General features: G+C 53.8%; 2 protein-coding genes and 1 pseudogene across 2 annotated transcripts; 1 reads left to right on the top strand and 2 right to left on the bottom strand.

Moving 5' to 3' along the window:
• The first annotated feature begins 1,383 nt into the window (after positions 1-1,383).
• Positions 1,384-13,786, top strand: IGFBP4 (insulin like growth factor binding protein 4). Its single transcript, XM_065896564.1, has 4 exons — positions 1,384-1,957; positions 9,275-9,432; positions 10,198-10,332; positions 12,556-13,786. Exons 1-4 carry the CDS (start codon positions 1,609-1,611, stop codon positions 12,688-12,690), a joined length of 777 nt encoding a protein of 258 aa, XP_065752636.1. The 5' UTR covers positions 1,384-1,608; the 3' UTR covers positions 12,691-13,786.
• An 11,513-nt stretch (positions 13,787-25,299) lies between these two features.
• Positions 25,300-41,071, bottom strand: TNS4 (tensin 4). Its single transcript, XM_065897530.1, has 12 exons — positions 40,633-41,071; positions 34,416-34,818; positions 32,849-33,270; positions 31,248-31,334; positions 30,796-30,921; positions 29,615-29,707; positions 29,445-29,522; positions 28,034-28,105; positions 26,996-27,164; positions 26,127-26,195; positions 25,891-25,917; positions 25,300-25,423 (listed from the first exon to the last, which is right to left on the bottom strand). Exons 1-12 carry the CDS (start codon positions 41,069-41,071, stop codon positions 25,300-25,302), a joined length of 2,109 nt encoding a protein of 702 aa, XP_065753602.1.
• A 12,747-nt stretch (positions 41,072-53,818) lies between these two features.
• LOC136138919 (methylsterol monooxygenase 1-like) lies at positions 53,819-54,914 on the bottom strand (annotated as a pseudogene).
• Between the last annotated feature and the right edge of the window lie 6,034 nt (positions 54,915-60,948).

Genomic DNA, 60,948 nt, shown 5'->3' with positions numbered 1-60,948 from the left:
CGTCAGTTTGCAACTTTTGGTTCTGCCCCTGCAGGTCCAGCTTCTAGCCCCTCTTCCTCCTCTCACCTGGACAGTCTGTACTTGCAGAAAGTAGGAGAGGGCCCAATCCCTGTGAGACTGAAAAAACCCCTGCCCTGGGAGAGGGAGCAGGAGGAGGGTCTCTGATCTGCACTTCAGCTTGGCCCCCCTGCAGCTTTCTAGGCCAAGCCAAACAAATCCACAGTAGGTCACCAGGTATGCCTGGCCAGGCGCCGGTACCCTGAAATCAGCTCCAGGATAGCAGAAAGTTTTGTGGGGGAGGATGGGTAAACCCTGGGGGGACCTGGGAGACCACCTAGGAGAGGAGTCCCTTCTCCACATGCTACTCTAGAACCCCTCCTAATCCCAGCAAGACTGAGGCAAAGGGTAGGGGATACAGGCACCAACAGGATCTCACAGAGGGCCTAGCCACCCCTGACACTAGCCCAATAGCACTGCCGGGTGCATTAGAAAAAGGCATCCCTTTCTCAAAACGCTTGAGTGCCATCTGCTGGAAAGCAGTCACAACAGCTATACAAGTCTACGATGACTACCGGAGAAATGGTGCCCCCTGGAGTTGTGCAATGCTCAATGTGCACTTGAAAGTGGCAATCTCCTCAGCTGATGTCCCTCTGGGAGTGGGTCTGGGCAGTAGAAGCAAACATCCAGGAAGGAGCAAGCGTCTCGGCACCTCCCTCTCCCGGTGCGAGTTCTGTTGATGCCATCCTGTGTAAGGCAGAGGGGACAGGGGCCCAAATGAACCCTGGGGAGATTGGGGGCAGGGGCAGGTTGGAAGGGGCAAGTGGGGAGAGAGCCTATCAACCTCTTAGGGCCATTAGGCCCTTCTGGGACCCCTTTCCCCTCCTCACCAGACTTGGTCTCCAGCGGCTGGGACTGGAAGCACTGGAGTGGGGTGGGAAGGACTCTGGCCAGGGAGACTGAATCCCCGGAGCTGGGAGTCCGGGCTAGGAGGTCGCCGCGCTCTCAGTGCGGGGGGACTGCGGGGCCATCTCAGTGGAGTCCGGGGAGAATCCTCCCAGGTCGGGGGAGGGGGCCACGGAGCCGCCCCTTCGCTTTCGCTCGCCCTTCGCTGCCCTCCCGGGCTCCGGTTCAGAAGCGCTCTCGGCGCCTGCCGTGGCTTGCAAACTGCGCCGCCTTCTCCTGCGGCAGAAAAGCACTTTCAGATGTAGTAGCGGCGGCGGCGGCAGCAGCGACGTCTTAGGACAGCGCCCCCTCCCCCTAACCGCCGCCTCTCCTCCTCCTCTCTCCCTGGGCCCCCCTCCCCCCCCCCCCCCCCCGGGAAGGCGCTGGGGGTGTGGCCAGGGGCCGGTATAAAGTCCGGGGGAGCCGGTCCCGGGCAGCAGCTCAGCCCCCTGCCCCCCTACAGCCAGCCGCCTGGGCCGGGCCGAGGATGCGGCGCAGCGCCAGGCTCGCTCCCCTCCGGCCCGCTTGCTAACTTCCTCGGCTTCGTCCTTGTCCGCCAGCGGAGCCGCCCCGTGTCCCCGCGCCCTCCGGGTCGGGTCCTCCAGGCGCGCCGGGAGCTGCCTCTGTGTCCCCCGCTGTCCGCCCGTGCCCCGTCCTCGCCCGGTCATGCTGCCCCTGTGCCTCGTGGCCGCGCTGCTGCTGGCCGCCGGGCCCGGGCCGAGCCTGGGCGACGAAGCCATCCACTGCCCGCCCTGCTCCGAGGAGAAGCTGGCGCGCTGCCGCCCCCCCGTGGGCTGCGAGGAGCTGGTGCGAGAGCCGGGCTGCGGCTGTTGCGCCACTTGCGCCCTGGGCAAGGGGATGCCCTGCGGGGTGTACACCCCCCGCTGCGGCTCCGGCCTGCGCTGCTACCCGCCACGGGGCGTGGAGAAGCCCCTGCACACGCTGGTGCACGGGCAAGGCGTGTGTATGGAACTGGCAGAGATCGAGGCTATCCAGGAAAGCCTGCAGCCCTCTGGTAAGGTGCCCCAGCCCTTGCACACCCTCCCTGGGGTCCTCCCCTCCCAGAAGCCCCTTCCCCATTCGGGTTGGCCTGAAAGGCTCTTGAAAATCCCCTGTGAGCTGAGCAGAAGGCAGGTATGTGGCAGGGCCCGACTGGCACGGGACAGGGTCAGCCAAGGAAACTGCTGTCAAGTCCCTAGCAGCCTGTTGCCACCATCAAAGAGGACTCTGTCCCATCTCTCCATCTCAAGGGTGCCTATTTGGGAAGAGAGGTCTCAATGGTAGTCCTGGCTGCTGGGGCAAGAGTGGAAAATTAAGTGACCTGGCCCAGCCCACAGCCTGCAAGTGAGCAGTCTAGGGCCATATACCTGGAGGATGGGGTTGGTGGCAGTGGAGGCTTTCTGTTCCTGATCCAGGGACCTCCCCTCACCCTGGACACAAATGGAGGCCCCAGGGGTCTGCGAAGCCAGGGCTCGAGCTTTTGACATTGAGGTGGGGTGGAGTGGGACATGTAAATTAGAGTGGCTTTGGTGGTGAGGGACATCAGAGTGGCCCTTCCTCAAAGCCCCAGGCCGGCTCACCTAGCTTTTCGAGAGGTATTGGGAAGACAGGGGTCTCTCTGCCAGGCCTGGGCACCTCCTCCTGCCCTGGTACACAGGCACCCTGCTCCTTTCTCCTGGCAGGTGCCATTTGAGGTGGCAGAAGAGAAGCAAGTCTTGGCTCCCAGCCCAGAGCTGCAGAAACCTAACGGGACAGGCAGTAGAGAGCGGAGGGATGGGCGGGGGGCGGCGGGGAGAGAGAAAGGGAGAGAGAGGTTTAGAAGGTCTCTGGCCCTAAACCCATTCTTACACTTTCTCTATTTCTCAGGGAGACTTTCAGTTTCTCCCTTATAGTCTTTCTGTCTCTCTCCTTCTTTCTCTTTATTCTTTTGTTCTTTCCTGCTGCATCTCTCAGCTTCTAGTTTCACAAACAGCATTCTCAGCTTCTCCTTGCCTCAGGATCTCCTGCCCGTTATCAGTTTCTTTCTCTTTATTCTATTGCTTTTCCTGTTTTTGTTGCCCTGCTTTGCTCACTTTCATCTCAGTCTCTTTCCGTTGCTCATTCTCTTGACTCTGTCACCGTTTCTCTTTCTGTCTTTGTTCCTGTCTTTCTCTGTTGCTTTCAGAATCTCTCTGTCTGCCTTTCTCTACCTCTGCCTCTGTTTCTTGTTCCCTCTCCGACTCTGTTTTGCTCTCCCTGTGCCTCTGTCTGTTTCTGTCTCTTTTCCTGGTGCTTGAAGCTTCCATTGTTGCAGTCCGGATGCTGGGACTCCGGCCCCAAGCTTCCTGCCCTGGGTCCCAGACCGCTCCACTTCCTCAATGCTCTGCAGCTTGTTAGCCAGAGGAGAGCAGGATGCAGGGAAAACAGGAAGGAGGTGGACCCCAGGGGTCTGGGCCTCCGGCCTCTCTGCCCTTCCTGCCCCTGGGCAGCGAGAGATAGGTCAGCAGAAAACATTCTAGGAGAAATGCCAGCCTGACACCCAGCACATCTGGGAAGCCGGGGTAGGGGGTTTCTGAGGGTGTAAGTCACTGATCCTGGGGCAGAGATGCCAGTGCTAGTGGGAGAGGAGGGGTACTGGTACAGGACCAGACTGGGAGTGAGGGCTGATCCCTTGGGCTCCCCGGGTATAACGGGTTCCGTTTGCTTCGTATCTCCACCCTCCACCGGCCAGCGGGTATCTGGCACCAGATTGGGATGGCTGGTGAGCTCTTCCTCTCTCACCAACTTGAACGTGGGACAGAAGAGCCCTCAGTGGGTCTTGGGAACCCCTTCTTCCCTGGCTGGGTAGGAACACCCCGTCCCGAAGTGGAAGGAACTGTTCCCCTAGGAGCTGGGGAGGCATGGTGTGAACAGTTTGTGAGTGTCCTGTGAACATCGTGTACACCAGCCTCGAAAGGCAGCTTTAGGCCCCTTTTGGATTACAGGGCCCAAGGTCTCCTTGCCTTGGCCTCCACCCTTGCAGTGCAGGCAGATATGGGGAGAGGGGAAGGGGAGGTCTGGGGGGCCCTGGGGAAACTAGGTACCTACTCAGCAAGCTGTGTCCATGCCCTCTTACCTCCCAGTCATCTCAGAAGTACCCCTGCCACGGCCCGGGCCACACTGCACCGCGTGAAAGGCGCCTCCTAGAGTTGTGCAGTAGCCCTGCAGGGTGTCTGGTGAGACCAGGCGGCCAGGGCTCGGCCCCTCTCCCGGCTGTCCTCCTGAGCCTTCCTCTGTCGATAGGCTACTGTCCCTCCTGCGTCCCAAAGCTTGGGCCTTCTTTTTTTTTTTTTGCTGTACGCGGGCGTCTCACCGCCACAGCCTCTCCTGTTGTGGGGCACAGGCTCTGGACGCGCAGGCTCAGCGGCCGTGGCTCACGGGCCCAGCCGCTCCGCGGCATGTGGGATCCTCCCGGACCGGGGCACGAACCCCTGTCCCCTGCATCGGCAGGCGGACTCTCAACCAATGCGCCACAAGGGAAGCCCAAGGGCCTTCTTGCCTGGGGAATAGTTGGGCAGAGAGGTCAATCACGCTCTTCTTCCTGCCTTTTCCTCTTGGGGCTGAGCTTCAGCAGGAGACTGGGGAGAGCAGTTACTCAGCGTGCCCCCTCCCTTGGCCTGCTATGGTCCAGAGGCCCACTCTTTGCTCCTGGGGCAGGTCTCCCCCATCCCTCTCCTGGCTAACACCCTCCCCTGTGCCCTCTGCCGTGACCCCCTGTCCCAGCTTTCCAAGCCAGAAAAGGTTGTGGATTAACACAGCTCAGGCCGCCAGAGGTGGGGGCGGGGTGGGACTCGTGTGTCAGAAGTCCACAATCCTGATTCAGTGTACTGACCCTCGACTTGTGGAATCTGGGGGAGTGGACAGTGGGAAGATTAGCGTTTGGACTGGGGAGATCCTAAACTGTGCTCTGGGTCCCTCTGGGACAGGGTTAGGGAACATGCAGCCTGGGTTAATTTTTAGTCAACACAGCAAATATTGTCCCCCCTACTTCAGTACTGGGAATCCAGTCATGTCATGGGAATGGGGCCTCCCCAGAAACTCTGTGCCTTGGGGGAGGCGGGGGAAGGGGGAGCATGGCTGCGTAACATTTTTTCTTTAGTTTTGGCAAAGCCCGAATTATTGGTGCCTCGGGTATCAGGAGTCTTTCCATTTAAAGACATAGGAGCGGGCTTCCCTGGTGGCGCAGTGGTTGAGAGTCCGCCTGCCAATGCGGGGGACGCGGGTTCGTGCCCCGGTCCAAAAAAAAAAAACTTTTAAAGACATAGGAGCTGCAGAGATAAGTTCTTCTCCTTTCCTCTAGCCAGACTGCTGCTTTTCCTCATCTCTAAAAAGGGGGGACAGTGGGACCTATCTTGCAGGGCTGGGGCATCTGGCGTGGAGGAAGAGTTCAATACTGGAGCAGTGATGAGGATGGTGATGAAGAGGAAGCCGAATGGATTTAAGTTGAAGCTTAACTTCTCCCCTGATGCTGGGGCTTTGGGGGACAGTAGGGCAAGTGAGCAAAGCTGGGGGGACATGCAGAGGAGTGGAGGGGGTAGGGTGGAAGGGCCAGCTGTCCTTCTCTGACTCTTTAGTCTGAGGCCGGCAGCATGGCACAAGGGTGAGGGGGACACCCCTTGAGCCAGACCTCAAAGAGAAGCCTGGTACCCAGCATGGGTGGTCTTGGCTTCTCCAGCCAGAGTGCAGGGGAAGGAGGAAAAGGCCTTTGTTGTAGGGCAGGTGGGTGACCCTCCAGATCGTGTCTGGTTGGCTGGGCCCATCTACCTCACAGCCTCACCCTGGGCGTCTTGAGGGGAGTGGGGGCTGGAGTTGAAGGGAAATCATGCGGATGAAATCAGGCAGCAAGGAAGAGAAAATATTCTAGCTTTGACCATGAACTTTGCAGCCGTTGGTGGCAAAGCTGTGAAACTTCTTCTTTCTCTGGGTCCCTGCCCTTCCTCTGTGGCTGGAGCAAAGACCAAGGTTTCCCCTGTGGCTGGATGTCGTTGGCCTAGCTCCAGCGGGGCAAGGGGAGGTGACCTGGCCTACCTTGGAAGCCCCGCCTCCCAAACAAGCCTTTCAGATGTCGGGAGGTCCGACCTTTGGTGGGGGGCGGGCAGGTTTGACTCGGCTCCCGCGCAGAGGGGAACCCACCAGGATTGCGATTTTTCCAGAGGGCGCCACCTGGGTGAGCAGCACGGGAAGGATGGACCCCCTGCATGAGCAGGGAAGTAGCAAGAATTTAACCAGTTTTAGAGATGGGGAGGTGAACGTTTTTTTTAGAGACTCAGGGCTATGACCCTCACCCTCCCAAGCCTAGTGCCTAGGGTGGATCCTGGGGTGGGGTCTCAGCCTGCCAGTTAAACAAGACTGGGCAAAAAGAAGTTACAGATTAAGTGGAAAGTCAACAGCCGGGGTACAGTCGCTGTGCTGTGGCCAGGGCAGGGTCAGGGCGCCTGGGTGCATGTGGGTGTGCACGCGTGGACCAGTGTGTGTCTGGACACCTGATTGTTTGTGTATGGTTGTGATCCTTGAGTCCCAGCCTGTCTGTGTCTGAGCTGGCAGATAGGGACATAGTCTGCGTACCCCTGCCCCTGAGAGAGGCAGTACGGAGCCACTCTCCCTGCCTGCCGTGTTCTACTCCAAGCTGAGACACAAGCTGGTGGGGAAACCAAGGTGGGGGAGGCCGGGCAGGCTGCCTGCTGATAATGTCCCACGTGACGGGAGCCCTCCTGATACAAGAACATGAGCTATGTTTCCAAGCTCGCCCTATGCCCTACGCGTCCCCGGGGTTCAGTGAGTGGACCCGGTTGTCTTCCTTCATGGCACTTCCTAAATTAAGGGATGATCATTCCAAATATCCTTTAATAATCCCCCGTGTAGCACAGGGAGATCAGCTCGGTGCTTTGTGTCCACCTAGAGGGGTGGGATAGGGAGGGTGAGAGGGAGAGGCAAGAGGGAGGAGATATGGGGATATATGTTTATGTATAGCTGATTCACTTTGTTATAGAGCAGAAACTAACACACCATTGTAAAGCAATTATACTCCAATAAAGATGTTAAAAAAAAAAAATCCCTCCCCCGAGTGTTTTTGTGAACTTGACTCATAGAAACACAATGTTGGAAAGTAGTCGAATTTCTACGGCATATCTCTCCGGGTCCTTGAGACCTCTGCCACCCTGACGTGCCACACCTCCAGGGCAGAACTCTATCTCCTGAGGCAGCCCCGTGCATTAGAAAACTCTTCCTAGGGAACCTAAGAACATCTGGCCACTTACCAAGAGGGACAAGTGTCACTGTGCACAGCCGTGCTTTCCTTTATGATCATGAAAAGAAAGCAAACTCGAAGGAAGAACAACAAAACCTTTCCGGTTGAAGGGGGCCCTCAAGGTAGTGTCGTGGGTTTTGTCAAATGAGCCCCTGGGATCCTTAGAGCCTTTCCAGGTAGAATGGTGGCCCCTTTGTTCTAAGCTCACTCCGCTTCTGTGGTTCCAAGACAAATCTATCAATTCTTTTAGGTCTTCTATTTCCTTTCTCTCCAATCCCCAGCTCCAGCCTACACACCTGCAGTGCTGTGACCCCATCCACTAGTCTTGTGGCTTTGGGCAAGGCGGACGCGGTGATGGCGGGGGGTGGTCACTGGCCAGCCTGGGCCTTCTTAGCCAGAAGCTTCCTTGGGAAGGTCTTCAGGGAAGAGCTTGGATCTCAGGTCTTCTCTCTGGTTCCTGCCTGGGGGCTTGGGATCTATCTTCCTATGGCCCCCTTTGCACAATCCTGGTCTTCTGAAATTGATCTGCCCCTTCTTTTGCGGCCCACACCAGCCGGGAAATCTTGCTGTAGTGGCTTCTCCTTGGTTGACCTTCGGGAACTTGATCTTTTGGGACAGAAGTCCCCTCCAGACTGTCCTTCTTGGGATGTTAAATAGGCAGAAGGAGGGATTATATCTATCTGCTTCATTTATTCCTTCCCTCTGTTGCTTTTTTCTAAGCCAGCCCTGCATCAGTGACAGAACCTCTTCCCATCCTCGGTGACTGAATTTTATACATAACCTTTGGTGTGGAATCTTGACAAAGACTTTCTGGGGGTCTAGATTCCTCCTTGCCTGGTTTCCCTTTATCCACGTGCTTCCCCCTGGACCCCCAGAACTAGGAGAATAAAAAGAGAACTAACCCCCCAACTAACCTTGGCTCTGCAGAAAAATACCATTTAACCCAGAGGCAGCTCTGGGACTGCTGCCATGCATGGAGGAACCTGCTAACTCCTCAGGAAAAAAAAATCCTGATGCAAACCAGATGTAACCTTCTGTCCTGCTGCCAACATCTGGAATGCTGGCAGGGGCTCTGCACTCAGGCCGGCAGCAAGTTGCCAAACCCAAGCATTTCAGAGGTGGCTCTGATCTGCAGAGGGACCTTGCGATCTCTTTGTCCAGCTCAGCCCTGTGTTCTGGTTTTGGCCGCCCGGCGGGAGGAGCAGCGGTTACAATTCTGGGACTTCTGGATGGGGTCTTTCTGGAGTTCGGATAGAGCCTTTAGGAGAGCCCAGGGAAAGCGTGGCGGTTCAGCCTCACCACCCCCATCTCCGCGTCCCCAGTGCCCTGGCTCTGGGCAACAGATACGCACTTTGGATGGGGTCTGAAATGTAAGGATGGGAGACTTTGGGGTGGGGGTGGGGGCTGAAGGGATGTGTGAGGGTGTTCTCTTGGTCCTGGAGCCACACAGCGTCTCAGACACACGCACACACACACACACACACACACACGTGCAGGCATACACACCGACTCCCACTTCTCCTGTGCAGCCAATGGAGAGAGTTTTTGGGCCAGATTTCTCATCACTCATGGAAACTTTGATTCTGGCCGTTTGGAAGAGGGTCAGCAGAGCCGACAGCCCTGGGGATCCCCTGGCTGGCTCAGCGAGATGCTGAAAAGAGTAGGAAAGGAGAGAGGAAGAAAGAGCAGACCGAGAGGGGGATGGTAGGAAGAGCTGAATGCAAGGGGGATGAGATTCGGTGTGGGGCCCCCTGCCTGCCTGAGACCTCCCTGCAGGGCCCAGGGGACCCTCCTGCTGTCTGGGCAGCTGCAGCTGGTGACTCATCTGAGGGCTGGACTGGGTGGAGTGAGGGACGAATCAAGGACTTCAAGAGGAATATTCTCCTGGGGAGTGTGGAAGAAACCGGGGTGCTGCTTTCATTTCTTCGCAGCCCCCCAGAGCCCCTGCTCTTCCCCAGCGCCAGGCTGGAGAATCCCTAAGAAGGAGAAAGCAGGTGGGAGGCTGGGTTGCTGTGCCGCCTTGTCCTTTCCCATCGCTGACCTTTCCCCATCTTGGCCTGATTGCAGACAAGGACGAGGGTGATCACCCCAATAACAGCTTCAGCCCCTGCAGCGCCCATGACCGCAGGTGCCTGCAGAAGCACTTCGCCAAAATTCGAGACCGGAGCACCAGTGGGGGCAAGATGAAGGTCATCGGGGTCCCTCGGGAGGAAGCCCGGCCTGTGGTGAGGATCTCTGACCAAATGCGCACGTGCGTAGGCACATACACCACCACCATCACCAGATCTGGACCGTGTCCATTCAGCAAACATTCTTTAGATGTCTGCTGTGTGCAAGGTGCACCTAGTATGCATCATCAGGACCCAGAAAGTCCTCACTCCTCTTCTTGAAATTCCTTTCCTGCTCACCAGTTCTAGACACTGGGATAGCTGAAGCTATTGTTAAACACTGAGACACTTCCGTACTGGTTGGTGAACAGCAGTGGCCCCAAGCCTCCTGATGTTTCTCGGCCCTTCCCAGGGATTCCCCACCCCAGAGCTTCTCAGGAGCTAAAGGGTTCATGCTGGCCATAGCAGGGAGCCTTGGGACCCTGCTCCAGGGTCTGGCTAATGTCCTTTCTGATGGGTGTTTCTGACAGATCCATGCCTGGGTCTTACAAGTTGTTAATTATATGATTTCATCCGTCACTCCTGTTTAGAAATCATCCCCTTCCTGTCCTTCACCATAGATTTCCTTTCCCCACAAGTTCCCTTCACATCATAGCCCTCCTTTTTAGAAGCCCTTTGGCTCAAGGTCCTCTCTTCGATGTCCCTCTGTTCCGCCCGCCAGCGTCCCCTGAGCCCGAGCTCCTCCTTTTACCTCGTTGGGCCCTGCTCAGCTTCCAGGCCTTAACCCTCCTTTCAGAGCCCTCAGTCCTGATTTGACCCCCAGCCCCGGTCCTCCTGCCTCTCTCCCTTCTGCTGAGCAGTTTCATCCTCCCCCTCCTCCAGCCCCAGGGCTCCTGCCAGAGTGAGTTGCACCGGGCCCTGGAGCGGCTGGCCGCCTCGCAGAGCCGCACGCACGAGGACCTCTACATCATCCCCATTCCCAACTGCGACCGCAACGGCAACTTCCACCCCAAGCAGGTGGGTCTCCATCTCCGCCGACTTGGCCCGGCCTCAGCTCCAGGATGTCCAGGATGGAGGTCTCAGGAAGGGGGGAGCTCCTCAACCCAAACCTAACCCCTTGGACCCTCCCCAAACCCTCCCCCAGCCTCAGGACCCCAGCTCATTTTGCAGACGAGGAGACTGAGGCCCAGGGAGGGGTAGAGGCCGGCCCAGAGTCACGGAGCGAGTTAAAGGTAGACCAGTTACCCTGCCTCCCCGTCCAGGCTTATTTCTATGACCTCTGTAGTCACCATCTGTGATGCAGACCTGGCACTCCTGCCAACCTCTGCCTCCAACCCTCTCTCACTCTCCTTCCTCCATTCCTGTGAGTTCTCCTTTGTCCCTGGATGTCTGAGGTTTCCACGTGTGGCCTGTGGGATCTTAGTTCCCTGGCCAGGGATCGAGCCCAGGCCCTCGCAGTGAAAACGTGAAGTCCTAACGACCGGACTGCCAGGGAACTCCTGATGGCTGAGGTTTCATCTGGGAATGGAGGGGCTAGGTCTTGAAGAGTTGAGGAGGAAACTCAGCCTGCCCCTTCCCCCAAGCTGAGCCGCCAAACCACCTGGGGTTCAGCCAGGCTGGAGGTGAAGCCAGACCTGACAGCTGGAGACGGGAACTTTGGGTACAGCAGAGGAAGGACGAGGCAGGAGACAAGACAGGAATGCAGAAACCTCTGTACCTCCTTACGCCCTTAGAACATGGGCTCTTCTGACAAGCCCCCAGGACGCTGGGATGGTCAACGAGGTTGGCTTGCTCCAGCCCCATCTCTGGCCTGTCTCAGTCGGGCTCACTCGGAAGGGTGGCATATCTGGGCAGGACACTGGGTGGGGTGCCTCGTGCTGGGTGTGGCCTGGATCTCCTCCAGCCCTTGTGGGTGTAGGCACACACGTCCTCCCACTCGGTGCTCTACAGACGAATCCACAAGGTGGACCACCACTCAGCCAGAAGGGGCCTAGCTAGGAGGAGAAAGGCTGCCCCCAAGTCTGCACACCCCAGGATGGCATGAGGAGGTTATGAAGAGGTGTGCGATGGAGGAGGACCACAAAGGTCTCCCCGCCAAACCAACGCCAAACCTCCCTCCAGCCTTTATCCCAATACCAATTTTATCCTTGTCCCAATTTTTCTTTTTCCTTTTTTTTGACCACGCCATGTGGCTTGTGGGATCTCAGTTCCCCAACCTGGGCCCTCCGGCAGTGAAAGCAGAGTCCTAACCACTGGACCTCCAGGGAATTCCCCCTTGTTCCAATTTTTAAAAACTGTCCCCCCGCCCCCGTTAAAAAAATCAATAGACTTTATTTTTTAGAGCAGTTTTAAGTTTACAGAAAAACCGAGCAGGAAGTACGGAGTTCCCATCTACTTTCCCACCCCCAGCCTCTCCTATTAACATGAGTGTGGTACATTTGTTACAGCTGGGGAACTAAAATTGATCATTAGTTATTAACTAAAGTCCATAGCTTACGTTAGGGTTCACTCTTTGTGTTACACACGTTTATGTGTTTCCTTCCCCCCGGTTTTTATCCCACTGAAAATTCTGACACTTGACCCTTTATCTTCAGGCCAATTCTGACCCTTGAGACAGCCTTCACTCCAACTCTAACCCTGACTCTGAAATACACCTTTACCCCCTACTTTTCCTCTTCCCCCGTCTAACCCCGATCCAGACTTTAGCCCAGCTGCTTTCATTGTTCTGACCTTGACCTCTGTCTCTATCCCAATTCCATTTCTGACCTGGGCTCTAAGCCTCACCCCACTCAAGTCTGAGTCATAATTCCCAGTTCAACTGCAACCCTCACGCTGATCCTACGCTAACTTCAATGTGGTCTTAACCATAATCCTATTCTTAGAGTCCCAACACAATCAGAACCCAAACTAAAACACGATCAGAACACAAATTAAAGACTTCTCCAACCTGAACCCTAGCCTTTCAAATCCAGCTGCGCCTTTCAGCTCCATGGATCCAGTCTCCCCTCCAGGTAGAGGCTACAGAACTTCCTCAGGACCCTGGCTTCGGGACCTTCTGCACCAAAACTGTCTGGACCTTTCCTTCTTGGCCAACTTTACTCCAGTGAGCTCAGAGGACCCATGTTCAAGAAAGCCTGTGCCCTCAAGAGTCCATCTTGGAGCCACTGTCTGACTTGGGGGCTGGGCTGGGACCGGGGCCAGCTGCCTGAGATCTGACCTCTCGCACCCTTGTCTTGGCAGTGCCACCCGGCCCTGGATGGGCAGCGCGGCAAGTGCTGGTGTGTGGACCGGAAGACGGGAGTGAAGCTTCCGGGGGGCCTGGAGCCGAAGGGGGAGCTGGACTGCCATCAGTTGGCTGACAGCTTCCGCGAGTGAGGCCTGTCAGCGGGCGGGGGGCTCACTGCCCCCTGCTGCCCCCTCCCCTGGAGGCTGCAGAGCTGACCTGGAGCCTGGGTCTGAGTCCTGGCCCTGCTTCTGGCCCAGAAGTTTCCCTTGGGGTGTGTTTGTGTGTGTGCGTGTGTGCTTATGAGCATGGGTGTGCCCTTGGGGTGAGCCGAAGCCTAGGGGTGTCCTTTGGGCTTAGATAGCCTGAGAGAGCCCTGGTATGTTTCCAAATTGATCCTGGATTCATTCAGCCCTTCAGCCATCTATAAACACTTCTTGACCACATACTACATGTCAGCTCTAGTGTTCAGCCCTGCGGGCTCTTATTTTGACTCCCTCTGATTTAGACGTGTGAGGCCACCTCCTGTAAGGTGAGCACAGGTCTGTAGGAGAAGGAAAGTCCCAGTCCCATAATGAGGGGAGGAAAATAGACATGTACCTTGACGGTTGTCCCTCCCCTCAAACTAGTCAGAGGGTGGAGGCCATAGGGAAAGTGTGGGGTAGCAGATGACTCAGTGGTTAGGAGACCGACTGAGACCCAATTCCAAAGCTAAAGGCTGCCAGGCTCCCCTTTACTTCCTCCCCAGGTCCCTCCAGGGGGAAGGACCTGCAGGGACAAGCCCACCTTAGCTTTGTTGCCTGGCAACTGAGACCCTGCTTTGGGGGAGGGAAGAGGTCAGCGGAAGGCCTGCAGGACAGAGGGCTGGGGAGGTGGGGCCCATCTCTGAGCAGTGACTGGGGAGGAGGAAAGAATGCACAGCTGGACTGCATGTGCCTGATGGAGAAAGGAAACCACATGCTGGGAGGTGAGGGACTTACCTGGGGTCCTGCTTCCTCCCCCATTTGTGGTCACAGCCAGGAAGTCACCAGGATGACTCCATCCTTCAGTGGCTCACTGTGGCTCTGCCTCCCTCCCCACACCTCCTTCCCTGGACCTTCCTCCCCGATATTTCCCTACCCACCGGGCATTTTCTGGCTTGACTGGATGGAAAGAGACTTAGGAACCTACCAGTTGGCCATGATGTCTTGTCTTTTTTTTTTTTTTTTTTTTTTTTTTTTAACAAAACAGAACAAAACCAAAAAAACCGTAGACAATGGTGTTTGGTTGATTTATTTACAATTAAGAGACAGGGATGCACCAGGGGTGGGGAGAACTGTCTTACATGGTAAAAGGACTGCAAAGGGTCAGCCAATTCATCCTCCTCTTCCTTGCAGCTTCTTCTTGGGGAGCCTCTCTGTCCCCAGAGTCTGTGCTGTCTGTGTTCAGACTCCTGGTGGGCCAGTAATGGCTTCTGAAGGGAGGGAGCAAGCTGGGCCAGAGCCATTTCTGGGATCAGCTGGTGTGTGAAGCGGGGGCATTTCCTAGGGCATCAGGCAGACTGGGTTTGTGTCTGGATTTGATTTATCGATCTAGTGAGGGGAGGTACTGCCCTGAAGCTAGGGAAAGGGGGTAAGCTCTCCAACACATTCCACAGCTCTGACTGCCTAGATTCCTGACTGGGGGTTGGGGCTGAGATTTCATTCTGAGGGGTTGGGAGTGGGGGTATCTTTGATCTTGCTGTCCTGGACTCGCCAGGCTGTGGGCTCTCAGTGCCAGACCCAGAATGTGTGCCCACGTGGTACCACTGGATTCCTGGTCATCTCCCAATGCTCCTTACCTCCCACCTTTGTGCTGTGTGCGCGCGCGTGCGTGTGTGTGTGCGCGTGTGCGTGTGTGCGTGTGTGTGTGTGATCTCTTGAGGCACTCCCAGGCTTCTCGATTGCACTGGCCCCTGACGCACTGGCACCTGTGCCGTCTGAATCTTGAGCCTGGGGCCGCAATCCTCATCTCTCTAACTCTGCCTCTGTGGCGGCATCCCACAGCCATCTAGTCTTCCTGAGGCACCACAGGCTGCTGCCAGCAGCAGGAGATAAAGAACAAAGTGACGCTCCTTCAGCTAGGGGGCCTGCTCTTCATAGAGCCCCCTCGTTCTGGGGCCGAGGCCAAGGCATGCTGGGAGAGGAGGTTGAGTGTAGGCTGAAGATGAAGTTTTAGGTCCCTAAGCCAAATGTAGGGAGAGTATCTCTTTCCCTAAGGCATCTCTTTAAATTCCCCTTTGTCTCCAGCCTCCCTTCCTAATGCTTTATTCTTGTATCCTTGGAATGGGTGGTAAGAGGTCCTTTACTTTTCACGCGCCTCCAAAAAAAACCTGGGTCTGCTTGGGAAGTAGCTGCATGTGTGGCCTGGGATGTGCCTTTGTGATAGGTGTGTATTTATAATGCGTGTGTGCGCGCATGTGTGTACATATAGTGAAGTGACACCTGAAATGTGAGTGAGAGTGTGGGCTTTTACAGGGCGTGTGTACCTCGGCTGGGTGTGTGTAGATGTGACGCACATTTGTGTGGTGTGTCTGGGTGGGCTGTATGAATCTGAGTATGAATGGGTGTGATGTGAAGAGAGAGGGAGTGAAATTCACAGTGTATGTATGTACTTCCCTCCTCCACTCATTAGGTGTCCTCAGTGCAGGGCTTGTAGGGAGCTGTCTAGCACAAGAGAACAGAGGATGTGCACTTTGGGAGTGGGAATCCCACATCCCACAGAACGCCCCCCACCCCTGGTGCTTGCCCGCACCATCTGGGAGCCAGGTCCTAGTTGTCAAAAAAGAAGGAAATAAAAGCAACTCTGGGGACTTCCCTGGTGGTCCAGTGGTTAAGGCTCTGCGCTTCCGTGGCAGGGGTTGCAGGTTCGATCCCTGGTCGGGGAACTAAGATGCCACATTTTTATTTTGGCCATGTGACAGGGCCAAAATAAAAGCAACTCCGTGTCAATGTGGACACCCTCTACCACTGCCAGGCCAGAGGAAGTGAACTGCCCTGGGTAGTGTCACAGTGGGGAGAACCGGGCTCCAGAGAGGAATTGCTGGTCTAGTTTGTACCTAAGCCCTCCCGTGGCTTCCAGATACGCTTGAACGGTCACTCTAGTTACCACAGGGGCATCAGCCTCTTGGCAGAGGTGGAAGGGAGGAGGAGGCAAGGACCAAACTCTTGTGTCCTGGTGGGGCCACCATACCTAGAATAACTTTAATTTATTAGATTTTTACAGTTTTTTTTGATGTGGACCATTTTTTAAAGTCTTTATTGAGTTTGTTACAATATTGCTTCTGTTTTATGCTTTGGTTTTTTGGCCCTGAGGCATGCGGGATTCTAGCTCCCCAAGCAGGGATTAAACCCGCCCCCCCCCCTGCATTGGAAGGCGAAGTCTTAATCACTGGACCACCAGGGAAGTCCCCTAGAATAACTTTAAACCAAAGTCCTTGAGTGGTCTGTCCTGCCTCCCTAAGAAATGTCATTCCTCCCACTGTGGTTTGGAGCAGGGGGATGGGGACCCCCTAGCCCGTTGGTGCTCACTGGCATCAGGCATTCATTCGGTTTCCATCTCCTGGCTCCCCAGTGGAGATCAAGACCTGATGTCTGGCTGAGGGGTGGAGGCTGGGTTTTCCATTGTCAAGAAGGCCAGGTGGGAGTAGAGAGAAAAAAATGGAGACTTGGATTGATTCCAGTACTGGATTCAGGTGAGGGAGTCTCTGGAGAGCTGGCCAAGCCTCCTGGCCCCTTCTCCTATCGGGGACCTGAGGTTGCAGACACAGCCATTCCTTCAACCCCTTCCAGGAAAAGGCTGCTTGTTCTAACCCCTCTGCCCTCTGGGCCAGATTCCACCACTAAGTTACTCCAGGAATGTTATGCGGCATGCAGGACTTGGGGCTCCTGCTCAGGGGTCCCCCTTTCTGGGGGGATCTGGCTGTGTGGTAAATGACCCTGAAATATTCCCAGTCAGAGAAACTCCCCCTGCATTCCAGACCCCTATGGCAATATCACCTCTGACCTCGAAAGAGAAAGTCAAGATGATGTGGTTGGATGGAGCTGGGAGGCACTGGCAGCTGGGATGCTGGGCTGTCCTAGGGAAGAGGGGAGGAAGGGGGCGCTTTGTGAGTCTGGGGAGAGGGTCAATGAGGAGGAAGTATATTCAAGGGGGAGGAGGGAGTTAACGGGAGCAATGAGTGGAGGAGGGGCAATGGAACGGACCTCGGGGCACACACACGCGCATGCGCAGGGGAGCAGACACCGCGCCAGCCAGCGTGGTGCCTAATTAGATCCTAACTGTAGAGTAACCTGTCCCCTCTATGTCTGAGGCCCCAGAGGTTGGGGAGGCTTGGGTTCAGGGAGTAGAAGTGGGGGTGCTGTAGATAATTAGAAACATACCCTAATGAGTGAGCAGGCACCACCAGGACCACCTCTCCCCTCTGTCCCCTTCCCTTCCCCAGGTCCCCAACCCCCTTCTCCGTGACCTGGACAATTCCAGCCAGGCAAGGGGAGGGGCTGGTGGAGCCTGGGAGTGGAAACCCGGTGGGATTGGCTTCCTGGACCCTTACACAGTCTCTAAAGTGCAAACAACATATTTTTGCCATGCAGTGGTATTTAATTACACATAAAAACAGAGCCATTAAACTGAAATTAAACCCTTGTTGGAATCACTTAATTCAGGGCATGACAAATTGCTTTCAGTGGAGGCAGCAGTGAAGTCCCTTCAGGGAGAGATGGAGATTAGCGGCTTCCATAGCTGGCTGGGTCCCCTCTTTGTCTTGGCCCCCTTGCTGGCTCTAAATTCTGAAATTGGGGTCAGAACCTTCTAAAGACCACCCAAGCCAAAGGGAAGCCTCTAGGTTTGTTCAGGATGACAGGAATGGAGGGTTGGAGAATCACAGAATCATTGTTCAACCCAGTTTCAGACAACTCGGTCCATTTTATCCATGGGTAAGTTGAGGCCCAGGGGCCAGTGTCATCCAGAGCCAGGAGAGAACCCTGGTGCCAAGCCATGACCGGGGAGGCTGTTTTATCCTTTCACCCTAGGCCTGGAGACAGAGGTTGGGGCTGGGTGGGTGAGGGAAACCAGAGCAGGCCCTTGTCTAAGTCTGGAGGCAGCAGGGAAAGCAAAATGGGTTCCTGGGGCTTGGGCTGCTGAGGCAAACTTGACTTTGTGGAGGGCAGCCTAGCGCCCAGACTTCGGCTCAGACAGACCTGGTCACTTAACTACTTGGGTGAGGTTGGGCAGGTATGACCTTCCAATCCGGCGAGCCTCAGTTTTCCTATCTGTCAAATGGGGATGGTGATTCCTATCTATAGAGTTCCTGTGAGGGCCAGTGGGCAGAATGCCTGAATAGGGCTTGGGGCCAAGTCCAGTAAGTGGTTCTCCTGGACTTCCTTCTCAGGACCTGTGGTCCCCATCTGTAATAAAATCCAGCTGGGACCTGGTGGTTTCTAGGGCTCCCTTGCTCTGTGTTTGCAGCCCTTTCTCCTCCCTCCAGGCCCCTTCTTTCCTGCAGTTTCCCTTCTCTCCTCTGTGGTCTAGTTGTCTAACTAAGGGCAGAGGTCTGGGGTGTATGGTTAGACCACTGGGTAGGAAAAGGCAGGCCCAGGCCCCCTAAAGTTTCCCTGCCTCACCTAGTCTTCCAGTGGCTGTGTGTGAGGCCCCTCTGGGAGGTGAAAGGGGGCCACACTATGGGGAGGGGTGCTGGGGTGCACAGTGAGGTGGTGAGGTTGTGGTCTCCCTCCCCCGTGTGCCCTCCACAATCTGGGAACCAGCTCTCCTGATTGGAACCAGATGGGTCCGCTGTGGCTGGAGGCCTGTCTCGGCAGTCCACTTACTCAATGCTTCCCTGGGAGGGGAGAGGGGGCGTGGGCTAAGGGGAAGTGGAGGTGAGGAGGGTCCTTTTCATCAGGGCTGGGAGAGAGACTACTTTCCTTCTCTCTCCTCTCCAGGCTAGCAGCCTGGGAACTTTTCTATTACCCACAGAGGATTATGGTGGGACGGTGGCCAGCTGAGGACAAGTCTCTCACTGAGGCTTAGGGGGGCAGTCTTAGAATTTATGACGCCTCCTCTGGGAGCCTGAGCCCCATTCCTGAAGCTCAGCTTAGCTGCAGGTTGCCAAATAGGGGCTAACTATGCCTGTCCCCCGACTCCAGGAGTGCCCCGAGGCCATTCCTCTCACCCTTGGACTCCTTGGCCTTGGTAGACTGCCAAGTTCCTGCGCTGGGGGTTGGGGTGGAAGGGCTGGGGCTGGGCAGAGGCCCAGGGTTCCCGTCATCGCAGGCCTGGCAGCTACCCGGCTGCAGATGGCCCTCCCGCCAGCCTGGCGGCCAGCACAAATGCTTTACAGCTGTACCTCTATCGGCTTCCCCCGAGAGCCTAGAGACAGAGGTAGGGAGCTGGGGGGCACAGAGCTACGGTGGGTGGGGGACAGGCTAAGATGGTGACCCAGCAAACCCAGGTTGCTAAGATAGAGAGGACAAGGAAACTTGAGGATCCAGAAAAAGCTTCCCGAGCAAGGACCGCGGGGAGGATCCTGGGTGCTACGGCCTGGCAGGTCCAGGGATCAGGGTCCCTGCCTCCCTTCTGGGTCCTGGTCTCTGAGTAGAGTCAGAAGCTTCCAAATTGAAGCAGCAGGAAGGGGAGCCCAGGCTCGTCCCCACCCAGGGGAAATTGGACCAGACTGCTCAGGAAACAAATTCAATTTTCCAGCATCATGGAAGGTTAGTCAGACAATAGAGGGCTTTTTTCCCCCAGAAAACATAAGAAAAAAAACATCATAAGAAACAAAAGTCCAGTTGCCTTCGGCTGAGCTGTTTCCCAACTTCATTTCTCAGCTTCAGGTCAAGGCTTCTCATTCAAAGTGACATGTGACTGCTCAGTGACCCTGGCCTGATCGCAGGCCTTGTGAGGGACCATGCTCCCAGGGTCTGTGACCACCCCGACTTCCAAAAGCCCTGGGTGGGCCCAGCCCCATGCACCAAGGGAGGGGCAGTGGTAAAAATAAAAACCTTCCCCCAAAGAGATTTTGGATTTAGGGGCTGGTGAGTCCTAAATCCCAGGCAACAGGCCCAGATGGGTTTATATTAAAATGTAAACGGACCTGAAAAGTTTTGAAAAGTTTTCTTTTTCGGGGGTGGGGTGGACCACAGGAAGTTGCCTTTAAAATGCAAACAGACCTTGTAAACCCCTGCTTGGGGAATTTCTTGGGGCTGGTTTGAGGGGAGCTGGCCTTGCAGGCTAGGGAAGGGCCAGCCTCCAGTTGGGTCCTCTGCAGATGGTGGCCTTGTAGGGGACTCTGGGCCCTGGCAGGGGAGGAGAGGGTCAGCACAATCTAAAGTAGAGGGCAGGCCCAGAGTGGGGGAGAGCAGAGGTTGCCAGGAGACAGATCCCAAAGTTCTAGGGTGGGAGGTGGGCGGTGGGGAAGACCACACAGGAAGCCTCGGGAGAGAGCTGGGCGGCATCTCCTGGGCTGGAGCTGGGGGGGCGGGGCGTGTAGGGCGGCGCGTGGGTTGTGGGGGGGGTTGTCAGGGAGAGGGATGGCTCCAGCCTAATGGCTGAGAAAGGTCCTTCCTAAGAAGACCGGGGCTGGGAGCAGCTTTCAAGTTCTTCTCCAGTTCACCCATTACACAGATGGGATACAAAGGCCTAGATGGGGTCTGTGATTTGCTTGCCTGAAGGCATAAATGAGCTGGTGGCATACAGATTAGAACTCAGAGCAGTGGTCTTTTGGCACCGTCTCCCAGTGGGGGCAGGGGAGACTCTTCAGGCTCCAGAAAGGGGAAGCTAGGAAGGGCTATAATATTTGGGAGGAAGGAAGGAGGTCCTGATGGAAGATTCTGGGTGGAAGATTACAGGGAAATATGCCACCTTTCAGGCAGACAGAGGGACAGGTGACTTTTGTAACAGTCTGGGCAGCCTGGTGTAGCGGCTGGAGTGGGATGGGGACCTAATCGCTGGTGGGAGAAGAGGGGCTTGTCAGAGACACCAGAAGGAGGGGCAGACAACTCTATCCTGGTGTAGATGGAGGCAGGGGATTGGACTTGATGACCTCTGGTTCAATAAGTTCCAAATGTCATCATTATCATAATCACCATGGGTTTGGGTCCAAATCGCTTGGGTTCAAATCACACTTTACCATTATTATGGTTGGACCCTGGGAAATGGACTTAATCTCCTAATCCGCAGTTCCATATCCATCATATGAGGGTAAATAATGATACCTACATAGTGTTGCTATCAAGATTAAATGAGATAATACACGGCAAAGCTTCTAACAAATACTGTAGGCCTGATGTGCGCCAGGCACTGTTTTAGGTGCTGGGGATCCAGCAGTGAACATGCGGGTCTTTTTCTCCGTCGAGCTCCTGTTCCAGCAGCCTGGTACGTGGTATTATATTAGGTGCCCAGTGAGAGGTCGATAGGAGTGCTAGCCTTCTCAGAATGAACACTGGTACTCCACAGGCTACAAAGTGTGTTCACGCCCAGTGTGTCTCTAATTTTTTGAGGCGGATATTACAGTCGAGGAAACTGAGGCTTAATGCCCAGGGAAGTGGCTTGCCCTAAATCATGCAACTAATCAATGGCAGAGGAGACCTGCCACCCAGATCTGTCTGACCCCCAGGCTTCTAATTCTTGATGCAGAAGAGAGAATTTGCGTGTGTGCGTGTGCAGGGGAGTGGGGTGAACTAAGGAGAGGATACATCCCATCTCGGTGTTCACGGGGTGTCCAACCCGAATGCTGTGGAGGAGAGAAGCTCTCTCCTGGGTCATGTGCAGGCCTCTCCCGACCTCCTAGCCAACCGGGGGTCACCTAATTCTGCATTGCTCACGTGGGCACTCAGCGTGGTATTTGGTGACGCAGGTGAATGAGTGAGCGAGACTCATTGTCCCTTTCCTCCCTCTCCTTATTCTCTCTTTCTGGTTCCCTCTTCCTGGCTTGTCTTCCTGCCCCACTAGGCCTGCTCCAAGCCAAGCTCCACTTGCTCCCCGGCAAGATTTTTTTTTTTTTTTTTTTTTTCAGTACGTGGGCCTCTCACTGCTGTGGCCTCTCCCGTTGCGGAGCACAGGCTCCGGACGCGCAGGCCCAGCGGCCATGGCTCACGGGCCCAGCCGCTCCGCAGCATGTGGGATCTTCCCGGACCGGGGCACGAACCCGTGTCCCCTGCATCAGCAGGCGGACTCTCAACCACTGCGCCACCAGGGAAGCCCCCCCACCCCGGCAAGATTTGACTGGGAAGGGGTGAAGGCTGAGACACCTTCCAGGAAGCAGAGAGTTACAAAACGAGTCCCTGGCTGGCTCCAAGGGCACAGACTCAAGAAGAAGAGGGTCTGCTTTGCTGGGGCTGAGAGCCCCAGCCTGGCCGGGACTGGGGGGATTATGGGGGTGGGGAACATGGCTGGGGCAGGGTCCTGTATGGAGGGGCACTATGGATTGATTTGACACTTACAAACCTCCATTATAACACTGTTACAGTCATCCATTTTCCTGGATCACATGAACAAAGCATGCAGCCAGAAAACACTGCTGCATTAATCAAGGTACTGCCTTCTGGGTTGGGGGCCTTTAGCCCCCCAGCCCTGCCCTCTTCTTCCAAGTTCTCAGCCTATTGGATAGCATGAGAGTTAGGACCAGGGGTAGGGGGTGGGGGTAGGGTGTTAGGGGCTGAGGATGAAAGCAGAGGTGAGCCACCTGCGGGAGATGAGTATGGGGGCTGGCTGGTCAGATGGGGTAGGGGTGAGGGTGCCTCAGCTCTCTGGGGAGTCCACTCTGTAGCCAGAGAGGAGGCAGGGGTTAGAGGACACGGGAATCTGGGTTTTGAGAAATGGTTGGTGGCACAGCGGGCTGCTGTCCTCCATTCCCATCAACTCCAGCAGCAGCTGGGCTTTGCTGTGGGTCCAGCCACCGGGGGCAGAGGGGCGAGGGGATTAAATGGGACAAGAGTAAGAAGGTTTTTCTGTAAAGGGGGAGAGGATGGGTTTGGGGGTGGGTGGGTGGAGAAGGTATGATGAGAAGAAGGGTGAGGAAGGAGAGAGACCCTGGGAGGGGGAGAGGAGGGAGGGATGGTGTACTTATGTGTAGAGAGAAGGATGAGAAAGGGATGTGGCAGGGTGGAAAGTCGGGAGACATGACATTGTGGGTACGGGGGAGAGAGGCTTAAGACCCAGGACTGCAAAGCCTGGAGAGGAAACCCCTTCCCAGCTCCTGCCTTGGTGGAGGTCCTTCTTCCCTTGCTGGGCTGGCAGCTCCGCCCATCAGCAAAAGTCAAGTCAAGTTCCTATGAAATCTTCCTAGAGGAAAGATGAGCTATGTAAATGCAGTAGAGGTCATTACCTCCCGTGGACTCTGTCCAGGGCCAGGGAGGGGGCTGGGCGGGGGGCTGAGAGGGGCCCCCTCTGGAACTGCAGTTGGGCAGTGGGAGGGGCGGCAGGGGCTTCTCAGTGGTGGTTCAAGGTCTCTTGGGAAGGTCTCTTCACTTCCTCCAGAGCAGCCCTTGCCACTGGGTCACACAGCTCAGTCTGCTCAGAAGCAGTACCTCTCCCCTTCCCAAGGCTCTGTAGGAAAGGGACATCGGTGCAGCCCCTTCTGAACCACTTGGCGAGGCTTTCCCTGGCCTGTCCATCTTGAATCCCTAATTGCAACGGGTCTGGAGAGGTCTGGGGGGGCATTACCCCAAGACTGGAGGCAGAACCAGGATGAATGATGGGGCCATTGCCCAGGTCTTCAGGACTGGGCTGGTAGCTCGGGGTTCATCTGGGTTCAAGGATTCTTCTGGACTTTTCTTGAGCTGCCTATGTTTCACCAGCCTCTCCTCTCCCTCAGGGAGCCCGAGTGAGACTCTGGAAGCTGGCAGGGCTGTCACACGTGCTCACCTCAGCCCTGGCACGCACAGGAGAGCCCGGGCCTCCTCTCTTCCTGGCTCAGTGGCAGGAAAGGGGTCGTGAAGAAGGAAAATGGGTGTGTCAGACACGTGGGGTACCCAGAATGATTTAAGCAACGGCTATGAAGTGGAGGTCAGTGGAGACTGTCCTGCCGTGCCAGGGGTGTGGGAGGGGTGTGGCACACGTGGTCTTCTCTCAGACACAGCTGCCACCTGCCCAGCCAGGTCCCCTTTTCTGTTCAGGTTTCCATCTCTGACGGGATAGCCCTGAATACCATAGGACCAACTCTTGTGCAAAAACAGACACTTTATTTTCCATGATGGGAGCTACAAGGCCCCCGTAGATATATGGGGGGGGGGGGTGCTCTCTGCCAGCTCCCAGGCTGTCACCTTGAGAACGTGGGCACTGTGACCCTGAGAACCTTGTCTGGATTCCATAGTCTCCAGGGTGGGGCAGTGCCTGACCACAGGCCGGGGGGGGGGGGGGGGGGGGGGCTGGTCTCAGCCAGTCCCGCCAGCCCAGGGCCGCTTCAGTCCGGTTTGGTTTTCTGGGTTGAAATAATAACCCTTCAGGCCCAACTTTGGCCAAAGATAATGATTCTCTGGCAGGGCCCCCAGCTGGGCGGGGGCAGGCACTGGTCCCTCATGGAGCAAAAATGGGCTTCTTTTCTGAATCTTATCTTCTACTCTCATAGTTTGGTTTCCTTAGGACCCCAGGTCTGCTAGACAAACAATTCCAGATTCTTGGGGGTCTTAATGGGTTAGGGTTGAGGGGGGTGTGGGTGGGGCAGGAAAGACCACCCAGCTTCTCCAAGCCTCTTGGGGTGGCTGCCTGTTTGCATTCTTGACTCTCTGCTGCCCCCATGTGGTTACGAGGTCAGTTGCCGCCACAGTACTGTAGAGGGCTCTGTGTGTGTGTGTGTGTGTGTGTGTTGTTGGAGCACAGAGGACTCAGCAAGACTGGGGCTGAGGCAGAACCAGAGAGAGCCAGCTCCTGTGTCTGCTTGAGTGAGCAGAGGTCTCGCTGCCGCCACCCCCAGGTGTGAGTGCCACAAGTAACACCAGGGCAGTTGTGGGACAGTCGCTTATGAGAAATTGAAAGAAAAGATGGAGCTGATGCTCATTTGCAATGGAAGGGATTAGACATCAAGATCGTGAGGACAATGGAAGGGATTAGACATCAAGATCGTGAGGACAGCTGGGTCGTCTCTGACCATGGGGGCAATTTACACTTGTTAACCTGCCTAGCAACCAGGGCCATGTTGGCTGAAGAATCCAGGGCAGGCGGATCTAGCTTTGCCTTGAGAATAGCAGCTCAATAAGCTGTCAGGGAAATGGGGTAAGGAACAGATATGGAGGGAAAGAGAGTCAGTCCATCCCTCCTTTGGTCCTCAGTGCTGGCAACCCATCTGCTCTCAGGCCAGCCTTGGACCAGGGCCCAGGAGTCCCGACCCCGTACCTGCATTTGGCCTGAAGCAGGGGTCTCTAGCTCAGGCTACTGTGTCCGGAGTGTCCAGGAGGATGGAGTCAGGGGTCTTCAGAGGTTATTTTCGTGTGGGGGTCCTCAGATGTGGGTGTGCTTCAGAATCACAGGGAGCTTGTTAAGATGCCCACAGGCGTCTGAGAAGAACAGCTGATCCTGCTGTGGGCCTCCTTTAAGGTTAAAGAAACTGAGGCCCGGGTTGGGGGGGGTGGTCTGGATGAAGGTCACCGCTGAAGGTCATACTGAGTTCAAGGGTTTCAACTTGGTACCGTTCTCCTCCAGTCCAGGGGATTGGTCCGTCAGGGTGGTAAGAGGCCTCTTGTTCAGGGTGGAGGGGGCGCCCTGAGCAAGCCCACTGGGATGCCTGGGAAGACACACAGCCTTTCTGGGTCCTACAGCAGAGCGCCCACCAGGCTGATGACCTGCGAGGCTGGCTGGACGGTGTCATACTCCGCAAAGAGGTGGCACACATTCTCCTGTGACTCAGTCTGGCTCTTGGCCACAAACCCAAAGATCCTGATGGGAGAGGAGAGCCTGAGTGAGGGGTGGGACGCAGGGAGGTACCACGCTGGGAGCAGCTTTCCTCCCTGCCCTTCCCCAGCCTAGCACCCCATTAGGACGGGAGCCTCCCCTGTCAGACCGAGAGATCCCTGAGTTTAAGATCTGGGTTTCCCTCCTTTGGAATGGGGGCGCCTGAGGACACAACCTGTGTATTCCCCATCAGAGTCGAAGCTTCCTGAGGGCGAAGGTGTGTCTTGACCATCAGCCTGAGGCATCCTTACAGACTAAAGCCTGTGCCTCCCACATAAGATATCAAACTGGTGGCTCCCTGAGGGCCGGGGCCTGTGCCGTCCGCCATCAAACCCATGGGCTTTTAAGATCAGGGCGGGGCCTCCTTCCTTCCCTCACTCCCTCCCCATGTTGGGTCCAGACCTCCCCGAGGGAGACCTCTCATGGCGACTGAGTGGACAGGAAGGCCTTACCGGGAGGGCTTGCAGTATTTCTGCCACCTGTGGGAAAGGAACACGACAGTCCTGAGTACCAATTCTTTGCTCCATCTCACAGGAGTCTGGCTGAGCTTCGGGAGATAATGGCCAGTTTTGTCCCCACTCCCACCATGTCCCCCTCATTCTGTTGCTCCTGACCCCTTGAGGTTCACAGGCCCTGTCTGGGATCCGAATCCCAGGGTCTTTTTAGTGTGGCTCAGATTTGAACTTACTTCCGTTGCTTGGGGTCCATGCCACAGAAGCGGAGGGTGGCGAAGGGGTAATGGCGCCGGAAAAACACCCTGGGAAGAGGCCGGGAGAGAAGGGGAGCTGGTGAGAGCCCGTCCCAGTGTCCTGCCCCGCCTCCACCATCTCCAGCTCCCTGTCTTCCAAGAAGCTCTCAGTTTGACGACCCCTGACAGGCTGCCGTGACCTTTCCCACTGCTGGGCCCGGGGCACGTGTTTGCACTTCTCTCCTTTCATGAAGTGCGTCTCCCTTCTGTCCTATATGTTGGGGTTTTCTACCACCTGCACCACCCCCACTGCCTGTCATGTCATTTAATGAAGATAGGAATTACATCTGGTCATCTCTCTTTTTTTTTTTTGGCTGTGCCGCGCGGCTTGTGGGATCTTAGTTCCCCCACCAGGGATTGAACCGGGGCCCTCGGCAGTGTAAGTGCGGAGTCCCAACCACTGGACCACCAGGGAATTCCCAGCATCTGGTCATCTCTTATTCCTCCAGCCCAGGACCAGGATCATACTAGACTGAATCCCTGAGCCTGGGAAGGAGTGACCTCATTGGTCAGCCAGAGTCTGGCCTACAGGAGATGTTCCATCAGTGGCTACAGATTTAATCAGTGCCCAATGACTATTGGTTAATTCCAAATCCATCAGTCATGATGAAGCGGGACTTTGGCAGGAGGTCATTGGACTCAGGCTCAGAGAAGGTAGAGAACTTGCCTAGAGCCACTCAGCACGTCACTGACCCTGCTGGGTCCAGGAGCCTGAACTCCATCTCCATTACTGCTCCACAGCAGTCTCAGCCATTCCCTCCAGCTTACCCTACCCAGCCCTCAGCCCCAGGGCAAGGGAAGCCCCTTACTTCCTCTGGATGTCAGTCAGGGTAATGCCCTGCTTGGTGACTTTGAAGTGGACCACGGTGGGTGTGGGGAGGACATCCCTCTCCAATGTGGTTGAGATGGCCTTTTGCACAGCCAGGGCTCCGCTCAGGGTCTCCACGCTCACGGAGCTCAGGTACAGGGCATGGCAACCTGGGTGGGTGCAGATACTGCATTGGAGCCCTGCCAGAATCCACTGGGGGGTGGAGGTCACCCAGGCCCTGGTTGGCCCTCTGCCCAGAGCCAGGGGATAGGAGTAACCTTCCTTTTTTGGAAATCTAGCAGGGCTCCTCTTTGAGCCACCGGACAGGTGAGCAGGGAGTGTATGGGCCACTGAAATTTGGGACAAACCCCAGGGGACTTTGGGGTCATCTGTTGTTTGCATTGCTCTGGCCCCTGGCCCTCCAGCAGGGGGCAAGGGAGGGGATGTTGCCCTGTATGTAGGGGCGTCCAGGCAAGCCTTCCTCTGTCCCATGGCTGGTGCTGCCTCCATCCCTCCCCATCCTCCCCCTGGGGCCCTGGTTCCTTGCTGAGAGAAGGAAGAGGAGACAGGAATGGGGAGGGGGCCATCGTGCTCAGGGCACAGAGTAGAAGTTGTCACTCAGACAAGTGCTGACCCGTGCCTGGCCCTTGGGCGCGAGGAGGAACTACCCTTCCCCTGTAGAAGACCCCAGGACCCGGACCTGACACTCCACAGAGGATCCCACCCCCAGGGCAGGTCCTTCAGACCCAGCGAGACCCCAGCACATCTGTGTGCCCCCCTCAACCCGCGTGTGCAGGAGGAGGTGTAAGCCTCACTGTACCCCTCCTCTCCTGCCCCTCTTCCTCCTGGCCTGCGGCCTCTCATCTCCTGGCTCACAGGGAGGGGTAGGAATGTGGCACCTTGTTAAAGACGAAGAAATAAAGCTGCAACGGGAAACACGTGTGGACCTGCGTGTGCGAGTGTGCACAGGGCTGGGAGGTGCCCTGCGGGGGGTGGGTACAGCCAAGCCTGGAGCCTCCCCCTGCCCCATACCACTCACCCGCAGATTTCTTCAGGCAGGAGGCCGGGCCGTCTGCAGAGAGGTCTGAGGCCCCGTCTCCACCTCCCAATTCTGAGCCAAAGCAATGGAACAGGCCCCCAGGGGGCGGGGGTGCAGTCAGTGGACCCCCCTCCTAGGAACAGGCCTCCTTCAGCCCTTTGAACCTCTTCCACCTCCGCCCACACCTTCAGGAAGTGACTTGGCTGAGAAACCAGGTGTGATTCCTGTAATGAGGCAAACAGCCGCCTCGGGCTCCCCAAACGCCTCGCTGGCAAGCCTTTTGATCCCTCCCTCCTCCAGCCCTTGGACTGCGGCAGCGACCTGGCCTCAGAGGCCCCCGACTTCCTCATTCTTTGGGACCCCACCGGAAACCCAGGCGAAATGCAGAAAGCAGGGGGACTCTCGCCATCACCACACCAGGGGCTCCCCTGGCCCTGACTCTTCTCCCAGAACCCCCCTAGTGGCTCTCCTGCACACCCTGAGGTGTGGGCACGTCTGGGGGTGCGTTGGGCTGTAAGCTTCAGATGGGGCTTCCTGATCTGGGTGGAGGTCTGACTCTGTGCCTTTGGGCAAGTTACTTAATGCCTTGAACCTTCCTTTCCTCCCTTCCCTCCTTCCCTCCCTCCCTCCCTCTCTCTCTCTCTCTCTCTCTCTTTCTTTCTTTCTTTCCCAAATTTCACCCATTGATCATTTATTTGTTCTCATAATTCTCTTCCTTGATTTTCATGATACAGCCGTGTCCTTTGCTCTCTGTTAGTTCCCTGAACATTTTGGAACAAGACAGCAAGAGAGACTTCGGTTCAAATTTGAACCTTCCTTTTCTTAGCAGTGAAATGGGGATAACAGCAATGCCTACTTCACAGGGTTGGAGTGAATGAAGGAGAGGGTGCCCAGTAAGCGTTGGACCCAGAAGTAAAAACCAAACCTCACGGAACGGGCAGATTTATGCTCCTTTCATCCTCTTGAGGAAGGAGCTACTATTTCTTAAGATCTGCTCTGCGCCAGGCACTGTGCCAAGAGCCTTGCCTGAGCTCTCTCGCTGCATCCCCACACCAATCCTAGGAGATGTGATGGTGACTGTGCTCCTTTCATAGATGAGGAAATGGAGGCTCAGAGAGGTTGACCTTCTCAACACAGCCAGGAAGTGGAGATGTGGACGGACTCCAGAGCACGCACTTTTTTCTCTTTTTTTGGTTGCGTGGGCCAGCTTGCAGGGTCTTCGTTCCCCGACCAGGGATTGAACCCGAGTCCTCAGCAGTGAAGGCGCCGAGTCCTAACCACTGGACCACCAGGGAATTCCCCCAGAGTGTGCATTTTTAACTATGACACTAAAATGATCCCTAAATAAGGTGAGAAGTGACCCGCAGGAACCTTTCTACTGAGAACAAACAGGTCTGGGGACCCAGCCCACCTTTCTTCGGGATGACGAGCTTGCAGGGCAGGGCCAGGGCCATGATGGAATGCTGGCACACGAAGGCAGAGAGGCTCCCTGCAAGGAAACAGGAGCCCAGCATAAGGACGCCTTCCCCAGGCCACCCGCCCACACCCCAGGGGCCTGGGGGCTGCAGGTCCTCAGCTCACCGAAGTAGGGCTCTTCATCGGCTCCTTTGAGATGCACCCCTTTGGCAGAAGACTCGATGAGGAAGTGGCGGATGAGGTCGCTGCTATCCTCGCCTGGACAGAGAAAGCATGTGGATGGGAGTGCAACTCATTTCCTGACCCGCCTCCTCGGGGCCCATCCGGAGGTTAACTTGTCCATCCCTCTGCCTCTGGGTGGGACAGCGGGTAGGAATCTTATCCTCAAGGCCTCCCACGAAGGAGGTGCCCACACCTTTGCTCAAAGGCGTCTGTGTCCAGTAATTCTTTTTTCAGGAGACCTTTCTTTTGGTTTCAACAGCCATCAGGGATGGCTGCCGGCGCTGTTTAGATCAAATCACAGCTCTCTGGCCTGGTTTCCCTCTCTCCCTACCCACCCCCTCCCAGGTACTATTATTCTCCACCAGATGGTCCCTGCTGGCGCCAGGCTGGCCCTGGGAGGGGGGACCACACCCCTGCCTCCTCACCAGCCTGCAGCTTCCTGCTTTCTTTGGGCTCATTGGCAAGGCTTCCTTGATAACTAACACTGCCCAGAGGTCACTTTCTTATTTAAACAGAGAGGCGTGGTGTAGAGAATGTGGATACGGGGTTTTTAATCCTCTCGCTCTATCACTTGCTTGCTCTGGGGGGTCATTAACTCCCTCTGGGAGTGTCTGTTACCTCACCCATTTGTTGTGGGAGAGCTACAGTCCTGGGCCTTAGGTGAGGGGCTGTGACCCAGGTACCTTGTAATGTAATGATCTGTTTCTATCTCTCTCCCCAGTGAGGTCTCCCTGGTGCCTTGCACAGTGCCTGGGGCAGGGTGGATGCCCCATCGATGTGTGTTGTATGCGGGGTTAAGCTAGCACACATGTTATTACTACATTAGGTTCCCTCACAAGAAATCCGGTCTGGACAGAGGTGGGCACCTAGAAGAGATCAGCCTGGAGTGGGGTTGGGACCATCCTCCTCTTCCCACCATGAGGGTAGAGCAGGGAATCTGGGGACTCGGGGAGCCTCAGTGCTGGGGGGCAGCGGGGAGGGGGCTGAGGTAGGCCCTCCTCCCAGGAGTCATTATGGGACTGGCCCAAGGCCACCCCACAAGCCCGGGGCAGAGCCGGGACCGGAACCCACCACACCCAGTTGCCTCCTAGAGGTCTTGAGTGAGGACAGAGACAGGTGCCTACCTGTTCGGTTCTGGGCAGGTGCAGGGGCCTCCTGCACCTTCAGGGCAAGACCGAAGGAGCCTCGGTATGAAGAACTGTCCCTCACGATGAAAGCCCCCGGCTCTTCCTTCCTCAGCAGCTCGATGGCTGAAACAATCCTTGGGTCAGAGACAGTCACCACCGAACCCGGACACCCTCTGTGCCTCAGCCCCATTGGGTCTTCATAGAGCAGATGGTACAGAATCGCCTTTGGTTCCCAGGAAGTCCTTTCTATTGTCTAACCTCCACCATTCCTGCTGCAGTCATTATTTCCTCAGGTCATGGGGTTCACAGGACACCCCCCTTCCCTGGACCTGCCATTTGCCGTTCCCTCCTCTACATGGACCCAGGGCCCCATCTGCCCCATGTGGGGTGCCAGGACCTGGACCTGATTCCTGGGTCACTCATCCCCTAAAACAGGGCTTCCCTCTTACCTTGCTCTCGGGTGATGCTTGGCTTAAACCAGTATTTAGATGTGTCCATCACAAACTTCATGGTGGGCTGCATGTCCCTGGCAGGACCTGGAGACAGACAGAGGAGGGGGACCCTGTAGACTGGAGAGAGGGGAGCTGAGAGACCCGACCTCCTCCTCCACCCAGCAGTGCCATTCAACCCACCCTCCCCTACCCCTACTCCATTGGATCTCCAGATGCCTAAAGGGGCAAAATCCCTTTAGGCTAAGTAAATGTGCTCTTTGAGATGCTAAAATGCCCATTTTCCTGGGTCCCTAAGGTAGAGAGCAGTGGTTCTCAGTTTCGGCATCTTGAAAAGGTGTGTCACGGCCAGCTGAGAGTAACTCATTATAAAAAATGTACTGGAATCTGCAAATGATTTGTCCTAGGAGCAGATCAGAGCAGCTTCAAAGGCATACTCGTCACCTGATTTTCTCTTGCATGCACTGACACGGCTTCCTGGGTGGGAGCGATCAGCGGGGTACAGTGAACATTTCACACCCCCCAGGAGTACCTTGACGTCTGTGGCCCAGCGAGGACTGAGAGGCCCGGGAGCCTCGTGGCTCAGCCACGAGGGAGCCGTGGGCTCTGCTCCTGGGAGAGGAACACCCTGGGGGAGCTGAGGCTTAGCCTCTGTGTTTACTGCTTTGGGCCTTTTGTTCTTTTTGGACGCCTGTAGTCACAGACTATGGGAAGGAGGGTGTTTGCTGTTTTGTGGTTTTTAGCTGTCTGAACTGGAATGCATTGTCTCCGTTACCCTGTCCACCCCCTGGCTGTGTTCGTCATCCACCAATGTCAGAGTTAGGACTGACTCTCCCTCTCCCTCTCTTGGGTTAGTCATCGAGCCTGCTGCTTCCATATCCTGAGGGTCTCCTGGCGCTGTCTTCTCTCCTCCACCCTCTGCCCTGCCCTGGACCACTTTGTGATGAAAACCCAAACAGAACCAAAGAAAAACTGCTCTCCCTGCCGAGCCAGGCCCTGCAATCCATCTGCCACGCAGCTGCCAGAGTGATAGATTGAACGTGTGTCTCTGACCCCATCGCTCTCCTGTCTGAGAGTCTCTGATGGTCCCCTATTGCCTAAAGGGTAAAGTGCACTCTTTTGCTTGGCGTTCAAGATCTTTCCCAATCTGGGCCCAAGTTACTCCCGATGACTTCATCCCGCACCCAACATTCCAGTCATTTCCTAAAACATGCCACGTGCTTCCATACCTTCGTGACCATGGCCTGGATGTTCCCTCTGCTGGGACTGCCCTTCCTCTCCTGCTCTGGGCATCGACTTCTGATCCACTTTCCAGCCTTTTCAGTTCCCAGATGAAAAGTCTCACTCCTTCCTCTGTAGCCCCGTAAGACTTAGAACATCTCTTTACCTCTGTGTTTATCCTACTCTACAGTGATCCTTTGTTTTTTTTCTCTCTTTCTAGACTGTGTCCCTACTATGTGGCACAGTGCTAGGCACACAGTAGGTACTTAATCAGTGTGTTGGTTGACCTGCTCTTGCAGAAGCAAATGCATTGGTGCTTTGTCTATTCCCCATTAGCCAAACCTCATAAAGTGTGAGGTACTGATCGGTTTACAACTTACCCTCTGGGGATGTGGTGAGAGGGGCATCTGGCAGGGTCTGGCTGTGGCTCCTGGTGGCTGGACAGGGGTTGCTAGAAGAAGTAGCCCCAGGGCAGACAAAGTCCTGGCGTCCTGGGGTCCTCTGGGATGGGGGAGATCCTGGTTCTGGGCAGCTGTTGATCAGCACGATGGGTATGTCCACCATGGAGTTGGTGATGGATGGGGGACAGCTGCTGGCATGTTCCTTGGCCAGTGGTGAGGAATGGGTTGCTCTGGGCTGGCCAATGCTTGGGGTGGGGTTGCTGGGGACCTGGAGGTCACTGGCTCTCGTATACAAGGACACTGGGCCAAGGCTGTGGGGGCTGGAGGAAGAGCTGGTTGGGCTTTCCAAGGATCTCGAAGATGACTGATGGCTGGAGATGCTGGAGCGGAAGAGGGACTGGCTGTGCCATGGGGAGAGCACCAGACAGGCAGAGTTTTAGCGGGTAGGGCTGGACACTTAGGGGCCAGAGTTAGACTCTGGAATTTAGTGATCTAGGTACCCATGGCTTTGGTCAGAGTAGTGCATACTCCAACCGCCCACCCCATAGCCCTGAGCAAAGGGTATGCCCACTTGATCCCCAAGGGATGCTGAAGGATACAGGAGTGTACCTGCATTGCAGGGTCTGTGGTCAATTAAAGTAGCCAGTGGGCTGGCCCCCTGCAGGTCACATGGGCTTAGGCTGGACTCTATTCCCTCCGCCTTCCCAGATAGGCAGGTCCAACTGAGTTGTCACACCAGCCCCCCCAGCACTCCCAAGAGTCCTGCACACAGGCTGGACCGGAGCTGGACCATGTCCATGGCCCATGCAGACGGAATTCCCCAGCTGGAGGAAGAGAAGGAGGCCAGCTCTGCATCCAGCCAGGCTTATCCCTGAGCTCAGAGGCCTGTGCCAGCGGGCATGGCTGTGGAATCCCAGTCTCCTTGCCAGGGACTGCCTTGGCACAGTGGCTTTGGAGTTGGTATGGGGGACAGAGGTCCTGGGGTTTGCTCTTCCTGGGCAGGATGGGTATGCGTGTGGCTCTGCTCTGAGGCCTGCAGAGAACTGGGCTGTGGGGCGATTGTAAATAATGCCCAGGCAGCTTTGTCTCCTTCCTGCTAGATTTTGCCAGGAACAAAGACGAAGGAGGTTTTTCTTTCCTGGATGGTTCATTCCAGACCCCCTGATTCTGTTTACATCCTGTGTTTGGGGTTTTTTAAATTAAAAAAAAAAAAATCCTTCCTACAGATGGGCTGTAGGAAGGCTGGAAAGGATACAGGTGGGCCTCATTAATGCAGTGTGGTTCTTTCCCTGAGAGGTAGGTAGAAGTCAAGATTTTTGTACATTGAATCATATTCTAAATGCTTGAGGAAAGCTTGAGAACCAAATGGCTGTGATGGCATAAAAGAGAACATTCACTTTTATTTTTGGTACATGCCCAGATTTTGCTCAGAAAGAGTAGGGTGTCCCTCTGTGATTTTAGGATGCGTGTGTGTGTGTGTGTGTGTGTGTGTGTGTGTGTGTGAGTTGTGGAGGCAACGTCAGAAGCTGCAGTGGGAGTGACCTACCTTCCAAACACGTAACTGACATCAGATGCTGGGCTGGCTGACAGCATGGAGACCCTGCCCCCCAGCCCCTTCTCCAAGGCTGGGGAAGCCACCAGTGGGGAGCCCAAGCCATGGCGGCCTGAGGCCTTGTTTCCCATTCCAGGGATGGAGATGCTGGGAGAGGGTGGGGGATGAGAGGAGGGGGCCACCGCGGGGGGAGAGGGGCGCTGGTGCCCCCTGCCCTGGCCCCCGGAGAAGATGAGACTCTCACTGTTGCTCCGAGTCTCTCGGGGGATGTCTCTGGAAAGGGGAAGGCCGCCATGGCCAGAGGAGCCGAAGGGTGGGGTGACAGATGGGCTGGAGCAGCTCTGGGGGCCGTCGTGGCACCTTGATCTGGTCGAGGTCACCTCGATGTACTTTATATCTTTGGGGAGAGAAACAGAGCATTGGTGAAACCAGGGAGACTGGACTCGCAGAACAAGGATGCTGGAAGTGTCCTCAAGACCATCTGGTCTCCCCTTTCTTTATACATACATACATATATACATATATATATATATATATATATATATATATACACACACACACACACACATATATACACACATATATATACGTATGCGTGTGTGTGTATATATATATATATATTTTTTTTTTTTTTTTTTTTTTTTTTTTAATTTTTGGCCAAGCTGCGCGGCATGCGGGATCTTAGTTCCCCGACCAGGGATAGAACCTGTGCCCCCTGTAGTGGAAGCATGGAGTTTTAACTACTGGACTGCCAGGGAAGTCCCTCCCCTTTCTTATACAGATGAGGAAGTTGAAGCCCAGAGAGACGTTTGTTGGAATCAAGATCAGCATTCAGCTCTACCTTCAGGGCCCATTTTCAAAGTCACCCTCTCTGTGACATCTTCCCTTGGGTGGGGAGAGGCAGTGCCACGAACACGGGTCCTGGAGGTAGACAGACCTGGGTTTCAGATCTGGCTCTGCCACTTACTCTCTGAGAGAGCTTGGCCAAATGACTTCACCACCTAGAGCCTCAGTTTCCACGCCCGTAGGATGGGGCAGCTGTACGCAGCCTCTTAGTGTCACAGTAAGGATGAACTGAGATGAATGTAGGCAGCAGGGCACTGCATCTGGCACATAGTAAGTCCTTTAAAACTGGGAGATCCTCTCGTTCATGTGGGTTCCACTCCCCAGGCTGAAATGACTGCACCAGTCACATCTTCGGATGCCTCTATCACTCAGGCCTGCGAAAGCTATTTCTATGTCTGTGCCTGCAATGTAGGCAGGGGTTCTCAAGCTTGGTTGCATGCTAGAATCACCCGATGAGCTTTTAAAGGTCCTAAAGCCCAGGCTCCATCCGGTGCCAATTAGACCAGAACCTCTGGGGGTGGTCCCAGGCCTCAGGGTGGCTTAGCTCCTCAGCTGATTCCAGTGTGCATTGGACCGCACCACTGTGGTCCCCAGCCCAGCAGCACCGCTTCACCCGGGAGCTGAGAAGTTGTGCAGAATCTCTGGCTGCACCCCAGGCCTGCTCAATCAGGATGTGCATTTAGGTTCCTGGCTACCTGGGTGCACCTTGGAGGTTGAGTTCGCTTTAGGGCTAGCTTTAGAGCGAGAACTCTCTGGGGGCAGGGCATGCCGCCTTACTGAGCTGCGGGCCTCTTAGCACCCCAGGCTGCTGACTCACTCTGATGTTCTTTCCATTCCCCAGTGGGGGCATCTAGGACTCTTGTTCTGAGACCTTGTTTCTTCCTAGAGTGGGGTACCCTGTGGTTCTCCCATGGTGAGGATGGGCACCTCTCCTCCTGACTTGGGGGAGGGGAGCTGTCCTCGGTGCTGTTCTAGGAAAGGTGATGGAAGATGGGGGTTACCCAGCTTCTCCCTCTGGAGGGCTGTGAGTCCTGCCTCTGGCTTCCCCAGATGGAATCTGGGGCAGAGTCGGTGGGAAATTGCACCCTCGGCTCCTGTCTACCAGCCTCCCACCCCCTTGGGCTTTGGCACGCACACCATCCCCCCACCCAGCGTGACTGTGGAGTCCCTGCCTGCCCCAGCCCGCTCCTGGGGAGGACCTTCTGGCCCTGCTCAGGGCTACTGCTTCTGTCTGAGCCTGCGTGGGCCAGGTGGGGGTGGAGGATTGCATCAGATGAGGGGCGCTGGCATGCTGTCCCAGCAGGTGGAGGAACAGGCCTGGCTTTGTCGACAAACCTGGGTGTGAGTCTTGGCTTCGCCACTTTCCCGCCAAGAAACATCAGGTAATTTTCCTAACTGCTCTGAGCCTCAGTTTCCTCATCTGTAAAGTGGGGATCTAAAACCACCCTTCCAAGGTTGCGGTGAGGATGAAATACACTGATGAATGGAGCCTGGAGCATGGTCCATGGTGGGCTTCAAGGAGCATCTCCTGCCTGCCTGCTTCTGGGGGGCAGTATTGGCCAGATGGCTAATACTCTCTGGCTAAGGTGGGGGTCCCACTGCTGAGGGCAAGAGTAGAATATCTGGCACAATGTATTGTAGGCTCTGAAAGAGAAGAAGTCTTGGAATGGGGTGGATTCTTCTGCGAGGTTGGCAAGCACAACTTTTTTTTTTTTAATAGGATTTTATAGTGTTTATACCCATAATCCTCTCAAGCCTCACAAGCGCCTTTATGCCCAGTGCCAGCAGGCATTGCTTTTACAGAGGAGGAAACTGAGGCTTGGAGAAATGTGGCAGTGGAGCTCACATTTATTGCACCGTTTTTTTTTTGTTTTTTTTTTGCGGTACGCGGGCCTCCCACTGCCGTGGCCTCTCCCACCGCGGAGCACAGGCTCCGGACGCGCAGCCTCAGCGGCCATGGCTCACGGGCCCAGCCGCTCCGCGGCATGTGGGATCTTCCCAGACCGGGGCACGAACCCGCGTCCCCTGCATCGGCAGGCGGACCCTCAACCACCGCACCACCAGGGAAGCCCTATTGCACGTTTTTAATAAAGGCCGGTATTTACTGAGTGCCGTGCACCAGCGCTGCTACAGATACTTTACCCGTGTTAGTTCTTTTAATACTCATGACTTGATCGAAGTAGGAAACATTCTTAATTCCATGTAACAGACGAGAAAGCAAGGCTCAGAAAGGTTGAAGAAACTGAGCCCTGCTCCTGTGCTCTGTTTGGGGGCGGGGTGGGCTCTTCCACGGGGAGGGACTCCTCAGGACCCTTTCCCAAGACCTTGACCGTGAGAAGGTGCCTGACTGCTTTGGAGGGGAGGGCGTCTCTCGGCCTGGTGAAGCTCTGGGTCCTACTCACAGGGTCATCCGAACACCTACCAAAGAAAGGCCTTGCTTGGGGGCCAGGCAAGTGGAGGTGGGCCGGAAGGGAGGGTGGTGTCCTAGAGCTGTGAGTCACTCCCGCTGCTGCCCCAGGGTGGACGTGGCTGGGCAGGTGGAGGGCCGCCACCCTATCACCTGGGAGCAGCCGGCTGTTTATAGGCCTGTGGGGCAAGTCTGAGCAGCGCTGGGTGGATGCAGGCACCTGGCACCAGGCCAGGTGGGTGGAGGGTTGGAGAGACGGTTGTTAAACACCCTTCACTTGGGATTGGCAAACCGCCTTGCCTGGCAGAAATTCTGGGACATAAAACGCGGGGGCCTGTTCCAAAGATGGGGAGGGGTGGCGGAGAGGATAAAGGAAGGGATTTGGTATTTGCTTCCAGAAACCATGTTCCCTGTGGGACTGGTACCCCCTCCCCCTCCCCCCCAGGGTAAATCTGAAGGAAGGTAAGCAAGAGGCAGAGGCAGGGAGCTGGATGAAGGTTTGAGAGCACTAGGGCGGTGGAGCCTCACTGAAGCCCTGGAGGGCAGGAAACTATCTCCACGGAAGAGAGAAAGGCAAGAACGTGGACTCTGGAGCTCAGAGGGCTGGGCTTTGGGCCGACCTACCACTCACTAGCTGTGTGACTGTGGCCATCGCTTCCTCTCCTTGAGCCTCAGTCTTCTCATCTGTAAATGAGGTTTCCAGTATTTCCTTCACAGGGTGGGATTATGTGTTACAAAAATCTATCTGGACATTTTTAGGGGAGGGATTGACACAAGATTGCCGACGTTTAATTTTAGCTTTTGCCAAGTTAGGACAAAGAGAAGCAGTGAACGTCTGCTAGCATCACAATTATAGAACGTCTTCCACTCAACACCCCGAAAGTAGGATGGATGAGAGTGCAAACAGAGGAGTTCTACACCCTGGATACGTTTGGCTGGATGAAAACTCACTGCGGTGCCATGGGCTGGGAGAGCTTTGTCACCAGTAGCAGTGGTCAGAGGGGAGGGTTTGGGGAGCAAGGTGCAGCCACCACAGTGACCTGCAGGCTCTCGCTCTTCTTAGTGATGGAAGAGAACTTTCTAACGGGGAGATGACCTGCTGGTTGTCCGAGGACGTAGTGAGCTCCCAGGCATCACAGGTGTCCGGGCAGAGGTTGGAGGAGAGGATTTTTAAAAATTCCATCAGAAGGAGCAAGGGCAGAGCTAGGTGGCTTCATCAGGACCATCTGACCACTGCTGCTCTCTGGCACCCCCTGCTGCCCAGAGTCTGGTGGACACATCCTCAAGATGGCAGGTTGTGCCCAGGGCATCTGAGGACGCAGACAACTGCCCATCGGTCCCTTGGAGGAAGGACCCTGTTATCAACACCCTTACCCTGTACAAGTGCACGCCCCACAGAGGTTGGTCTTGCCCCAGCTGGCCTTGAGTGTATGGAAGCCCTATCCTGGGGCGTGAGCATTAAAGTCCTAGGCTGGCTCCTGCCAGCGATAATTAGGCCCAAGTCACCTTTCCTGCAGAGACATGCCCACGACTGGCCTTAAGAAGCAGGAAGACTCTTGAGGGTTGGAGGTGGTTCTTTTACTAGGCTTGTCAGGCAATGCTCCATGGGAGGAGCAGAAGGCTGGCTGGAGACCAGGAGCCTGGCTGCCAGAGGGACCTGTGTGCCGGGCTGACCTCCACCCCAGAGCCTGAACCTGTCCTGGGGCTGGTCTTAGTCGCAACCCCAATGTTGACTAAAACAGCCACCATTTATCATGACCTATGGTGTCCCAGGATTTGTGATAAACACCCATCAAATGTTATTTTTTCAATCCCTGCAACACCCTTTGAAGTGCAAACTCATCTCTATTTTACAGATGAAGAATCTGAGACACAAAGAAGTGAAGTAAACAGCTTGTGTAAGGTTTGCCTGATTCCAGTGATTAGGCTAGACGGGCTCCTTCCTCAACTCCATCAACCTCAGTCTTTTTGTTTGTAAAATGGGGATAAAATATTCGTCTCATGGAGGTGGATTGGGAAGATCAAAGGTTCAATTATTAAGTGCTCATGCCTGGATAGAATGATAAATGCTCAATAAGTAGAAATTCTCCTGGATCCCATCTCTAATCCTCACCACACCCTCTAACCCACGCTGATTAACCCACTGGAGGCCTCAGTCTTCCAGCCTGTCTAATGGGGCTGCTGCTCCACGACCCTCATCCTCAAAGTGTACTTGAAACTTTGGGAAACTGAAGCCAGAGGCAGAGATTTCTGGATACGCTTGGACGTGGTGGTATCCTGGAGTTGGCTTGAACCAGCTCATGAAAGCTGCTTGTTAACTTTTCAAGATTTTTTCCAGCTGGTTGCTAAATTATATAATATAAACATTGTAAGTTTGTGTGGTTTAATCTTTAGTAGTGGCTAAACCATTACTAAAGATTAAACCACACAAACTTACAATGAAATAACATATTAAAAACAAAAGTAATAAACACTCAAAAATTCATCACATCCCAATTATTTACTATATTTACTATTACCTATACTCGAAGTTATTTACATTTATTGTTATGGGTAAGGTGAAAATAATCATTCCTATAAAAATTTCAGGGTGCCCAGGCTAGGACCTAAGAGAGACACCATAGAACAGTGAGATTCAGGGACACCACATTTATCAAGTTCTTATTTATATACATGGCATTGTATAATATGCTTATCTATATTAGCTTATTTAAATTCTCTGAAAAATTACATAAAACAGGTATCCATCACTTTCCAAACTCAAGAACCAAAGAGAATTGGACAGTGAGGGCTACTTATATTTATCTCTGTTATAGAGCAGAGAAAACAGGGAGGTTAAGTAACTTGTTTAGAGCTGCACAGCACTCCTCCCCTGCTCCTCTGATTTGATAGAAAACTCCTTCCTCATGAGGTCTGGTCCCCAAGCCCTCCTCCTGGCACTGTGCCCCAGTTCCTTACCCAAAGCTTCAGGCTCTTCTTTCTTTCTCCTCGAGGTAGTGCTCTGGGTGGGCTCAGCCCAGGGGCCACCAGGCCCTGGAGGGAGCAGCTGGAAGGTGGGGTCCAGTTCCAGAATCATCTGGTTGAGACTCTCCAGCGAGAAGTCGATGTAGGAGTCAAGGTCCTCCAAGGCTCCCGAGGCCTGCTCCCCAGGGGACTGCGGGAGGCAGCCGGCTTGGGCTCCAGCCTGTGGGGCCTGCTGGAGCCTGCTGGGGGGCTCCTTGCAGGGCATGGGGGCCATCAAGGCCTGAGCTCCCCAGCCTTCTGTGGTGTAGTAAGGACACTGGGGCGGCAGGCCGGGGCTGGGTGCTGGGTGCAGCGCCCTCCTGGGTTCCTCACAGGTAGCCAAGCCGACTGCGGGGCCTCCTGCCAGCAGGGGACTGGACATCACCTGTGACATAGTGGGGGTAGTGACCTGGCAGTTTACCTCTGGCTTCCAACCAGCCTCACATCCCACAGATGTCACTTGCCAATCAGGAGCTCTTGGGACCTGAAAGAAGCGAGAGCGAGGGTGGGAACTGAGTAAATTCTGTAGATGAAGCCCCGGGCTCCCTTGCCCCCAAACAAAGGCATATTTATTCACTCATTTAAAGGCATGGCTGCTGGAGTCAGTCTGCCCCAGGTTTGCATCCTGGCTCCACCACTTACTAGCTGTGCAACGTTGGGAAAGTTAACTTCTCTGTGCCTCGGTTTCCTTATCTATAAAATGAGCTGATACTTGTAATATGTTTAGAATATGCCTAGCACATAATAAACATTATACAAGTGATGATTAAATAAAATAACTTCAATAGACGTTTGTTGGCTACTTACTATGTCCCAGCCTTATTTATTAAATACATACTAGCTAATATTTACTGAGTAATTACTATGCACCTATGCCCTAGTATTTCCACATAAAACCTTTAAAAATCCTCATAATAACCCTGTTAGTAGATGCTATTATTATTCCATTTTATAATGGGAGAACTGAGATACAGAGAGGTAAGTAACTTGCCCAAGGGTCATCAGGCCAACAGGTGTCAGAGCAGGACTGGACCCCAGACTGTGTGATGTCAGGGCCCCTGCACTTAGCTGCTACTCCATGTGGGCCAGCTGGTGAAACAGACAGGTAAGCAGATGGGCAATCATAAACAGTGCCATCGGGGAGGAGGGGAGGCGGGGAGGCAGAGGGGACTCTGTAGGCACTAGTTGGGGAGGTCAGGGAGGACTTCCTGGAGGAAGGGGTACATAAAGGGAGACCAGAAGGAAAAGCAGGAGCTGGCTGGGCGAGCCAGGTAGGGGTGAGGAGGCAAGTGTATTCAGAGGCCTGATGGACAGGGGAGATATTGAGCATCTGGGAAACAGAAAGAACCTAGGGTGGATGGAGGGGAAGTTGGGGTGGGGAAGGCAGGCTGGCCAGACCCTGCAGAGCCTTGCAGGCTGGGCTCAGTAGTGCTGACTCAACCCCGAGGGCAATGGTGAGCCACAGAACAGTTTTTTTTTTTTTGTGGTATGCGGGCCTCTCACTGCTGTGGCCTCTCCCATTGCGGAGCACAGGCTCCGGACGCGTAGGCTCAGCGGCCATGGCTCACGGGCCCAGCCGCTCCGCAGCATGTGGGATCTTCCCAGACCGGGGCACGAACCCGCGTCCCCTGCATCGGCAGGCGGACTCTCAACCACTGCGCCACCAGGGAAGCCCCCACAGAACAGTTTTGATCTGAAGAGTGACATCATCAGATGATATTCACTCCCTGGGGGCTCATCTGGGAAAAAGATGTCCCAACTTCCTCCTTTCCCTTCTGTGGGAAGTTCTTCCCCTTGTCTAGCCTTAATGCCACATGTTAGTGGTTTCTTACAGGAAGTAAGAGGCTCTGGAACAGAGGCTGCCAAGAAACCTGTAAGGAGCTGGGATAGGCTGGTTGTGCTACCACTGCCTGCTCTGAACCTCACCGCCCCCCACCCCCACCCCGACCAAGGTACCCTCCAACGCCTCTTCTCTCTTCTTCTAAGATGCCTCCACCACACCCTGCTTTAGAGTCAGACCCTAGTGTTGGAAAAGGCATTGCGACCAGCCTGGGGCAAATGAAGTGAATGTGGACTCTCGAGTCTGAAGATTCAGATTCGAATCCCAGCTCAAACAGTTCCTTAAGGTGTAACTCTGACCCTCAGTTTCCTCATTTGTGAGATGGGAATAAGAATTCCTGCCTTGTGCCCTCCTGGAGGGTGGTGTGGAACCAGCGAGGTGTTGCTTGTGAAACCAGTTGGACAATTCTAAATATTACTTGGAAATAAGGGCTTATATATCAATAGAATATAATACCATCATAATAATAAATAATAATAGCTCCCGGTTTTTTTGAGTACTCACCATGTGCCAGGCACTGATTTTCCCTATGGTAACTCTTTTTAATCCTCTCATAACCCTAGGAAGTACTGCATCCCTATTACCAGCCCATTTTACAGATGAAGATACTGAGATTCAGAAAGGTTAAGAAGTCTGTATCTGCCACACATCCAGAAAAGTGGTAGAGCTGGGATTCAAACGCAGGCTGTGGACTTTAGACTCTTAGCTCCTTATACCACGCAGAGTTCAAATGCCGAGGAACACCCGAGGTCCAGAGAGGGGGTGTGAGTTGCCCCAAGTTCGCACAGTAAGTTAATGAGAAAAGCCAGAACCCTCGTCTCCCCCATGGCTCCTGCCAGCCCTGCTGCCAGACTTCTCCTTGGCCAGGTCCTGGAGCGGGCGGGCGCATCCCAGGCTCGGGAAGCGTGTCTATAAATGGCAGTGGAAGGGAACGGGCCTCCGAGCTCCTTTCTGGGGGCAGCTGAGGACGTGGAGCTTTGGCTCCAAGTGGCCTGGGTTTGTCAGGGCAGGATCTCAGCACATCCTGCAGGGTTTTTGGCTGGGCCTCAAAGAGGAGCCTGGGGTTACGGTCCTTGGGGAGCACACTGGGGACCTGGGTCCTCCCCCAGAACCAGGACCCGGACCCAGGATGTCTGCCTACTGATTTGGAAAGTGCTTTTGTGCCACGCTGGGCAAGTATCCGTTCCTCTCTGGGCCTCAGTTTTCCCATCTGTATAATGGGAATGTGATCATAACAGACACTTAAAACATACTCATTTCATTTTCTCAATGGTTCTTTGAGAAAGGTACTCTTCCTGTGGGGCTGGAGAGGTTAAGGGATTTGCCTGGGGTCATACAACCCACAGAACCCAGTAGTGGAACTGGGATTTGAACCCAGGTGGTCTTGGCTCCAAGTCCCACACTCTACACCAGTGCTTCGTAGATTTAAGATCCCTTTCACCTCTCTCTGCCCGTTCTGGGGTTCCGGAACCCAGCGGGACAGGCCTGGGATTGAGCAAAGGGCAGCAGCCCCTTGGGATCTTCTTCAAACTCTTCTCACTTTTAACACTCCCTGAAGCACCACTGGACCTCCCAGGGCTGGTCTCACTCCTTTATTCCTGGACATCTTCCCTCTCCTGTCCCCACCAGCACACTTCTCTAGCTCTTTCCTTCCTGCTCTAAAGGTGAAGGGAAGGTCCCTGGGCTCAGTGCTCTGTGTATGTATGTAGGCGGGCTGTAGTGGGTAGGGAGGGCCCCTTTTTATAGGACCCGCCCACTCACTGGACCGGAATCTCTTTCTTTGTTCCCAAGGGCTCTGGAGGCAGGGGGATCCTGATTCCTGGGCAAATGCCCTCATCCATTTCTTTGCCAGCTTCTTCTCCTGACTTACTCTTTCCCTTCTACAAGCCCAGGTCAATGGAGGGAGAGGGTGGCAGAGGGGGAAGGCTGAATCTCCCCCAAAGCACCTTGCCCCAATAGCTCAATTCCCCACTCCACCCCCTTGCTCGAAGAGTGACTTTGATTGTCCCATGCTCTCCACCCAGACCCAGTGAAGCAGACCCTGGGACAGCAGGCAGGGACCCACAGGACCAGTGCAGGCCATGCCACCACCTCCTGGATTCCTGGTGGCCTCTGAAAGGCCCAGCACGGGGGCTCAGCTCATGACCAGGCCCCAGGGACTCTGGGCTGGGAGGCAGGAGGCTGGGTTCTGGGTCCATTCCCTTCCCAAGCCTCGGGGGCCCCCCGGGCAAGCCTCTTCCCCTCCCTGGACCACAGTTCTCTCATCTGTACACCGAGGGCTGCAGATTAAGTTCTCCCAAAGGGCAGAACTCAGGTCTGTGGTCCCGAGACCATCTTCCGCTCATGCCCAGCCTCTCCCCCATTCCTCTCCACCTTCACTCCGAGCCCCAGGAGAGGTGGAGAAGCTGAGCCTCTCTCTCTTCTCCTTAAAGAATAATGGCACCTACCTGGTGTCCCGGGCAGGCAAGACACTCCTGCGTTCACTACTGGCTCCTGGGACGGAGAGAGGCTGTCAGAGCCCAGGTGAGGAGTAGGGGGAGGCGCAGTTCACCTCCAGCTCCGCCTTAAGAGCGGCCGGCCAGCCCCGCCCTCTTTCCTCCCTCCCAGGCCCTACACGTGGGAGGCCGGCAGGCCCCACCCACAGGTCTGGACGGCTCAGGTGGGGCTGGCATGGGCGGGGGAAGGGAAGCACTGGGGGCGGCCTGGCCCTGGTGGGCACTGGGGCAGGGGGGGTGGGGGGGTCCCAAGCTTCCTGCTGCCCCTCCCCGGGAACCACGTCCTCAGGGGAACCCCTGCTTGGACAGGGCTTGTTAGGACCGAGGTGTACTGCAGGCATTCCCTTCACCCAGTGCCAGCCAGGGGAGGAACCGGGGCTTGGCAGGGCTAGCAGAGAGTGAAGCCTTGGCCTTGGGGGAGCAGCATGCCAGGGGACAGGAGACCCTTCCCAAAGGCCCCTCCTGTGCTCTCTGGGCTGGGTCACTGGCAGGCACCCCGTAGGGGCCCCGTTGGAACTCAGGCGGGGCACAGATACTGTCTTTTCTTCTTAGCCTGGGAATAGGCTTCTAACTCAAGGGGAGGAGGCTCTGAGTGTCTAGAGGGCTTTGAGAAGGGGCTCAAAGCCTTGCTGGACTTCATTCATTCACTCATGGACTATCCCTCTGCACGGTATTGTGGAAGTTCCATGTGGGAGTGATGGCAGGAAGTTCCAAAGTCCAGGCATTCCCTCTCCCTGGCTCCAATCCCTCCGTGTTCTGTGCCAGGGGTCCCAGAGTATTGTGAGGGGGCATCCAGCCATTGTGGGGGAGGGTCGCTGCTGGAAGAGCTGAGCCCCATCTGGGCAGGTTGGTCTGAAGCTAGGAAGCCAGCAAAGTCTCCAGCCCAGGGACTCATGGTGACCTCGGAAGTGGCTGATCTCAGGGGTGGGTGGGCTGCCCAGTGCCCCCATAATGCTCAGGGGAAGGGCTTCCGACCTGAAAGTGTTTGATGCTCTGTGGCTTCATGGAGGCGTGATGAGCTTGCGTCATGGGAGGCGAGGGAGCACAACTGTGCCAAGTTGTGAAAGGTGATCCCTCTTGATGGTGGCATTGAAAGGGGTCTCTGGGTGTTCACGCAGCCCAGCTGGCCCATAGCCTGGTGAGCAGTTGTGTCTTTTATATTTTTTATTTTTGCAGTACGCGGGCCTCTCAGTGTCGTGGCCTCTCCCGTTGCGGAGCACAGGCTCCGGACGCGCAGGCCCAGCGGCCATGGCTCACGGGCCCAGCCACTCCGCGGCACGTGGGATCTTCCCGGACCGGGGCACGAACCCACATCCCCTGCATCGGCAGGTGGACTCTCAACCACTGTGCCACCAGGGAAGCCCAGCAGTTGTGTCTTTGAATGAAGAAAATGGTGCCCCTCCCTTGGGGTGGATGCAGCTGCAAAACAGGGTGCGCTGCCCACAGCAGCCTTATTCACGGGCAGCCAGCTACTGAGATGCTCAGGTGGAAGCGGCAGGTTACAGGGGGTCAAAGTGTCGGGCCAGGATTGGAGCGGTGTTGGCCCTGGCTGCCTTCCTGGGGGCTGACACCGAGGCCAGTTTTTGCAGTTCTTCAGGTCCGGGAGCCCCAGGCTTATCACCCTGCGCCTGAGGGTTACAGTCTTTCTTGGCAGGTTTGACTCTTTTGGTTCACATTTGGTTGCTTCCTTCACCTTAAGCCAGTCCCAGGAACACTGATTCCAGCCTCAGTCACCTCACAGACCCCGCCCACTCACCCCCCCTGCCTCTGCCTCATCCCCCACCTCCCTCTGCTCCCCCTACCTTCCCCTCACCTCCTCTCGACATGGTCAGCCTCCCAAGGGGTGGGACAGAGTTTCTTCTGCATCTATGGATATGAGTGTGTGATTTTTTTCCCCTCTTTTGCTTGTCGATGTGATGGAGTACATCAGTTGATTTTTGAATATTGAACCAAGCTTGCATACCTAGGATACATCCCACTTGGTTGTGTTGTATAATTTTTTATACATTGTTGGGCTCAAGTTGCTAGTATTTTGTTGAGGATGTTTGCATCGATGCTTATGAGAGATACTGATCTGTGGTTTTCTTGTAATGTCTTTGTCTGGTTGTGGTATTCGAGTGATGTTGGCCTCATAGAATGAGTTAGAGTAGTCTCTCTGTTTCTAGCTTCTGAAGGAGATTGTAGAGAATTGGGATAATTTCTTCCTTAAATGTTTGGTAGAATTCACCAGTAAGCTCATTGGGGCCTTATGCTTTCAGTTTTGGAAGATTATTAATTACAGATTCAACTTCTTTAATAGACGCAGGCCTATTCACAACATTTCTTTCCAACTTCAACATATAGCATTTTCCTGGCTGCTGGGGGCAACTTGGTTTACATCTACCCTTCCAAGCAAAGGGATTCCAAGCCTATATTTTGAGGGATCCTGAACTCCTCTCACTAAGGAAGAGGGAAAATCAAACAAACAAACAAAAAATGTAGTTTCTGAAAGGGCTTTTTTTTCTTGTAGAGAATCTGTTACACATTCATTCAAAATACATTCATTGGGGGCTTCCCTGGTGGCGCAGTGGTTGAGAGTCCGCCTGCCGATGCAGGGGACACGGGTTCATGCCCCGGTCCGGGAAGATCCCACGTGCCGCGGAGCGGCTGGGCCCGTGAGCCATGGCTGCTGAGCCGGTGCTTCCGGAGCCTGTGCTCCGCAATGGGAGAAGCCACAACAGTGAGAGGCCCGCGTACCGCAAAAATGTTTGTTTGTACCAGGCCAACAGACCCTGGTACAAACAAACAAAATTCATTGAATATTCTTGTGTTTAGGCACTGGGATACCAAGGTTCCTGCTCCCAAGGAGCACGCTGTCTATGGGAGAGGATGACTCATAGGCAAATAAGTCCCCAGATCCCAGGCTGGCGCTCCCCAAATCCTACAAAGGAGGGGAAATGCTTGGTCCTCTCTGGTAGCCATTAGTCACATGTGGCTATTCAGCCCTTTTGATGTGGCTGGTCCAAACTGAAACGTGTCATAGGCGAGAAACACGATTCAGATTTCAAAGACTTAGTATGAAAAAAAGAATGTAAATATCTCGTTGATGCTTTTTATATTGATAACATGTTGATAATATTTTATAGATATTGGGTTAAATAAAAGATACTATTAAAATTAATTTCACCTGCTTCTTTTCACTATTTGACATGTGTTTTATTAGTTTCCTGAGGCTGCTCTGACAAATTGCCACAAACCTGGTGGTTTAAAACATCAAAAATATATTCATTTGCAGGCTGGAGCCTAGAAACCTGAAATTGGGTTGTTGGAGAGAATCTGTCCCTTGCGTCTGCCACCTTCCGGTGGCTGCCCTGGAATTCCTGGGCTTGTGGCCACGTTGCTCCAATCTCTGCCTTGTCTTTACTTTGCTTTCTCCTCTGTCTGTGTTATCTTTTACCTCCGTCTTATGAAGACCATATGATGACATTTAGGGCTCCCCTAGATAACCCAGGGTAATCGTACCACAAAATCCTTAACTTAATTATATCTGCAAAGATCCTTTCTCCAAATAAGGTAACATTAGAAAGTTTCAGGAGTTAAGACTTGATACTTTGTGGGTGGCCATTATTCAACATGTGGCTACTAGAAAGTTTAAAATTACATGTTGATTATATTTCTGTTGGACAGCTTTGGGCTATAGTAACCCCTGTCTCCTGGCACCAGAGAAAGCGTCTCAGACTCAGAGCACATTCAAAGTGGAGGGGTATGGTGACCCGCCTGGGCAAAGTCAGAGAGGTAAGAAGGGGCCTGGGGTGCTCCCAGGACCATTGGAGTGTTCCCTGTAGCTGGCACTCAGGGTGAGGGTGGGAAGAATGCTGGGAGAAGAATCTGGAGAGACAGTGTGTATATAGCATCGACCTCCACCCACTCTTCTCCTTGTGAACCTTCCTTAGCTGGAGAAGCTGGACCCTGACCACTGTGTTCCTCAGACTTTGTTGCTGCTAGAGTTCTGATTGGGCAACAGGTTCTGTCAGTTGAACGGACTTGGGAACGTGGCTTGTTGCTCAGCCTGGTTGTGGAGACACTGATTTTGGGGGGGCGGCTGCCTTCTAGCATCCAGTATCCAGTTTTGTGGGTATGGAGAAGCTGTTGCTGAAATGGTCTCCTGACCCCTGGATCAGTTAGGTGATGCTTCTTGAAGCCAACAGACCCTGGGCGGCTCCTGATTTTTTACCTTCCTGACGGTGTCAGAGGAGGTGTTTCGCAAGGTGCGTCCCGTGTTTCTCTGGGAGCCATTCCTGCCGGTGCAGCCTGTTCCTTTAGCCTTTCTGGTGATTTTGTCAGCATAGAATTCCTTGCGTGAAATTCCTTTCTGCTTAAATTAGCTAGTGTGGTTTCTGTTTCTTGCTGGTGGGCTGACCTAGGGGGTCAAGGGCATGGAGGTCAGCCTAAGCAGCCTGGCTTTTCTGCTGTAGGCGATGGAGATACAGGGATGCTTTTAAGCAGAGCAGGAGCAGGGAGGGAGCGATGTGAACATCTTTGTGCCAGAGAAAAGATCATCTTGCTTCAGGGAGCTGCTGAAACCCTTGAGAGGGTAGCAGAGGTGCAGACCTTACTTTTCTCTGGGACTCTCTTCTCTGGGCTTAAGACAGATGTCAAAGATTGGAGAGGGATACTCTTTGCTACAATGGGGCAGAAGACTGAACTGGTGAACCTCCTAAACATTCTAGGCTTTATTTGCAGCATGCAAGACTGAAATGAATAGCAGGAAGGGCTTCCCAACAGAGACAAGAGTGAGAACTTTGGTAACTAAACACCAGGCTCTGCATCAAGGCCCAGAGAGAGCAGAGCAGGTAGAAGGCCATACCTAGCACTCTGGATGGCTGCATTTACACTTAGTTTCCATTGCCAATTTGCTGTGATGCTCCGGGAAAGACAGTTACCCTCTCAGAGCCCCTGAGCAGAAGGAAAGTCTTGTTTTCCTTCTGCTGCAGTGGGAGGGGTGAGAAGGGGAAGACTGTGGTCCTTCTTATCCCTGGGGAGGGGATTTTGGTCTTTATGATGGGGCTGCCCTTGCGAGGTGAAGCCTTTCTCATGTCTTACTCTTTTGTACTTGTGACTCCCTAGCTATAAAATGTGCATGCCTGAACCTCCACCTGTATGCCAGGTGAGGCCCAATCTAGGGCCATCTCTGTTATGAATGTCGCCACTCAGAGCAGGGTGTTCTCCACGTGGCCTCCAATGCCAGAGCTGGAGGGGCCCCCTGGGCATTGCCATCACCCCGAACTCAAACTGTATTGTTCATACATCATCAGTAAACAATGTTGAACAGGCATCCCTGATACCTATTTGTTTATAAATTATATACATAGAACCTAATAAATCATAAGCATGAACTATATACGTAAATATACAATAGCATGTACATTACAAAAGTATATGTATTATAAAATATTAGGTACACTATAATATATGAATAAACTAGACATTATGTATATTATTATTTTGCATACATTATAAAACTATATAACTAGAAACGAAAGAGGTAATAAAAACCGTTTTAAAGAAATTGTTATGGCATTTCATTTTATAATGGCCTAAAATCCCTTTTTGCTCTCATAACGAGAGCGACACCATTGAATATCCTTCTTTACTTTTGAAGATCCTGGTTTCACACAGTGACTTGAATGTCTGGTACTAAGTGCGGTTTATTTCAATATTCAGTTTTAAAGGCTGTCACAGCTGAAAAGGAGGCCTCGTGAAAATATCTAGATCCAGACGGATGAGGTGCATTGTGGGCTCTGCTCATTAAACCATGACATTCATTTTTCAGTTTTCAATGCCATCCACCAATTATGCAAAGGTTCTGTTCAAAATTGACTTTCAAATTTCCATCTTCTCTCATGTCAATCAGTTCCTCCTGCAAAGAAATTGGAATATGTTGCATTTTAATACTTTCACCAAATGGATTTTGCACTCACTCAAACTCTTCATTTGGAAGGTTTTTAAGCAAGTTAAAAATTGCTTTTTGTTTTCTTTGAAGGGTGGATATGAAAGATCTTGGGAACACACAAGGTTTTCAGCAATAAGATCATATAAACAATAGGAACACTTTTCAACGTTATCTCTAAATTCTCTCTCATACTGTAGTCCTTCCAAAAAAAATTACTTCCTTAACGACTGTTTAAACTTCACCCTTATCCTCATGAAAAAAGATTTTACTTTTGGAAATCTCCGCTGGAGCACTCAACACGCAGCCCTTGCTTCTCCTTCCTGAAATGTCAGATGAAATCGTGGCCTAGGATCAGGGGAAGTGTGTCTATTTTCTTGCCGTTTCTTGGCAGAAATCTTTTTAGGTCACTTGTCCTTTTCTAAGGCAGGTTAATTTAGTTTGAATCAGACATTGCAATCTGTGAATTCCACTGAACTGGGCATATGTAAATGGCAACATGTTCCCATAGGTTGGAAGTTGAGCGATAGAGTGAGGGTGCCATCCTCAAGTTCTCTGCCTGATGGAGCGGCTGTACCTCCTTCCAGACATTGACTAATGTGGAGGACACGACTGACCAGAACAGACTGAGTTGGGGTGCCTGGGTCAATTTTTTTTTTTTTCTTTTTGTGGTACGCGGGCCTCTCACTGCTGTGGCCCCTCCCGTCGCCGAGCACAGGCTCCGGACGCGCAGGCTCAGCGGCCATGGCTCACGGGCCCAGCCGCTCCGCGGCATGTGGGATCTTCCTGGACCGGGGCACGAACCCGTGTCCCCTGCCTCGGCAGGCGGACTCCCAACCAGTGCGCCAGCAGGGAGGCCCTGGGTCTATTTTAAGTTAATTATTAGTAGAGCTAAATTCCTTTCTTACTTTTAGATAGAAAAACACGTGGATACATATATGTTGAATTCTAAAAGTTTCTTCCCCCTGGAAGAAAATGGATCATTCTGGGTTACCTGTAGGGTATGTGGTCAGACCTCCCTGGACTGATGGGTCCGCTGAGGTTCGGGCCGGGAGGGGTGGGATGTTGCTTAAGGACCCATTGCAAGTGGTGAGAGAATCAGACTGAGACTCAGGTCCTTGCCTTCCGGGGCTCTCCCCCAGCCCGCACAGAGACACGTGGAGGCAATGCGGGGTGGTTGCTGCAGCCCCATTCCCACCGCACCGGGTCCTGTGGCCTCAGGGATACCTATTCTCCTGGGACCCAGAGCTGGGACCTTGGCATCTCCTCTCCTCTGCTCTCCGGGGAGTACACTGGGTGGGCCCCAGTGCAGGTGTGCGCATGCTTCCTATTAGAACACCCTTTTCCTTTCCCACCCCTTCTTCCCTCGTGACAGACAGAGTCTGCATCACTCTGACCGGGGCTAAGTCATGTGACTCCTCTGGACCAAATAATTTGTCCTTGGCTTTGGGACATAATTTGGTGATTTTTATTTATTTATTTTTATTTATTTATTTATTTTTTTGCGGTACGCGGGCCTCTCACTGTTGTGGCCTCTCCCACTGCGGAGCACAGGCTTCGGACGCGCAGGCTCAGCGGCCATGGCTCACGGGCCCAGCCACTCCACGGCATGTGGGATCCTCCCGGACCGGGGCACGAACCCGTGTCCCCTGCATCAGCAGGCGGACTCTCAACCACTGCGCCACCAGGGAAGCCCTGGTGATTTTTATACCTCAGGGTTAAATCTGAAAAGAAAATCAGCCACCTGTATCCAGTCACAGACAGGCTGGGGGCTCAGCACTGCGACCCTTGAGCCTGCCCAGCTGCGGGGAGGGGAGGAGTGTGGCTACTCCTAGGGACATCAGCGCCTGTGCCTTACCCCTGGCCAGAGCAGCCATGGCCAAAGCTGCTGGATCATCTGTCCAGGGCCTGGCGGCCTTGAGAAGGGGGCCCTGGCCAGCTCGGGGGAGGACGGGGGTGCTGCTGGTAATCCTACATAGCCCTAGGCCCAAGGTGAGCTCATCGGATGAGCAAGGCCTCCTGCTAAGCCTAGTGGGTGACTAAGAGGACACTCTGTGCTCTCACAAATCCCCGGCCCCTGCCGGTATGCCCGCCCTGTCTTCATTTCTTTTTTTCAAACAAAATCACGTTTATTTCAATAGCTCCAAGTGCAAATACAGCAAGTCAGTACACAGAGTTTCAAGATACAGCTTTAAGTATAATGAAAACTTGATATACAAGAAAGAAAGGGTAAATAGTAGAAATAAAGCCCAGTGTTGAAAAAATTCAAGTAAACTGAAAACCTTTAGACTAAAATAATCTTTCATCAATTCAGAAATGCCTTAATTTATAGACAAGCGTAGTACATTGCAATCAAAACGGACTTCTCAAAGAAAGAGAGTCACCGCAAACTGGTCAGCTCCAGATAAGAGCAGAAATTCCCGGTGCTGGCTGTTTCAGAGTCAGCATTCACTCACACTATACATATTGCTGTGGCTCAACCCATGGCATTTGATCTTTAAGCAAATTCTAAAAAACTGTTTAAAGTTCAATGCCACTAAGAGTTCTTGAAATGGCCACTATATATTTAAAAGGTTTGAAGACCAATTTCAGCTTCAGGCCTATGGTACAACTTGGGGAAAGGACATACATTAATATTCCTTCCATCACTAAAATCCTTTTTGTAAGGTTAGCAACACGGCCTTTAAAGCTTCCTCAGGGAAACTGTACCTAAACATATAAAAGTTCCCACTAGGGAGATAATTAAAAGTTGTTAATGTTCTTTTTATCACTTAGCAACCAAGACACATGTTTATTTCCACTCCCCAGAAGAAGCAATGTTAGCTACTAGCTTCAATTCAGGAAAAGTGTAACTTGAGGAAGGTTTATGTGAGGTGTTTATTCAGTCTTTTTCTCAACCTTCTTCATCTTCTCATTGTAGGCAATAAATTGAGAGTCTGTTCCAAAAAGTCTATCCCACCATGTAAATGTCGAAGCATAGTTTCCAATGAAGTTCACGTGGTGGAAATTGTGATGCTGGGATAGAAAGGAATGAGATTTAAAGGGTCGAGAGGAATGCCATGAGCACTATGGACATCAACAGTTTCTGTAAAATAAACGGTCACCCGGGCCCAAAGAAGAATAACAGGATCACATAAAAGCATGATTCCAGGGTTTCCCTGGTGGCGCAGTGGTTGAGAGTCCGCCTGCCGGTGCAGGGGACACGGGTTCGTGCCCCGGTCCAGGAAGATCCCACATGCCGCGGAGCGGCTGGGCCCGTGAGCCATGGCCGCTGAGCCTGCGCGTCCAGAGCCTGTGCTCCGCAGCAGGAGAGGTCACAACAGTGAGAGGCCCACGTACTGCAAAACAAAACAAAAAAAAGCATGATTCCGATGAAATATCCAGTTCCAAGAATTAGGGTTTCCAGAGGATGTGCATATTCAGCTTCCATTCCAAATGGCGCCTGAAGCTCATGACAAATTTTATGAATATACCTATGTATTCTTTTGTGGTATAAGAGCCTATGCAGGAAGTAGTGCCCTGTATCCTCAATCACTGCACAGCCAAAGCATCTTGCCAAAAGCATGTACCATCTTGGCATTGTTTCCCAATCATAAGGAATATTGAACTACTCCGTAAAATAATAGGTTCCACAAATCAAAGAAGCTGGATACAAAAATGATTAAAGAGAAGTACTTTAAAATATTTCCATTGATTTTCCCCACGTTTCTGGTTTATCCTTTTGAATTTTGTACTTTTTCATGTAAGGTATAAATTGAAACAAAAATCCAGGTAAACAGAACAAGAAATAAAGGACCTCATGAACTGTGAGGGATCCCCATGTTGCAATCTGGAACTTTGTATAATTATTCAACATATGGTTCCAAGCATTTAAAAATGGTTCCTGCAGAGGATTCTCAGGTAAAAGTGAATCTCCATATCCCACAGCCAGGGATGCTGAACTAAAGATGTTGATACTTTCATTTGTTGTCATTTTTCAAATCTCAGCAGACAGCCTTAAAATTCTGCACACCACTGGGTCTGCGGCCGCCGCCTCCGGAGCTTCGCTAGGCACCCCTGTCTTCACTTCTTGAGCTTAGTTCTGTTGTCACTGACGGTACCAGGCAGCCCTTTGCATACAGCACCCCTGGAGCCACATGTGGCCAAAGCGTGTGGCCTTCATGGCAACACCCATGTGTCTGTTCTTCAAATTCAATTCCTTTCCCTCCTGGGCACATAGTAAGACTACATTTCCCAGTCTCCCCTGCAGTCAGACAGAATCATGGGCTGAGTTCTGGCCGGTGGAATGTGGCTGAAGAAATGTAAACCATGCCATGTCCTGGTCTGACCTCTGAAAACTTCACCGTGGCTCACTCTCTTCCCCTGTCCGGTGGCCGGATGTGGAGGACCCAGGGGAGGATGGCAAGGCCCTTACTACAGCGGGCTGTAAGGGGCTTGAGTTCCTGAAGAGCTATGAGTAACAGAGCCTATGCCCATTGCACCTGTCTGAGAAAGACATCTTTATAAGTGAAGCCATGGAAACACTGGAGTGGGTACAGCAGGTGACAGCCCGAGTAACAGTGTCTGACCCCAGATGAGAAGTCAGGGGGTTTGAATTCTTTAAGATTCTTTTTTTGGCCATGCCATGTGGCTTGTGGGATCTTAGTTCCCCCACCAGGGATTGAACCCGGGCCCTCGGCAGTGAAAGCACTGAGTCCTGACCACTGGACCGCCAGGGAATTCCCAAATTCTTTAAGATTTTTTAGTGTGGGAGTTACAGGTTTAGTCTCTGGAGCTGGACACCCAGTTTCTCCCATAGATGGACCACGTGACTCTGGGAAAATTGATTAATGTTTCTGAGCCTCAGTTTCCTCACTTGTAAATGTATGCGCATCACAGGGTGTTTGGAAGGGATGTACAGTGATGGGTACACTAGGTTCGTTGGCCCTGCTGGACTGTGAGGGGTCCTCCAAGGCAGAGATGGCTTTTGATTCATCTCTCTGGGTCCCTGCTGGGCCTGGCACAGTGTCCAATGCCCAGTGGCCCCTGCCCAGGTGGCTCCTTGTCTGGAGAGGACTCAGAGCTCTCAGCTGTACCCTAAGGCAGGCTGGGATGTGCCATAGAGGAGAGGTACCAGTAAAGTGCTGTCCGGGGGAGATTAATTCGGCCTGGGTTTCAGACTGAGGACTTCATGGAGGTGGCATTTCATCAAGTCCTTGAAGGAGAAAGGGTGGCATTTGTATCACAGATGTCGACAACGCTTGCTCTAGGTTAAGCAAAGTTCCCATGAGTTAAATCCTGAGGTAGAAAGAGGTGGACATGCTGGGCTGGAACAGGATCCCACTAACAGTTTCAAGGCCTGGGGGGAAGATTTCAAAAGGAGGCAGTGGTAGGCAGAATTCTGAAGATGACCCCATCCTAAGACCCCATCCCCTGGTTACTCAATCAAAAACAAATCTAGGGGGACTTCCCTGGTGGCGCAGTGGTTAAGAATCCGCCTGTCAATGCAGGGGACACGGGTTCTAGCCCTGGTCCGGGAAGATCCCACATGCCCTGGAGCAACTAAACCCGTGTGCCACTGAGCCTATGCTCTAGAGCCCGCAAGCCCCAACTGCTGAGCCCGCGTGCCACAACCATTACAGCCCGTGTGCCTAGAGCCCATGCTCTGCAACAAAGAGAAGCCACTGCAATGAGAAGCCCGCACACAGCAACAAAGAGTAGCCCCTGCTTGTCGCAGCTAGAGGAAGCCCGCGCACAGCAACAAAGACCCAAAGCAGCCAATAAATAAATAAATAAGTAAATTTAAAAAACAGAAAACAAATCTAGGTACTCTATGAAGGAATTTTGCAGATATCGTTAAAGTCCCAAGTCAGTTGGCTTTAAAATATGGAGATTAATTAGATGGGTCTGACCTAATCAGATGAGCCCTTTATAAGAAGAAGAGCATTTTCTCCTCTCTGCTAGCAGAATAGGACGTTAGAGAGATTGAAAGCACGAGAAGGATTTCAGTCAAGAGCATCTCTCAGCTGACAGCCAGCAGGGAAATGGGAACCTCAGTCCTGCAACCACACGGAACTGGATTCTGCCAACCATCTGAACGAGTCTGGGAGCGGATTCTTCCCCAGAACCACCCGATAAGAGCCCACCTTGATTTTGGCCTTGTGGGAGCAGAGAACCCAGTTGAACTCACCCCGACTTCTCACCGCAGAGCTGTGAGTTAATAAATGGGTGTTTTTGCCACTCAGTCTGTGGTCATTTGTTATGCAGCGGCAGAAGACAAATACAGACGAATACCACAAGTCTAAATATTCCAAAGCCGAAAGTCAAGCTTACAAACTGTTCATCAAATATGGTCTACCCCTCTATCTTGACACATATACCTTCATAATGACCTTGAAGGCCAGGGCCAAATTCGTAGTTCTGATGATTTAGAATTCTGTGCCAGCAGGTAGCTGCCCAGGGAGGGCTTGCCCTTGGGTCCCAGTCCCTGGCCTGTGGTCTGACCCCTCTTCTCTTGTCATTCCTGCTTCCATCCGGCACCAGGAGGGGTGGAGAGCCCAGGCCAGATGACCTAAATACCATTCACTCCCCCTGCAAATAGCTGTCCCTTGCCTGGCCCTGGGGCCCAGGGTGTGGTTTGCCTTTAGGAAAAGGAACCTGGAGAATCTGAGGACTGTTCAGGCTGGGACATGACCGTCCTTGGTGTGCCACGTATGGTCTGGAAGGGAGGCCACGGCTCCGGTGGGAGCATCCACTAGGACCTTCTGACTCCTCCTTCCCTTGGGGTGGCCAGAACGGGACTGCTCTACAGCTGGGGACACAGGGCAAGGGTCTTGCCTGTCTCTCTTTAGTGTGTTAAAATACATATAAAGTTTACCCTCAGTGACATTTGATACATTCACCGTGTTGTGCGACCACCTCCTCTATCTAGTTTCAGAATATTTTCATCACCCCAAAAGGAAACTTCCAGACCCATTAAGCAACCACTCCCTATTCCCCCCTCCCCCAGGCCCTGACAGCCACTAACCTGTGCTCTGTCTCTGTGGATTTACCTAGTCTGGGTATTTGATATAAATGGAATCATACACTCTGTGGTCTTTTGTGACTGGCTTCTTTCAATTAGCGCATGATTTCAAGTTTCATCCGTGCTGTTGCATGAATCAGTACTTCATGCCTGAAGTAGTGGCAGGATAATATTCTTCCGGATGGACAGACCACATGTGCAGTGGCCTTTCTGGCCCGGGTCTAAGATGGTATTGGGCTGGGGATTGGGGAAAGTCAGCCGGTGGTTCTGCAACTTTATTCTTTTCTCCTCTGTGACTTTTGGGGTCTGACCATTTAGAATACGCTGCTGGGGCCTGGGGAGGCAGGGAGACAGCCAGTCTCAACTCCTCCCCTAGTCTTTGCAACCTGATCCTGAAATCCCGTCCAGTGGTGGCGGGGGCATCAGACACAGCTGGTGTGGACCCATCCCAGGAGGATGCCCCTGTTTTGGGGTTTCCAGCTGTCTCCGGGTCGGGGGGGAGCCCAGCTGAATCCATTAAAAGCTGGAGCCCTTCTCTGGCGACAATTCTGAGGCCACACGGGGTAGAGAGGCTGCTGGTGGGGGAAGGGGTGCATTGCATGGCCTCTGGAGCTGGGATTGCTCAACCACTGGGGCTGGAAGGCAGTGGGAGTGCAGCCTGGCACCGGGCGAAGTCGGCTCCACGCCCAAAGAGATGCTTAGATCTTCACTTGCGGGGCCTGTTTAATTCCACAGAGAAATTTAATTCCACATTGTTTGTTTTCTGCTCCGCAGACGCCTCAACCACGGAAATCTCATTTGAAAAAGAATTTGGCCCCTGGAGACCCCTCCCCATTTGCTGGTGGGAGGGGACCAAGACTTCAGTTGCCCTCACACCAGCAAACTCCAAACCACAGGAATGCGGTGGGGTCACCTGGGGACAGAGGGAGGGTGGCTGGACAGTGGGTGGGCAGTGAGCCAGTGGGCCTGTGTCACATGGGGGTCTGCTGTTTTGTGACAGGAGTTCTGGGCTCGGAGACCCCAGACCTCAGTGTGGATCCAGGCCCTGCCACTCTGGTCTGGGATCTTGGGTGGTCACGTCTGTGGTTGACCACGCTCACCTGGCCACTTGGGGACTCTGCCAGCCTCCGGCGAGGAGCTGAGCTTAGCGGTGAGGGAAGCCACAGATGGGATTGGGGGTGAGGCAGGGAGGGGAGGAGGTGAGCTGGTCTCGGGCTGTGTACCCACAGGCGCCTTCTAGTACCAGGGGACAGAAACCGCATTGATTATGGCATCAACCAGGGGTCAAGCAGTGCAGCAGGCACGTTAACGTCGTTCAGGGCACTTCTCTTTACAGCAGCCTCACAGAGTGGCCGCTGTTATTCTCTTTTACAGATGAGGGAACTGCGGAAGGTAAAGGGACTCACCTAGGGCAACAGGTACCGAGGGCAGAGGCTGGGCAGTGGGCAGTCGTCCCCGAACACTGTGTTCTTCCACATCATGTCACTAGTCCCTGGTTTGGCCCTCAGTCTTGTTTCTTGGGGGGATTACAGCCAAAATCATTGTGTATTTTTTTTTTTGACTGTTTTTTTTTTTTTGGCCGCACCACGTGGCTTGTGGGATCCTAGTTTCCTGACCAGCGGTTGAACCCACGCCCTCGGCAGTAAACGCGCAGCGTCCTAACCACTGGACTGCCAGGGAATTCCCCAAATCATAGTATTTTTGAGCAGGAATGGACCTGGTTCAAGTTGCCATTTTACAGGTGGGGAAATTGATGCCCACGAAGGGGAAGCGACTTGTCCAGAGTCACCCACCAGACAGCAGATCGCTGGCCCCGATGCTCACTGGCCATTTGGTCCATGTGGGTAGAGCCCAGTAGCCCTGAAGTCAAGACTGTCTGTAGTGCCCAGTGAGATAGAAACTCCTCGCTCTGCCCAGGTTCAAAGCCTGTCTATTGGTCTGACCCTGCCTCTGGTCCTGAGAGAGTGTGGATGGCTCAGTGCAAACTGTCCCCACTGTCCTGACGACTCCGAGTCCCGTGGACAAGGTTCAGCGCCGTGCAGGGAGATGAAGGGCCACTATGCGCTTTCTCATCTTAACAGGTCAGTGTCACCTGTGTTGACGTGAGGGTGGGAAAGAGTCCAGCTTCCCATCTCAGCTTGGCCACTGTCCAGCAGTGTCACCTGAGCCTGGTCACTTCATTGGTTGGCCAATATTTATGGAGGGTTTTCTGGGAGCAGTTTGTGTGCTAGTTTCTGAGGAAAACAAAGATGAAATAATGCCTTGCCCTCAAAGAGCTCTCACAGGGGAGGCAGATCTGCGGTTAAACAACAATTTCACAATTCCATGACGCCCTTGCTCTGAAGGAGGACGTTTAAGATACGGTGGGAGCGTGGGGGGAATCAGGGTGGGCTTTCCGGAGGAGGCAGAGTTGAGCTGAGACTGAAAGGATTGTTTGCCAGATGGACAAGGCAGAGGATTTTGAGTTTAGGAGTGGATTTAGCAAAGGAATGGATTTGTGTCAGGGGAATTAGGAATAATTTAGAATAGTTGGAGCGTATGTGGTGGGATGGTAGTCATGATGGCGTGGGATGTTAGGTTGGCTAGGAGGGGACGGGAAAGCCTTTCTGCCACACAGAAGTGTTTGACTCCATCCTCAGGGCAGCTGGGGAGGCATCAAGGATTTCGATCAGGGGACAAATCCAGCCAGATCTCTGTTTTGGAAGGTTCGACTGGGCTGCATCAGGGATGGCCTGATGGGGGGTGGGAAAGGCAGCCAGGGCGCCAATGTGTGGATCTGGGTTAAAGCAGTGGGGTACCCTCAGGCTGGGAGTGATGGAGAAGACCAAGGGGTGATGGGATTGAGGGGCTGTGATCAACTGGTTGTAGGCAGTGGGAAGAGGGAGTTGGTTTCTGGCTCGGGTGACTGGGTAATTGGGATTCCATTCATACCAATAGGGAAACTGGAGGTGGAGGTTTGCTGGTGGGGGTGGAGATTCACATGAATTAAGTTTAGGATCTGATG

Source organism: Phocoena phocoena, chromosome 19 (assembly GCF_963924675.1).
Source record: "Phocoena phocoena chromosome 19, mPhoPho1.1, whole genome shotgun sequence".
In the NCBI taxonomy this organism is placed as follows: domain Eukaryota; kingdom Metazoa; phylum Chordata; class Mammalia; order Artiodactyla; family Phocoenidae; genus Phocoena; species Phocoena phocoena.
Note: the sequence above shows the minus strand (reverse complement) of the source record. Positions and strands in the feature narration are given on the sequence as shown.

What these genes read in the sequence shown, in the direction of transcription:
- IGFBP4 (XM_065896564.1), top strand. Translation starts at nt 1,609, where the DNA reads ATGCTGCCCCTGTGCCTCGTGGCCGCGCTGCTGCTGGCCGCCGGGCCC. An exon ending in GGGAGGAAGCCCGGCCTGTG is followed by an intron (nt 9,433 to 10,197) that starts GTGAGGATCTCT and finishes CCCCTCCTCCAG; the next exon opens with CCCCAGGGCTCCTGCCAGAG. An exon ending in GCAACTTCCACCCCAAGCAG is followed by an intron (nt 10,333 to 12,555) that starts GTGGGTCTCCAT and finishes TTGTCTTGGCAG; the next exon opens with TGCCACCCGGCCCTGGATGG.
- TNS4 (XM_065897530.1), bottom strand. Translation starts at nt 41,071, where the DNA reads ATGTCACAGGTGATGTCCAGTCCCCTGCTGGCAGGAGGCCCCGCAGTC. An exon ending in AAGCATCACCCGAGAGCAAG is followed by an intron (nt 30,922 to 31,247) that starts GTAAGAGGGAAG and finishes GGATTGTTTCAG; the next exon opens with CCATCGAGCTGCTGAGGAAG. An exon ending in CTGACTGACATCCAGAGGAA is followed by an intron (nt 26,196 to 26,995) that starts GTAAGGGGCTTC and finishes GCCTCTTCCCAG; the next exon opens with GGTGTTTTTCCGGCGCCATT.